Source organism: Rhipicephalus sanguineus, chromosome 4, assembly GCF_013339695.2.
Source record: "Rhipicephalus sanguineus isolate Rsan-2018 chromosome 4, BIME_Rsan_1.4, whole genome shotgun sequence".
NCBI classification, from domain to species: Eukaryota; Metazoa; Arthropoda; class Arachnida; order Ixodida; family Ixodidae; genus Rhipicephalus; species Rhipicephalus sanguineus.
In genome coordinates this window covers 121121375-121193463 of record NC_051179.1, presented here as the reverse complement: position 1 = coordinate 121193463, position 72089 = coordinate 121121375, and the positions used below count along the sequence as shown (strand labels likewise).

The following is a 72089-nucleotide window of genomic DNA, read 5'->3' as shown; positions in this document are numbered from 1 at the left end:
CACGTCATAAACGTGTCCGGCATCTTACAACTTCTCGCCTTTGCGCAGCACAGACTGATGGAAATACACGTCCAAGTGCTGCACGGGTTTCAAGCGAAAAAAAAACTATATTGGACAACTCGCGGCAACCGAAACAATGCAGGCAGCTGCATTCAAATACGCCGCGCCACTCTGTGGCAGACCCGCAGTTTCCAACTCCTGTCACACATTGGCGCTAGTAGTACTGCTCTGTGGCGCCGGCTGTTCACTGGTGAGAGTCTATAAATGCCGGCGCGTCTTACCGCTGCTCACATTACCGCCGGCCGACTACTGTGATTACCGCTATGAGTGCACAACTGTATTGCTTGCAACATGACTTTTCGTTTCCAGGGCACAAGTATGCCCAATGAAGTATTTCATATTTAATATCCTGGTTGCGTTTTTTTTCACCATCACGACGTGAGCATATATAGAGTTCATAAGAGTTCTTGAAGGCAGTTGCGTTTCGTTAGTCCGGAATGGTGACATGATAAGAAATAATTACCGCGAAAACATTACCTCAGTTTCGCACCTTAAATGTTCTTTTAACCGCCTGGAGTTAGCGCAGCAATTTTTCGCACATGTAAGGTAATGTCAATTCCATGTTCGCGAGATAATCTTGTGACGTCTGATAGTAGAAATCCAGGGCAAGCTTGAAATAACCTTAAATGTTGTGTAAGAAAGTGTGAAAAATTGGCATATTCCACGTACACCGGGAATCAGCGATATTCGAAGCATGCATCAGGAACTTTGCTTTGTCACTCTTTTATTTTCAGCATAACGTAGGTGCACGAATGTAGTACACAATAGACATGTGTAGAAATGTAATGTGGACTCACAATTCTAGAAAAGATGCAAGGGTGTTGAACTGGTTGGTCATTGTTGCGTAACGATGCCCCGCTAACGTTTGCATGACGAGCACCGCAATGGTAGGCTGATATGTTGTTCTTGTATTAGCCCGTGATAGCGGTGAACGCACACACACATTACGAATACGCGTCCATTTGTGGAACAGGGTGTTGAAACATTGTTAACCAGGGCACCATCAATGTGAACAGTCAGCACCAGCTGCAGAAGAGGAGTTATCAGATGCGTCCGTTATTGCGGCGATGAGGGGCCTATGTACACTGAAGTATGGCGTATAAATACCTGCTGGAAATCGCAGATGTCTCTTCTGAAGAAATGATCAATGACACCTCCGGTCCTCGTCGTGGCAACAGGGTCATGGGAGGCCCTGTGCTCATCGAAAACGTCTTTCATATACTGTGTGAACCAGGCGTTGTTGGGTTTTGACACATCCACATTGAAGTCACCGGCACTGATGAGCGGCATGCTCCTCTCAGCAGAGATATTGCATCGAGGAGTACCCCGGTTTTGGCGTAATCGCGAAGGAACTTAGAAAAGAAGCTTTTCAAAGCTTAGAAAAGAAAAGAAACTTAGAAAGAAGCTTCTTTTCAAAGACTCCTTTTTTCTCTGGGACTCAGGTAAATGGCGTCGAGCGCAGTGTCGCTGTCGTGGTAATTTATGTGCGCAACACAGACGTCGCCGATTCGGCTGCTTGAGTCTGTGTTTTGTCGTCTGGAGGTTGGAGCAGCGCTTCGGCGCCAATGGAAGTTGCACATCGCCGTGTTTTTATAGATGGCCACGCGGACACATCTGTAATGAGGCCGCCTGCTGTGGACGACAGACTGGAATCCCCATATGGAAATCGGAGCATCACCCAACTTTCAGAAACGACCAGCACGCAAGTTTGAGCGCAGCGTCTTCTTCAAAGTCCTGCACGTGCGCTTGCAGATACTGGATGTGGAGAGCTGCGAGCATGAGATGTTTCCTGTGATTGTGGCGCCGCACAAAGGCATCAGTATGGTCCAGGACAGTATCCAGGCGCCTTTTTGCTAGCCGGGCCACTTCATCGGCAAGTTTTCTATCGATGGGGCCATGCAGGTGATGAAACCTGATATCACACTTTGCATTGGTGAGGTATAAGCCGTGTAGGCTGGTAACCTGGACTGTGCCACGTAAACCAGCCTCAGGGGATGGCGCCTGTCGTATTCGTAGACTATCTCGGCGTACGTAGCCCTTGCGACTTGTGTATAGTTATCGCATTGGCTTGCGCGAGGGAAACTGCGTCTTCTTGCAGCAGATGCTTTGCCATGCGTAGATCGTGGTGGTGGTGGTTCGCAGTCGCACTGGCGCCCATTGCGATTCTATGGAGGGGTTTGCGGCCGTGACGTGTTTCATCCCATGTCGAGCGAGGATGCCTACTGCAGATGTTGGAAACTCCAGCCACAGGCGCACGAGGTTGACGTGTTTGTCATGCTAGATGCACCTTAAGGTGCCCATATTTCCATTAACGAGGCCGTCGCTGACGTCGATGTTGGCCATGATCATATACGGCTTGCCGACGCGCAGACAAATTGAGACTGGAAGGACCCCCATGTCGTTTGTGTTCATCTTGGCCATCTTTGACAGGGTATCTCTATACGCTTGCTCATTCTTGTAGCCAGTGACCTTATTGCAGGCGGGATGGCATAAAACGTCGTCCGCATCCTCGAGGCAAGGGCGTTGTAGCGGTCAACATCCGCGTTGCTGTAGAGCCTGATGCCGTTAGGGCACTTTGCGGTGGCTTCCTCGAGTATCACAAAGCGGCTCTCAATCATCCTGACGTCATCCTCGCTCAACATGAGGCCATCGCCCAATCTCGTAAGAAATGACGAGAAGACTGCATCGTTTTGGCGGATAACGCGGACGAGCGGATGGTACTCGGGAGTCTTCCAGGCATGTTCCGCTTTCAGTTCTCTCACTTGTCTCGCGCTGCGCCTGTACACTCAGTGGCCTTGATGGGAGGCAATTGCGGAGGTCACCACACATGTAGACGTGGAGGCCTCCGAAGGGTTCGTGAAAGTTCTGCGTGATATGACGCAGCCTGTCGTCGACTTCGACCAGCACCTCGGAGCCAACCGTGCTGACCTCGTCCACTAATATTGCCTTGACGTCCCTAAAGACATATCGGTAGGTATTTAGATCGCTGTGACGGAAGCCTTCATCATCCTTCATGGTTGTCTTGAACGCCGAGTGCGCGGTGACGCGCCCGATAGCATTGGCGGCCTTCTCCATTGTTGTCATAGCGACATAAACCTCGCTTGCGGAACCTGGGCTTTGGTATCCTTCAAGAGATTAACACTAAATGTCTTGCCGCATCCCGCTGGCCCCGTGAGGAATACTCGGATGGGTTTCTTATCTGGAAGCTTCAGGCGATGAATGACCTCTACCAGTAGTAGTGAGTGTTGCTCGTGGTTTCTGAGGTGCAACTCTTGAAGATAACCCCCCTCATATGTTAAAGAATTTTATCTTCAAGGGTGGCGATATCTGGTTAATTGGTTGGTTGGTTGGTTGGGTTGGTTGGTTGGGGTTTAATGGCGCAAAAGCATCTCAGGCTACGCTGCGCCAGCCACAAGTCATTTCGTACTGAATAGCTTGGGTTAGACGATTTCACAGTTTATCTAAAAAGCCAGTTGCCCGTAGCAAACTGAAAAGATTACGCAATGGAACAAGTGGGTCTTCTCCGAGGATTATACTGGCGTGCAGGGGTACGTGACGCTTGTATAACTTGCCAAAATATCTGCGTCTTTGTGTTTCAATATAGGGACATGTAATTGGAATATGTACGATTGTTAATGGTTCCTGGCATTTTCCGCATGTTGGTTGTTGTTCCTTCCTAAGGAGGTAGTTGTGTGTGAGATGCGTGTGGCCTATTCGGTGTCGACGTAATATAACCTGAATATAGCGTTCTTGATGACTGGAGGTTTTCCATTCGCTAATTAGGGGTTTGACAAGATTGAGCTTGTTATTCATACCGTTATCCCATTGCTGTTGCCACTTCGACTGCAGAGCCAACCGGATTGCTCGCTGGTTATCGTTTAAAGAAGGAATGCTTATTCGTGTAACTGGTTTCTGCGCCGCTAGAGAGGCACATTCACCGGCCGTTTATTGCCTGGGATCCCCGTATGACTAGGTACCCAGCTAAAACAGCAAACCGGCATCGCGGGGACCCCAATGCAGTGCGATAACCGCTTCAAGACTGCGAAGAAACGCTATAACAATACCCCTGAAAGCATAACAGGCAGTCTGAGGTTAGCTCTACAGAAATCCCCTACGCCGACGAAATGAGCAAGCTCGCCACCGTAGATTACAGCGTATCCCATAAAGTAATGAGAGGTATCGGGCAAGTAGAGCGGAAACCGCCTCCTTTGAGCCAACCCAGTGTCTTTTCTGGCCAAGCGAACGGACAAGAGTCTGCTGACCATGGGTCGGGTGCTGCTAAAGAGAGCGACGTCGCAGCTTCACCGTCAGCTTCAAAGCGACCGAAAACATCTCAGTCGCTCGCCAAAGTTCTGTGGATCATCCACTAGGAAAGGGAGGTGGCTAGGGAGCAAAGACGTCAAGAAAAGTTGGCTCTCATCAGGCAGTTGTTTTCCGAAAAATATTACATGTATTGACAGGAGCGAGAGATTGTAAGTAGTCAAGAAACATAAAATAGTCTATTTTGTTGCTCGTTGACGACCAACGCAATAAATAATTTTTTTCATGTGTTCGTCTAGCTGCGTCCCCTCGTTGCAACTTCAACGCAAAGAACGTATCAACTTACACGCGTTTTCACATCGGCTAGCAGATCGCGATTACGGTGTCATGACGTGTGCCTTGTCTGTGGCGTTCGTTTTCTACTGGTTTCTTGAGCACCGAAACTCTTCAGGAAGAAAAGCCAGCATTTATTGAACCTTCACTCGCCCATATAGTTCACTATACTCGCGCATTAAACATGGCGCTAAGGTCTCCTATAATGAACAACGTACGTGATTTTCAGTTAAAAGATCGTGCCAAGGCACGCCTTTTTGCTTCCCGGAGTTGCCTCAGAAACCGAGCTGTGGCGGTCCTCTCTTGCGTGTCTTGCGCGTCCTCTCGGGAGCTGTCATCCATATCGTGTTCCCCATTAATTATACATATGTTTGGCAGCACGCAGCATGCAAGAATGAATTTTCTTAACCACTCTGGTGTGTGAAACACGAGCAACAAAAGCTACCGAATCCTGTTCTTCAGAACTCCAAAGGCGTTCTCGACGCGCACGCGCTTTCGGCTCAGACTGTAGCTAAATCTCTTTTCCTCAGTGATCATATGTCCATGGTCGCGGTACGGCGTCATGATGTATACACGCAGTGGGTACGCCGCGTCTGCTACAGGCATTTTTCGACCAGGTCTGAGCAGTGCCTCTGGAGGGGATCGCTAAAAATCGAAACTGGCGGTCCACGACCTCCGAAGTTGCCCGCCGCGTGCCGGCAGACGTTCTCGGAGGCCTGGTATTTTTCGAGAAAATTTGCAAATCTGCCGCGCCAGGTGGCGCTCATTTCGCTCCTGTCGCCACGCTGTCACCCCCAAAATCATGGCCCGCGTGCCGTCACCGCCGCCGCGCATACGCAGACTACCCTCATGAAGAAGGCCCATTATGTGGAAGCGGCCAGCCTCGCAGATTACGTGCAGCTCCGCGCTCAGGAAAGATAAATCGTAAACGTTTGCGTCGCTCATGACGACGACCCAACGGTCTGCAAAATACATCCAAAATAATCTATCTGCATTGCAGATTCCCTGCAGAGTTTACGTCGGGGTGTCGTGCCTGTCAACGAAGCTGGCCTTGACTGTTCTGTTAGGGCACTGGGTCCGAATGTGTGTCCCGTCGATTCCCCAAGGACGTTCGGGAATCTCGCTATCTGAAATAAAATACAAGAGGGAACAGTAATCATTGGTGGCTTAGATCATGGGTATGGGATATTGCACGCACACGGCTGAACTGACGGCGTGAAGCCAGCGACAATCCCGTGTGCCTGGGCCTCGCTATCTATTGTCTAAATAACGCTTGAGGCGAGCGCTCCTCTTTAATTTTACGGACCGCTAATAAACCGCGATGAGCTCTTACCTTTAGATACTGCAACTAGGATGCGCGTCAGCGTTGCTTACGTGAGCTGACCGTATGCTGACCCTTGTACAATCGTCCATGCACAGAATACCTACATACCGCCTCAAGCAAAAACTCGACTGCCGTTTCTCCTTCTGTGCGCGGTATCTACAGCTACGTAGGAGCTATGTAGGAGTCCGCGACCCTGGCCACCACTCCCTGGAGCGTGCTTTCTGCCATCCCAAATAGCTGGGCTACTCATCGAAATGTGACTTTGTACCCAGCATACCTGTCGAAGATGTCATTTGATAAGTACAGCCACACACACACACACACACACACACACACACACCACACACACACACAACACCACCACAACACACACACACACCAAAGAATATATACCCTTCAGGAGCGAACGTTGCATGTTTTCACGTAAGGTGCTGAAGCGATGTATGCTTCACTGAATCATTGGGTTTGCAGAAATATTTCCATAACATAGACATGAACATGCCTAACGTTTGTCTTGACATAATATATACACTACACCTTTAAACGACGTAGAATATCGGCGACACCATGGTTTCGAGCTGAGGGGCGCGAGGTAGGGAATTAGATTCTCAACCACGGCGCGAAATACTGATCGTAAAGGAGTAATTGTTGGGAACTAAAAAGCCACACACATATAAGCAACGACAAAGTGTGCTTGTTTAACAACGCGAGTGCGTAGGGAGAGACCTCATGGCCTCTCCACGTTTACATCTGTGCGCGGCTGTGAATTATGTACTATTGCAGCCGCCGTCATGTCATTGTCCTTGTTAACAACGCACACGAGAGCCAACGTCGGACGTTCCTTGGCTGGCGCTTTTCAGCCAATCCCTGGGCTTTGCGTACTGCAGGTTTCCGACGGCGCCTTGCCGGTTCTGACTCCACGATCAGGGACGTAGCCAAGGGGGGGGGGGGGTTGGGGGGGTTCAACCCCCCCCCCCTCCTGAAATTTTTCAGTTTTGCTTGCGTATATATACACGCACACATACAAACGCACGCACGAACATACATAAAGTATGGTTGAACCCCCCCCCCCCGAAAAAAATTTCTGGCTACGCCCCTGTCCACGATGGGAGTCTCCGGGAAACTGTTGGCAGTAGGGCATAACCAGAGAGATGGTCAGACATCTCCTTTAGTAGTAAAGCTACACATAAATGGCAAAGAGGTGACAATAGAACTTTATACAGGATCAGCAGTGTCTCTAATGTCGGAAAGCTATTCGAAAAATGTTTTCCCGATGCTGAGTGGTACGCAACTGATGTGCGCTTGGTCACGTACAACGGAACACTTGTAAATGTGAAGGGTTCCGTGCAAGTTGATGTGAGCTATGGCACACACAGCGCCATGAGCTGCCGCTTCTAATAGACATGCATGAATCGGGCTTGAGGATGCCAACACTTTTGGGGCGTAACTGGTTGTCGAAAATAAGGTTAGATTGGTCAGAAGTCGTACCTGTGTACAGCATTCAGACAGAAAATTCTCTTTTGAAAAAGTACCATGAAGTGTTTGCAAAAGGATACGGTAAAATCAAGGGCTTCAGTGGGGAGCATTGTTCTGGAAGGGAATGTGTCACCCCTTTTGTGTAAGGCTAGACCAGTTCCATACGCCGTGTTGGAGCAAGTTGAAAAAGAATTGCATGACCTTGAGAGAGCTGACATCGTATATCGAGTCAAGCACAGTGAATGGGCGACCTCTCTTGTGATATTGCCGAAGAAAGACAATTCTGTTAGGATATGTGGGGACTACAGAATTACTGCAAATCCGCGTATAAAGGTGGATCAGCACCCACTGCCTTTACCGGACGACATTTTTTGCATCGGTAGTAGGAGGCGCAAATTTCAAAGTTCTTGATCTCTCTAAGGCTTACCTGCAACTTCAACTTGATGAACGCGCCCAAGAGCTATTGACAGTGAACACGCATTTGGGTCTTTTCAGATTTAAAAAACTGCCGCGCGGAGCACCAAGCGCTCCGGCGATGTTCCAATCAGTAATGGACCAGATTTTACCAGGAATTCCTGGCACTGCATGCTACATAGATGATGTACTTATTTCAGGAAAAGATAAGCAAGAGTGCTACGAAAGAACCGAAAGAGTGCTTCAGAAGCTGCAGGATCGTGGCATCCGCGTTAATGCAGAAAAAAGCTCGTTCTTTCGAAGCAAAGTGTTCTATCTGGGACACGTAATTGACAAGAATGGGATACGTAATTGACCAGAGAAGGTGGAAGCTATCATGCATGCTTCTGAGGCAAAGGATGTTACACAGCTCAAAGCATTTCTTGGCCTCGTTAACGTCTATGCGAAGTTCATGGCAAATCTGACAACTCTACTTGAGCCATTACACAACTTGCTACGCAAAGAAGGAGCACGGAAATGGTGAAGTCAGTGTCACAAGTGTTGCAGAGAATGCAAAGAAATGCTAAGTAATAACCAGCTATTACAGATTTATGACGTCAGAAAAAATTTGCGTCTGACATGTGATGCGTCTGCATACGGCTTAGGGGCCGTGCTGTCTCATGTGGTTGTAGGTCATGAAAAAGCTGTTGCCTTTGCGTCACGATCAATCACCCCAACTGAGCGCAATTACGCACAAATCGAGAAAGAGGGACTTGCCATTATTTTTGGAATCAAGAAATTTCACAAGTACGTGTATGGTCGCAAGTTCGAAATTTTCACGGATCACCGGCCACTGACCGCTCTGTTTGACCCTATGCGTCCTGCAAGCTCTGCGCGAGTGCACCGTTGGTTACACGTACTCTCAAATTACCGTTACCAGGTCACGTATAAGGCAGGACGTACGATTGGCAACGTTGATGGTTTTTCGAGGCTTCCCCTGCCTGGAACTACTGAGGAGTCTGAAATCATTTTTTATTTTACACCGATACAAGACCTTCCTGTCACAGTTAAAGAGGTTGAGCTAGTGACAGCCACAGATGAAGTCCTCCGCGTTGTACGTGAATTCACATGGAGCCGTTGGCCAAACAGTTTCTGACGAGCTAAAGCCGTACTTTGTAAGGAAGTTAGAAATGAGTGTGCACATGGGTTCTTTAGTGTGGAATAACAGCGTTGCGATTCCCGCTTCACTTCAAAGTGACGTTCTTGAATTGCTGCAAGGACAGCAGATCGATGTCACTAAGATGAAGGCAATCGCTAGATCAATGGTCTGGTGGCCTGCTATTGATCGCTGTATTGAGGAAATCACTGGAAAGTGGGATATTTGCCAGAGTGTTGTTTCGTTCGGTCAGCCCACTCCATTGCAACCGTGGCGATGGTGTGAGAATGCGTGGGAGAGAGTACACTTAGATTTTGCAGAGAAAAATGGCAAATCATGTCTCCTTGCCGTGGACACGCATTCGAAGTGGCTAGAGGTAGAACTCATGAACTCCACTACAGCGCAACAGACTTTTTTGCCGCACGAAGGGAGATGGGCATTTCCCCCGCTTCAGCAAGTGTGGGGCCAATTTGGGTGCTACTGGGGAGGCCGTAGAAGGTTCGCAAGTTCGGCCCACTGGCCCTTTCGGAGAGAGGACAGAGGCAGGCCGTAGAGGACTCTGGCAGTAGCAACGCCGTTCTAAACACGCAGGGCGAGCTTAGGCGTGCAGCAACGCCCTCGGGCAATGAGGCCGCGGGCCGCGCAGAGAACTTTCCGGTTCGTGTTGCGCAGCTCGCGGACCGCTGGTCGCCAGGAAAGACGATCATCTATGACGACACCGAGGTAGCGTACTTTGGTGCTCCAGGGGACGAGGGTGCCTCGAAGTGAGAGTTTGGAGCTATAGAATCGTGCGGTTGCACAAGGGTGTACGAGAAGAGCCTCGGTTTTCGGGGCTAAGAGGGAGAGGCCAACTCCCGAAATGTATCCGTCCACGGCATTCATGGCGCACTGGACTGAGTCGAAAAGAGCGGCACGCTTGTTTCTCGGAGCACTGGCGAAGATGCAATGTCATCCGCGTAAATAGCCGTGCGTACCTCACAGGGGGTGCGGCTAGGGATGAAGTCAGAAGTCTTAAAAAATTGGCCGCGTATCTGCGTGCTTCGCTGCAAATGTCGTCTAAAGACGATAAAAGAGGCGCTGTGTGAGATATGGACGCCATCTGGCAATACGTCGGGAAATATGAGTGCTGTGTTGCGGGCTGGTAGTCCCGTCGCAGCGGCAGGCGAACACCGGCGGTGACCAACGCGACCGGTGGGGACGCCGGCCATCCCGAACACGCAGTTTGGCGCGATGCGCCGAAGGAGAAGAAACGTCCGCACTCAACGAGTACTCTCCACAAACTCTCTTATTTACACGTCGCCTGGGTAAAACAGGAATGCCAGAGCGGCGCCCCCTGTCATTCGTACAATGCAATACTGAACCGAAACCGAAACACAACATGAGCTTGTGCAGAGGGCACGGAGGAAGACAAGTTTCAGCGGAGTCGCATTTTCAGCGCAGCTTAAGAAACTAGGGTCTTTAAAATTGTGTATCGATGTATTTTCTATTAAAGGAACACACCACCTAATATTTACCGAATAATGTTGCGCCTCAGATATGCGTAATATTTACTTTTTGATCGACAACGTTCACAAGTATGAACAGCCGCACCAGTTCAAGATGTGTGGGCGGTAAGCAAGTGGCTCAACTTGGCCGGGTGGCTGAATCGGGTGACGTGCGACAAACAGAAAGCCAGACAAAAATTTTTGCGTTAGGTTCCCCAAGAAAGACTATCGTCTTTAAAAGAAAGGGCTCAGTACACTTCCTTGTGGAACGCCGGCAACGAAGGGCGGGGTTCATGCTCACGTTTCCGATGCGCAGACGTAAGGAGCGTCCTTTGAGAAATCGGTGGAGGTATTCCAACATGCGGCCACACACGCCGAGGTCACTGAGTGCGTCCAAGATGGATGCGTGCGGAACACCGTCAAAAAGCGGATTTGACGTCCAAAGGACAAGGTAGCTAACCTCGTCGTTGGCCTTGGCGTGTTCCAGGGAGGCAATCACATCAGCGAGTGCATCGGCAGTGCAGCGGCTCGCACGAAAACCGCTTTACGTGAGGACGAAGTAGTCGAGTTCGTCGGCGATCGAGTTGAGTCGCCTAGCACCATGGCCTCCATCGTCTTTCCCACGGAGGACGTGAGGGAGACAGGGCGGTAGGAGGACGGCAAGGAGGCAGGCTTACCCTTCTTGCGTATGGGCATAACAAGGGCCTCTTTCCATGTAGCTGGGATGAGTCCCGATTGCCAAACTTGTTGTAGGCGCCAAGACGTCGCGATAGTTGGCTCTGAGTCAGGTTGCGTAGAGCCTCATAGGTGACGCCGTCTCCACCGGGTGCGGAGCGACTTTAGCGCCGGTCAAGAACTAGGGCGAGCTCACTGATGATGAAGTCCGCGTGCATAATTCACGAATCTCGACGAGGATTCCCTCGGTAGGGAAAAGCGTCGAGGGCGCGTATAGTTCTGGCCTGTTGCCGATGGGGAGCTCAGGTAGTCGCACACGTTGGAGTGGCTGCTGGCTGGGTGGTGCAAAATTGTCCTCCATGAGTTCGGCGACGGCTGAGGCAGTTATGCCCATGGCAACCGCAACGGAGAGGACGGGGTATCGAGCTGTTCTGGGGTGTAGTATTGCCGCGAATATTCGCCACGCACGGCGGGTGTTATGCGGGTCGTCGAGTGCACACAGAGCCCCTCCCAGCTCCGGTCTCTTCGCTGACGCATGTGGCGGCGGCAGACAGCGTGTTTCCCCGGGACGCCGGTCTCGCCATGTATTGTAAACAGAAAGCGACTTAACGGCCCTCCTCCTCCTCGAGGACCCCGCCTCCATCGGGGCAGTCTGCTCGAGGCTCTGTATTCTTACCAAAATACCAAATTGCACAGAAATCGACGGCAACATCACCTGGTTTCCTGCCCACATGGGCAAAGATGTCCATCATCCTGTTATCCCCAATGCCAATGAGCTTGCGCATACCCGCGCACGCGAACTGTCCCACCGTGACGGGCAATCGGCATCTAATATGGGATGGCATCCGGCAGGCCTGATTCTCTCCTCACCTTTAATGAGATTTGCTAACATTATCAATTGGCCAGGCGTAGCTTTCCACTCCCGCACCCGCAACTCTCGATGACCCAGTCAGTCACTTTAAGAATGCTGCAAACGGGTACCTACCTGTCACCTTTAGTGTACTGCAAATTTATTGACCGCATAAAGCCGCACTGCCCTCAATTGCGACGAGAGACGATACACGTTAGCCCCACATGCTCTGGCAGTGCACGGCGTTGCGCGATTGCGAGAATCTCAGCACAGAGGACGCCTGGAGGACGGCAATCACCAGCTCGGACCGGGAGTCCAAATCCGGGCTGTCCAGAGGGCCCGCAATTTGGCGGAGGGGCTCGCTCTTTCCTGTGCCCACGTGGGTGCGGTCAGCAGGCGAACCCTCCCTCTCGAGGGGAATCGGCTCCTCAGGACAATTTATAAATAAAGTTCATTGACTGACTGACTGAGGCTCTGTAAACTATGAGCAGCTCAATAAAGTTTCTCTTCCACCCTCTGATCCTGCGTTCTTGAAATACAACAGTAATAACATTTTAAAAAAGAGTTTGTTACCGTGAGTCACGATGAGGTTATTATACAAGATGCAGTGTACATTAATGAAGTTTGTGCCTTCATCTCTCGCATCTTTATTAAAGTACGCTTCCACAAGTTCACGTGCCCTTTGATCACTATGCTGTGCAAGATGACAGTGTTGTCGAAGAACGGTTTACATCCACACGCCCTACAATGAGTCCAAAGGTGTGACGCGGCGCTCCCTTTAAGGTGCTATTGTGTTGGCGGGAGTCTTTCGTTTATGCATTACCTGACTGGCCTATATACACATTGCCGCAGGAGAGGGGAATACTATAGACCACTCCAACAGAGCATGAAACAGTTTCAAGAATGCATCAGTTCCAACTCGCCCACCTCTCTACTTGACTGTGTTGAATTACAGCACAGTCCATGGGTTACAGTGAAACAAAGAACATAAAAATCGGCCGAGCCATAGTCGTGCAATGCTTTCTACGAGTGAGGTGGTTGAGAAGAAAAATACACATCTGAGAAAACGGCTTTAGATGTTTTGAAACGTTGCAACTTCAATAAAAAGCCCCGGGGTTATAGTATTTAGCATCACGGCCATGACACATCCTCTTGGACCTCTGTCTCTTGGTTTGTCCACTTTTGCGTGCTTTCTTGAGACGCAGGTGGTCTTTTTCTTGAGACCTCTCGAGAGCAATGGCAGCAGAACGTACACCCAATGTGGCACACATTTCCGAGTTCATCCGTAGGCATCCTGAATTATACTTTAATACTGCCTCACTTACCACTGCCTCTACAGCAAAAAGTGAGGCATATTGGTCCTTGGATAGTAGTGACCAAATCACGGAATGCAAGCTTTCAGCTGCATTCTGTGTCTTCCCCCCTTTACACCGCTCAAACAGCTGTGTATCTGCAAGGCGTCGATACACCGGCAACAGGGTTTGGACAACTCTGCCTGAAAGGTTGGACTTATGGGCTGGTTGTGCTTCTCCTTTTGCTCTGCAACTCTGTGCTTGCACCTGCTGGTAGGGCCAGGTGGACAAAAGCTCATTGTGGGGACTCTCATCAGTGGACGTGACGTGGTAGTAGGTCGCCATTAGAGCATTGTGCATCGCAACAAAATCGTTGCTGTTGTTGCGGAGGGCTATTCTATAGTAGTTTGTAAGTCTTGATGAGGTCTTGCGTAAGGCCTCCTTTTCGCCTAGTGGCTCCCCTTTCTTAGCTTTGCTGACAAGATAGCGGAGGGCGGTGCCCATCCTCTTCTTTACACAGTTTATGCAGTCATTTTTAGTTATTTGTATGTAACTGTAGGGCTGCTCCACAAACAACGCCTGCAAAACTCGGCTGTCGCCATCAGCAACCACACTGCAGTACCTTCTACCATTCTTCGTCCAATGACCGGCCAAAAAGCTGCAGCACGGCCTCCGCCTCCATGCGACCAGATCCAACGTCCGTGTTTTTTTTGCACTGATGGTGCGGCCTCCACCTGGTATACGCAGGGTCGTTCTGTGCTGGTCCTGGATAGCACCCGAGGCAGAAATTGGACAGGACAACTCTGTCGTGCACAAGCCCTGTGTGGAACTGAATTATTGACCCAACTCCGAATATGCGACTGAGGACCACGCGTCATCCAGGTACCGTCGTAGACAACGGTTGGCATTGTTAGAAAAACCAATGTCCATCTCTCTGTACACTCTTTTGACAGCACTAACCGCATCTGCAAATATGGCGTCTGAAACCACCTCAGCCTGCTTGGAATAACCGTTTCAAATCGTCTTGGTAGGTTTGTGATTGCAAGCCGCGGGGAGAAACGTTCAGATGGCCCACATCAGAGCAGTCTGTCACTTAACAATGATTTTTATCGCTTGCATTGAGCGAATGTTGACGTCAAACATTCTGGAGTCGTCCTTCCTTTTAGAGGGCCGGTGGGAGGATATGCTGCCACATTTAATGCATGACAGCGCCATTTTCACTGCCAGACCACCCCTCGTTTCAAAATTCACGCCCACAGAACTTTTCGGCATTTCGGGCAGAGTGTGTCAGCAAGCAGTGCGTTGATAGCAGGCATCTGAGGAGCCCGTTCCCGTCCCTTGCGACTACTCGGCCATCCTAAACCATTACAGAGGACTCAGGCAAACTTACTCCCTACCACATCGAACATTAAATAAAGAAGAATCGGTCAGCTGGAGGCAAATTCAAACCGGCACGTTTCCAAATTTGCACACCCTCAGTAAAATGCATCCTACTGCATACTCTACTCACCCTGTACCACGTTACGTGGCCATTACAGCCCTTAACCCCGATACAAAATCCCACAGCGGAGCGATGGGAACAGCTGCTGGGCCAGCGAGAACCTGGATGATCAGCTGAGTCTAATTGACCGACCCCGTAGAGCGGCTGCTGCGAGCGGAGCCCAGCATGAGGGCCCCCCCACCGCAAGTCAAGAACCTCCGCATACCCGGAGCTTCTTCAAAGAATTCTGTTAATAAATGTTTTCACCACCACCAGCTTGCACAAGTCAAAATTCATATCCAAGTGTTCCAGAAGTTTCCTCTTCACCTTGCTGGCCCACCAGACAGCTTCCGCTCAGGAGCGGAACACCGCGCGAAGGAGAGTCGCGAATGCTTGCGCCTCCGCCGCTCCCCGCTGACACATAAGGAGTCTCCAAGCCCGTCTCAATGGTGCGATGCTCGGTTGACGACGTTGTGCAGCTTGTGGAACGGTGAATCGTCGTTCACATCGAAGCTCGTCGACGGACGGGGATCGCTCGTGGATAACGGTCGCACTTCCGCGGACTTTGCTGGCGCCGGCGACCTGTGATCCCAACGGCAGTCTGCGATTTCATCTCGGCTGCGTGAGCGCGCGCCTCCGAGTTGAGCGTCCGGGGTCACGGTACGCGCCGAAGCATTTGATCCGTCCTCCGGTGACCGTGGCACATAACTATCACCAAACGACAACAGCGTTATCGATGTTGTCACATACGATTGTTCGATTCAACGCTGCGTTCTTGGGGGTAATACGGTGCAAGGCAACTTCGCATGTTATCTTCATGTTCCGTTAATGCCAGTGCAGTCGTCGGATGTTCCGCAGCTCCGTGCAACGTCCGCCGCTTTTTAGCCGTAGGGCACTTGAGCTTTCGTTTTCCAAACGCGTGAGTCGTTGCAAACTTCTTTTTGAACGAGCGAGATTCCATAACGGCGTGTGTGAAATACTCGACAGTGGTTTTCGAAGCAGACGACAGCGGCGCCTACGCGACGGAACGTGGTTTTCGAAGCAGATGACAGCGGCGGCTACACGTCTGTCGTAACAGCGGCCAATTGGAGCCTCCTTGCAGTGCGCGAGCCAATCGGAAGACCGCTTTCATAAAACGGCCCTCGGATACTCGTGTGACCACGTGCCCTTTTTTTTGCCTTTTGCGCGTTTCCCACTCACCGGTTGACATTTAAACGTGGAAAGCGGGAAGGCGTAGCGTCGGCGTTTCAAAAAATACCAAGATGACGGCGATCGCTGGCGTGAAAGATCAACAATTGCTTCGTGAACATTGGCGTTGTCGCGCGATATGTGGCGCGCTGAGAAACGTATTTCTTTCGGGCATTCAGAGTACCGTTTCAGGCCAAATCGTTTTGGTGCAGCATAGAAAAGGCGTTGCAGATGCCGAAATGTGGGATTTCCGAAAATCGACTTTCTTCAAGATTTTCGCGATCTGATTCCCGCGTCCCCCCTTAAGCTACCTCAATGGGGCTTAAAGTACGTCATCTGATGCGGGAGTAGTCGCAATTTTTCGCTTCATAAAGTGTGTAGCGGGAAAAATAAAACGATAAGAACAGCAATAGGTAAAGCAGTTTCCAAAACGTGATGTGTACGTATGGATCATACAGAATGGACAGGTCAAAGAAACGAAGGTCACTGCAACAGGGCACAAAACACGTCATTACTCATTACACGTGTTCATCATTATTAGGCAAAACACGCGCCAACGTTTCCGCAAGCAAGATGCATCGTTAATGACATAGTACACAACACACAATTTTGTCAATTCTACCGTTACCAAAGGTCAGCCAAAACGCCGCTGTCTTTTCACCGCACACCACACGACAGAGATAAAGCAGTACATTTTCGAAGACGATGCCGCTGTTCTTCGCACGGACCACGACGTGGGTTCGCTTCACAAATTTAAACAGGCAGCCCACATGGCTGTTTTCAACATATCCACCCGTATGTTCTCTGGCACATACCAGAACTAGACTTGCAAACATTGAAGTGATTGTAGAGACTTAAGGAAAAGCGACGAGCACCAAGCACAGCGCGACTGTACCACGCCGTGCCGGCAACGGTAGTGTTTAGCCAACCACATCCGCTGCACGTGCGCTGGTGACGTCATAGAGTGACTTACTGCGGTACCCGCCTCTTTCCTACGCTTTCTTCTCCATCATCTCGTAAGCTTTGCTGTTGTGACCACTAAAATAACGATACGGCGCACATCACTCAAAAAACCGCAATTCCCCTTATGCAGTTGCCTCTTGATGAATCCATAAGGAACAAGCGCAGTCCAATTATTTATTTATTTATTTTCAATACTGTCGACCCCAGTCATGGAGTCATTACAGAGGGCATATTGTACATTGTATTCATTCATAACGAGCACACAATAACATTCCAAGTAACATACGGGTTCACTTACACTGTTGGTAAACAACGAAATACAAGGAACAATGAATTTTCTATCCTGAAAAACAAGGCGATATTCGTACCAAACTTTGTTATACACTGTTATAAAAATATATAGGTATGTAGCGCATCTTTAATATCGGCACAACCATCACTATCTACAAGTGTGTCCGGCAAACCATTCCGCATTTTATTTGCGCAAGGAAAAAAAAAAAAGAGACTGAAACGAGAGGCATCAATTTGAAACGCGCCAAATTTTTCGGTATGCATATCAGAGAGAGCAGGACAGATGACGGTGACAGAATCAACAATATGCGCAGTTTTCTAGCAGCAAACTCAGGAAACTGCTGACTTGCGCATACGAAGCCAGGTATTTGAGTGATGGATTGAATGAATTAATTTTTTTTTCATCCCTTCATTTTACCAGACGGAGGCGAAAAGTTAAGCCTGGCCAAGTACTGTCTGGCCTGCCACAGTGCACTGTGCAAAAAAAAGAAAGAGAAAAAGGAAAGAGGAAAATAACAAAGTATGCGAAGCATTGACACACTATTGTATAGGTTACGCATGGTTTCTAACACTGCGGTGAATGCGGATAATGTGCCAGCATTAGTAGCATTTGCCTTCAGTTTATGTCATTCGCGTATTGTTAGTGGGAAAAACGATGTTCCAAAAACGTCGCTCTTTGAGGAATATTCTTTCAGACTGTATTTGTGCTTATGACGGGTAGGGCGCGACTGTGAAAATGTGACGTACTTAGAGACATCTACCTTGTAGAGGCCATGTAACAACTGGTACAATTACCTCAGACGCGCCTCTTTTGCCCTAGTATCTAATTAATTAATGCCAGAAGAAGCCAGAAGGTTAGTGGGAGAATCTGTACGTTTGAACTTGTTGTGTACGAACCGTATGGCTTTGCGTTGTACTGCCTCTAATTTACTAATACTACTTAGTGAATAAGGAAACCAAACTACGTTGGGATATTCTAATGCTGGTCTTACGAACATGGTGTAAGCCAAGAGCTTTGCGGGCGCTGGTGCAGTTCTAAGTCTTCTTTTTAGGTAGAAAAGTTTACGAAGTGCGGCCGCAGTGACGTTAGCTAGGTCAGATGTTAATGTAATGCCTAAGTACTTATGCTGCACAACATTAGTCAGTGGTGCACCATGAATGGTGTAAATGAAATGTGATGGATTCTGCTTACGTGTTACCATCATACCTGCGGATTTTTTCACATTAATGGACATTTGACACTTAACGCACCAATCCGCTAGCTTAGTCAGACATTCATTGAGGTTAATGTGGTCTGTGAAGCTGCTTACTTCCTTATAAATAATGCAGTCGTCTGCAAACAGCTTCATATTACAGTCAATGTTTGACGCGAGGTCGTTTATGAAAATTAAAAATAATAATGGTCCCAAGACGGAACCTTGAGGGACCCCAGAAGTTACGGGGACTATGTTTGATATATGACCTTCATACAGCGCGAACTGTGAGCGATTTGTAAGAAAGCTTTCTATCCAGGAGAACAATAACCCCTCTCCTATGGCACTTTCAATTTTATTAGTAATTTGCTGTGACATACGCAATCGAAAGCTTTAGATAAATCAAGTAAGATCATGTCTGTTTGGCCGCGATTATTTATGGTGAAAGCTAGATCATGAACTACCTCCGTTAGCTGCGTAACAGTGGACAGGCCACTACGAAATCCGTGTTGTTTAGGAGACAAAAATTTTATTTGCTCGAGAAAAACAGTTATGTGTTTCAGGATGATATGCTCTAGTACCTTACATGAAATGCTAGTGAGGGATATCGGCCGGTAATTTGACACCAATGACTGTTCTCCTGATTTATGAATAGGTATTATTTTTGCAATCTTCCAGTCATCTGGCAGCTGGGATGAGGTAAGATTAGCCCAAGAAACTTGCTACACCATTCCGCGTACATTTTAAGAAACTCGTTAGGAATATTGTCTGGACCACTTGATTTTTTAGGATCTAAGTTAAGAAGCAAGTTCAGTATTCCTTCATCTGTGACTGCGAGGTGATCGATGATTGGCGAATCGAGGGATAATACTGGAGGAATGATACCATTATCAGTCGTGAACACTGATTGGAAAAAATTGTTGTATTCGTTAGCCGTTTCCGTTCTTTCCCCTGGAGCCGTGTGCGACTGTGTATTATTGCTGCTGCGAAGGTATCTCCAAAATTTGTTTGGATTGCTTTTAATAAAGCTTGGAAGGGTAACACTAAAGTAATATTGTCTGGCACTTTTCGTTTTTGCTTAAACGCTGATTTTGCGCCCTGCAGCTTCTGCTGAATCGATGCTTTACACTTACGGTTTTTCGCAGCCACACGCAACCTTTTTAATCTACGCTTTGCCTGGATAACTTCACGTGTTATCCAAGGAATATGCCTTGGCGCTTTCTTGTGTTTCTTTGGTATGAAGTAAGTGACGCAGTACATAACAGTAGATTTGAAACTTAGCCAAAGTCGATTAGTATCACTGGATGTGTCAAAAGCTAGCTGCAAAAAGTTTTCGAACTCATGCGCGAGATAGGTTGATCCACGCTGCTCACATGCAATACTCGAACCAAGCGGCAGCAAGCATATGACTATGTGGTGGTCTGATATGCCGTCAACTACATCAGTTCGAACACGGTCTTCCGGGAAATGCTGACTAATCAGTATCAGATCTAATACGTTCTCGGCAGTGTTGTGCAAGCGGGTTGGAGATAACACGATTTGCTCAAGGCTAAAGTTCAACATTAGGTTTATCAGGGCGTCCGAGGTAGATGATGTGTGGTTTAGCGTAGTCCAGTCAATGTCTGGGAGATTAAAATCTCCCATAAGCAGGATACGAGAGTTGCGAACATGACGCTGCATGAAGTCATGAACTGCAGTTATGCATTCGTGTCCGGATGACGGGCTTCGATAAACGCATCCAACGAATATAGGAGTGCTATCGCAAAGAATCCGGCAGAAAATTGCTTCAGCATCTGTTACAGCTGGAAGCGACACCTATGAATGACATTGCTTTATGAGTAGAGCGACGCCCCCGCCACGAAAAGGTTTATCCTTTCGGATAACGGAATAATTTGGAGGAACAACTTCACTATCGAATATCTCGGAAGAAAGCCATGTTTCTGTGACACCTACTATGTCAGGGCTGTATTCTAGTAGAAGATTTTCGAGAGCATCTATTTTGTTTAGAACACTTCTTGCGTTAACATTCAATATAGTCAGGGCTTCGGTTTTGCGTGTAGACGAGCTTGGCGAGTTTGTGGCCTTGATGGTGCCTCGTCCTTTTTTTGGGTGCGAACCTTGTCGTTCTTTTCTTCATCCCAGATAAAGGCTTGGTTATTAATGAATAATTCGTCAAACACCAACGACACCTTCTCCTTCTTTTCTCGATTTTCTTTGGCGCTGTTCCATAGCTTGCGCCTGATGTCTCGGATCCTAGGCGAAAAGTCTTCTCCGACTGAGAAGCTGGTGTTTTTCAGTTTGTATCCGCTTTTAAGTATGGATGATTTCTGCCTAAAGTCTAGCAACTTGAAAATGACTGGTCTATTTTTGTTCCGTTCCGCTCGTTCTAGGCCGAGGGTGTCCTGAACAATAGTCTTATTCACTGCTTGTTCAAGACTTTCACTCGTCTCTCCGTCAACTTCAGGTAGACCATAAACAATTAAGTTCGATCGCCTACTTCTGTCTTCTAGGTCGTCGACCTTCCTTTCCAGCAATTCATATGCGCGTTTCATGCTGACAAGCTCATCCTGACAGAGACTAACCTTCTCTTCGAGTCTTGATAAAGCGTCTAGCTTTTTATCAATATCGACAAGCCGCTTTTCCTTGATAAACTTAATATCCGCGGCGATTTCTTTTAATGCACTTGCGATTTGATCTTGCGCAGGTCCCGGGTTAGTCTCGATGTCTCCCCCTAAGAGCAGTAATTTAGCCAAAAACATCCTAACACAACATGGCATACAAGAAAACCGTGGGCACGGTAGCACAAGCAAAAAAGGATCATCAGAGCGTATACATTTTCCGTATTTCTTCCTCACCTGCACAAGGAAGACGAACGGGTTATCAGACGTCCGCATGCCTGAAGTGCCACCGTGCCCAAGAAGCGTCCAGTGCGCTGCACGAGCTTTTGTAGGTGAGCTGGTGGGTGGTGCTTGGTGCTGATCATGCGCAGTCAGAATCAGGATGGGTAACGGCGAACGATGAGGCAACATCTCCGATGACGCGCAGGACGGGATTGTTGGCGCATGGTAGTACGCCACACTGTGGGTCTACGCTGTAGTGCTCTCCCCGGATCGCAAGCTGCCCTCACTGGAGGCGAGAAGCAGGCCGAGGAAAAACTGCACAAGGAAGACGAACGGGTTATCAGACGTCCGCATGCTTGAAGTGCCACCGTGCCCAAAATGATTAGCTAGTTGGCTTAGGAGATGCGCATCTTAGTTGCTACGGTCCAGGTGGGCCTCGCGTATCCCATTCATTACGCGAACGGCCACGGCGCCTCCGTCCTACGCGTAATATCCCCGACCTCGTCCATGGAGACCTGAAATAAGGCAACAAAAAATGTGTCAGTTTCTTTGTTCAACCATCCTGAAAGAAACAAAACACAACTCAGTTTTTCCTGATTATATAGCGGGACACAAACCCAAGCTCTATGTGTGTACCTGCAGCCTCTTTCGATTTCATTCCCCGTTATTATTTCCCGAGTAAGCGGTTGGTCGTCAACTGTATCAACAATGTACTACCTGGACGCAAAGCACTGATAGTACTCGATGAACAACAGAAAAGCGAGATAAGCGCATCACTGATGGCGTACTATTCCTCTAAGTTCTTATAATACGTCGAATAGCAGGGCAATAGTTCCCTCTCCGTACGACGACCTCATACGTATGTGTAAACGGCAGTCGCCACCAAGTCGTGGCTCATTGTGCAATCTTACCCTAAAATATTCCAAATCAAATCAACTTGACCGACGAACCGTCAAAGCCTAGGAATAAAGTGTGCTACTCAAAAATGCCACTTTTTTCTGTAAATATACGAAATGAATACAGCTTCCCCCCCCCCCTCAACAAAAAAAGAAAAGAAAAAACGAATTACGGGTTGCAACGAAACCCACCAGCCCATCCGGAGTGTAGAAGTCGTGGATGAGCAGGTTGTTGAGCGGATATTTTATCTGATGGGGAAAAGCGGAAAGGAATTAATCGCAGCGACTGCTATCTTTAAATGCCTTATACTGCAAATATTGTGCGTTGATGTTGCTTCAATTTCCAGTACTGTCCACATCTTCCGGTTCCATGTCACACCTTCGCACGTCACAAGCTTCACTACACGGCCTGCATGTTCAGCAAGCGATACAGCCCTCCCCACAATGTTTGCAAGGTTGCCCTGTATTGCCAAAAGTGCTAGAAACCGTGTCGACCATCCTGAGAGCGGTGCTAACAGAATTACCATGCTGCGGTCGCATAGTCCATACTTATCTCTTCTATGTGTAAAACAGCCCATATCTACCTAACCTTCAATGGTGGCTGCCGATGCAATAGACAAGTGTCTTGAGAGGTTATTCTCGTCAGGGAGCAGCCCTCCGTGTCGTTTAAAGATGCCCATTGCTTTCGTTGTTTCCTTTAGGGTACTAAAACCCTTTTGCAGAATCCGAACCCCAGGGGCTGTTCCCCGGCTGTTGCCAGACGGGGGGGGGGAGGTTGGGGGGGGGTTCAACCCCCCCCGAAATTTTTCAGTTTTGCTTGCTGCTTGCGTATATAGGCACGCACACATACAAACGCACGCACGAACATACATAAAGTATGGTTGAACACCCCCCCCGAAAAAAATTTATGGCTACGCCTCCGCCGAACCCAGTGATGTATGAGTTTAAGTATTCCCTCAAGATGTCTTCCCTAGCCAGAAACATCTTATTTATTCTGAGGCGTTTATACACCAGAGCACGCCTGTCTCGCACCCAGGCTGCTGGCGAGCCGAGCGGATACTCTCGCACCCAGACGGCGGGCTGACCGGGCTGCCAAGGTGCGCGCGGGCTGCACCAAGTCAACAGGGCAAGCTATAGTTCTGAGGCATTAAAGTGCGAAAAAGTACCCGTTCACGCCGCTTCAGCGTATAAGAGCTCGTCTGGGCGCTACTGTGTCGTCTTTGGATGCCAAAACAAGCAGCGCAACAAGAGGATATTAGCGTTGTCTGCGACGATTACGACGCGCCACGGAAATAGTGCCGGTGCGGTGTTTGCATCTTTGCCGCGAGCGGATAACTGTGATTCAAGCAAAAAAACTAGGAGCCGAGTGAAAATGCGCGAGTAAGTACACTAACTGCGTGTATTCTGCGGCGTGATGCCCACCTATTTCATTTTGCGAACCTAATTTGCGTGACACGCAGCTGGGTTGAAGGCAGGCTCGAACTTTGTGTGGGGGTGCACTTCATACCATTGAGCGTTTCCTTTGACGAAAATGTAGTGCAAGGTAGTGCTTCAAGCACAAGCAATCAGCATGCTTTGCCACTTTCAACGTAGTATTAAGCTTTAGTGCTTTTGATGGCATCCACGCCTTCGAGATTTCGTCTTCAAAAGGTAATAAATGGCACGGTGCTCAACAGCTGGCTAGAATTTCGTGCTCTCATTTCAGTGTTTGATGTCCCCAAATTTATTTGGACGCGAGGCATCCAGCTGCACATAATACATATATTGGAACGTAAGTAAACAGTACTCGCGCCAGTGTCCTTTACGTCGCAGGCGTAGCTAACCGGCTTAACTAAGAGCAGCACAGTTTCGCTTGTAAAGCACCATCGTTACAAGAATAAAAAATCGCGCACGTAGCTTCCAAAAGGGATCGCTGAACGATACTGCAGGTTATACTCTCTGATAGCACGCTTTTGTGAGCAAGACGCAATATTGTAAGAGCGCTGGTGAAAAAAAATTACGTTCTGCGAAACTACCCGTAAAGCGTACTGTAATTATTACGCGATACATGCTGAAATGATGAGCTTTCACAAAACTTTGTGCACAACTTGTAATATGGGGCAACAGAACATCGTTTCACTCTTTCGCGAGCTGCACTGCAATTACGATTCACGCGTACTACCAGAGAACATCTACCACTTTAGAGAACGGAAACTGTACCTTTGACTGTAGTACGGAAATAAGGGTAGCGGCGGCGTACTGAACTGCAATAGAGCGAGGCGAGATGGCGCTGCAAGTACTATCATCATCATTACACAAACGCGTTTTTGCGGTTAGTTCGCCCTGGTCGCGCTACTGCGCTTTTTGCTCCCTGTGGTATTTTGTTCTTTGTCGTTGCTAAATCGCTGCTCGCGTGTATAATATTTATCGCCAGGTGACCAAACTGGCCTCGACTGGCAAAAACAACGTCAATCAAGTAAGGTTTGCATCGTTTATTGTGAGTGCCCAAGCTGGTACAAGTAATGTATACAGTCAGGTCCAAGCAAAACAAATCACTCATACACGTCGAAAGCTTTCAACCCGTACGTGTGTAATCAGTCTGAAAGCTGACAAATATGTGCATGTAACTGAACACGGAGATCGCTGAAAGAACGTTGCTCTCATTGCCAGGGGCGTAGCCAGGGGGGGGGGGGGCTTATGGGGCTTCAGACCCCCCCCCAAAATTTTTCGTGCACTCACACCACCGACCAGGGGCGTCACCCGGGGGGTGGGATTTATTGGGCTTGAAATTTTTATTTATTGGGCCTCCTTAAATTTTTTTTTCTTTTTTTCATTCTATGATACTCCGCCGTCCGAAATAACCACCTTCACCGAAAACCACCCAGGATGTCGTCTAAAATGTTTTTTTCGAGCACAACAATGCCATGGACAGTTGAAAGGTTCTGGAAGGTGGCTTTTCGGCAAGAATTTTTTCAACCACGCAGTTTGTGAAACAATGCATCACTCTTTTTTTCTTTTTTGAACAGTAAAACGAAAATTGACTGTGGTCATATTATTGCTATTTTTACCTTACTTTCAGGCAGCCGGCATCTGCCATTGTGTTCTTCCTAACCTAGAAGGTCTACAAGGCGACGCACGTTTAAGTACATTAATGTTTTAAAGACTAACGTCCCCGGTTCTAACAGTTACTCTCGATGCAGTTACTTACATCATACAAAACATCAACTGCTAACTTCTCCTTGGATTCCTCCACCAGGCTACATGTTTAAGTCTATGAACGATTTGAAGCAGAAACAAAGGTTTCAGGTGGCTTGGCTGGACAGGTACCGATGGCTTAGCTACTCAGCGCTTCAAGAGGGTGCGTTTTGCCGAGTGTGTGTCCTTTTTAGCAGAAGTGAGGTTGGCAAGGACCAACATGCGCGCATGAGGCCCTCGTATCCAAGCCATTTCAAAAGTGGAAGCACGCCCTCGAAGTCTTCGGTGCACATGAAGCCACTAAATATCACACTGACGCTCAGCTGGTAGCCGATAATTTTCTTCAGACATTCTCAGGATGTGTGCCCAGTGTTGTTTGTCAACTAGACCATGGCAGGCAAATTCAAATAAGAGATAACCGAAGGAAGTTACAGCCTATTGTTGAGACAGTTCTCTTTTGCGTACAGGAAGGTCTGGCTCTCCGTGGCCATAAAGACAGTGGTCCCATGGATTCAAGCACAGCCTCCTCTACAAATACAGGCAAATTCGGAGCACTGCTTCGCATGCGACTGGATTGTGGCGACACAGATCTAAAAAAGCATTTGGACAGTTGCCAAAATAATGCCTCGTATTTAAGTCCAGATGTACAAAACCAGATTATAGAAATCTCTGCTGCAATCATCAGGGAAAGCCTAGTCGCAAAAGTGAACGCTACAGGCTGCTTCTCCGTACTTGCTGATGAAACGACGGATATTGCTGGTATCGAGCAGCTAACTGTTTGTGCAAGGTACCTTAATAAGGATGCGAACGAAATCGAAGAAGTGTTCCTAGGCTTTGTGCCAATTCACGACCAAAGTGGCCGGGCCCTCGCCGACACCATCATAAGGTTCCTTACGGACATGGGAATTAACATCCAGCATATCGGTGGTCAAGGCTACAATGGTGCAAGCTCGATGGCCGGCAGAACGAGTGGTGTTCAAGCTGCTGTTCGTGAGAAATATCCAGTCGCACTCTACACTCACTGCGCCAGTCACTCCCTTAATCTAGTTCTGTGTGCGGCATGCTCCATAATAGACAACCGAATCTGTTTTGGGACTCTAAAGGCGACGTCAGTCTTTTTCCGTAAATCTTCTAGCCGCTCACACGTTTTGCGAAAAATGATAAGTTTGAGCTGCCCGGAGTCTACAAGGCAGCGCCTTTTGGGACTATGCGAAACGCGCTGGGTCGAGTAGCACGATGCAGTGCTTTCATTTGTGAGCTCTTTAAGCCGTTGATCGCAGCACTAGAGGAGATTAAGTTTAATGGAAATGGCGAAAGTCCAGTGCAGGCAAACAGTCTAATGTTGGCACTCTTGTCACCGGCGCTTCTTGTAAGCCTGCATGTGGCGGAGCACGCTCTATAGCACTGACTTTGCCGTCAAAAAAGCTGCAGACTAGGAGTATCGACATGAGCGCTGCCATTGACGACATAGAAGCGGTTCAGCAGACAATTGAAAATGACCGCAAGAACGCGTATGCTTCTTCCTCAAAAATATTTGCACAAGTGCAGGCATTGGCAGAAAAACTGAATGTGGAGATCACCAGCCGTCGAGCCGGTGTCCGGAAGCAAAACCTTGGCAGCAATGCATTCGAAAGCGCGGAAGAACATTTTCGCAGAACCCTGTTCATTCCGTTCATGGACCACGTAGTAGCCCAGTTATGCGTTCGAAAAGCACAGGGCATTTCTAAAGGACTTTTCAGTAATTCGACCATCCGCAATACCACCAATGCAAGATGATCGGGAGAAAGGAGCAGAAAATCTCCTCACCGTTTTTGCGCATGACGTTGAAACGAGGGCTGGTTTTGGAGAACTGCGACTATGGTGGGCAAAGTGGGCGAACAAAGCAGCTAACCAGCGCCCCGGTACTGCAACCGATGCCCTCTCTCATTGCGACAGCAGGTTCTATCCGAATATGTACAAGCTACTCCAGATTGTAGTCACCCTTCCAGTGACCACTGCCAGCGCAGAGAGAACGTTTTCAAGCATGAGGTTACTTAATAACTACTTACGCTCCACGATGTCTGAGGAACGCATGGTTGGCCTGGCACTTCTGTACGCCCACAGAAATGTCGGCATCAGCGTGTCGGAAGTCATTGACCGCTTCGCTAAGCTTCCTCACAGGGTCAACTATGTCCTTTGATACCGAGCAGGACAACAATCGGCGCGAACGAAAGGAAAAGGCACTGCTGTTCCAGAGTTCAGGTCAATGGGGCCGTAATTTTGGCGCAATATTGTTGTCCAACACCTTTTAAAGCCGTGAGGATTTTGTACCTTTTAGCAGTTAACACCGTGACCTAATATAAACATACGGATACGGGCATCAGGTGGACATTAACAGCCAATCGACAGCTTCACCTTGTTCACTGAGAGGTCGGCATACGCGGCGTTACCAAACAAATTCAGCTATTGGGAAGCCGTACTAGCAGCGTTGTTTGTTACTTTCATTTGTCCTTTTTGTTCTTCATTGCTTTTCGAACTAGAAGCGACAACCCTCCTTTTATACTGAGTGCACATTAGTGGTTCGCAGTTTTTAAAACAGTTTTGAAATAGTTTCTTTCAATACTTCTGCGCTCTTCCTGTATAATTCTGTCCATATGGTGCGTCCGACACAGCAGCTTGGTCCAAGGGCATATCAGTTTCTGTGATTGTGCAGCATGTTCTTTTGCCTTATTTTGGGCATTATGTATAGTGATCATTGCTTAGTTCCGTATATTGATTGCATATTTAAATGTACATTTGTGATGTTTTGTGTAAGCATACTGCGCACTGTTTCCGGTGACTTGTGTTTTGCCTGTATTCGAGGTGTACTTTCCCATGCTCATGTTTCCCTGGCAGCATCATTTGTGCAAAAAGATGAACATTTTGCATAAACAATCTCCATTAAAATATTTGATCTCGTCCTGGTTATTTTGTGGACTTCCTTTTTTCGTTATCAGACACTTCTTCAGTTTAAAACTGATGCAGTTCCAAAGTTTACGTGATATTTGCCGTACCTCGTACACAAAATAAAAAAAAATGAAACGATTGAAGACAGTTATTCCTGGAAAGACTTTGCGGGCATGTCAACATAATATGTTTATGAAAAAACACATGTCTTACTCGTTCTTGACAGTGCGCAGCATTCAAGAAGTGATTTGCAGCATCTAATACAGATTGTCACTGGTAATATATGTTATTCATATACTTAGTCGTTCGAAAAGTTCAATGACGAGGTCGCGCTTGAACTTGAGCCCCCCCCCCCCCCCCCGAACAAAATTCCTGGCTACGCCACTGCTCATTGCGTAGCAGCGTCCTAGTTTTAACAGCATAGCTTTAGGAGAAGGGTCTTATCCTTCCGTTAGTTATGCGGCGCTTGTCAGGTTGTGTTGATCTTTGAGTGCATGGTGTGGAGTCGGAAACGAAACGTGCGCTACGCCGACAGATAGTTGGCGCAGTGAGAGCAATGTAGTTTTGATTAATCTTTTACGTAAACAATCGCGGATGCGTACAGTTCTGCATCTTTCTCGCTCTGCGATGTCACCTTGAATGCGTTACAAATAATGAATATCGCGTTGTGTCTATAGGGCAGGCACGAATTTCTCGGCCGTGAAGCCATACCATAGGTATTACGTATTCAGGTAATACGTGAAAGATAATATTTCAGGCTCGTTTTGTTTCTACAGCTAGAATTTCTTGGCGCTAGTAGTAATCGGACTGCTGAGTATGCAGCGTAGATGAATGCTAAAGAAACAGAGATATAAGACGAGTGCTTACAGATTCTAGAAGCACAATTCTAAGAAAATAAGATTTAGGCATGCAGTGTACATCTTTGTTGGTGTTTGCACAAAACACTAAACAAACTGCTCAGCCGTACAATCTCTGTATCACAGACATCTCGATAGAACTTGAGCACTCTATTGCAAGCAAACACTCACGAAATCAAACTGTGGGGCATGATGTGAACCTGTGCCAATGCTGGATAAATAAAGGTCCTATATATATTGCATACTTGTTATTGTGTTATTTACTTTTTCAATATATTTGGGCTTGGGAGCTCAAGTATGTATTCTCCCTGCTACTTTTAGAAGCTCCGGCTTGAAATACTGCCACATGCGCTCCTTTCTTTCTATGTTTTATGTTATTGGCCAATTGCACGTGCGGTTACTGCGTTGCGCAAACCGTGCCAGAATGTCTGGGAACATTCCAGATTATTTTTAGGATCTTCTGTAGGCTGGAGCGTGCAATTGCAAACAGCTCAGTTTATTGTCGAACTAACGCAGCCACCAGTGATAATGCTCGAATGTTCGATGCCGCAGGTATAAATGCCGACGCGCCTTGCCACAGATCAGTTTATTGACGGCCGACGCCTGTTCGCCGCTATCAGTGTGCAGTGTGTATTGCTGTAGTCTGACTTTTCGTTTCCCGACCACAAGTTCGGCCAAATATAAAGTTTCATCTTGGACACACCGACTCCTGCTTTCGTCGACCTCACGACCCCGTGACAATATGTAAAATCTTGTAGTGTGGCTGTGGATAAGTCCAAGTTCATGTACGTTTTAAATTACCTCTTCGATTTCCTAGGTTTTTTTCGTGACAGTAGTTCACAGACTTTCACTTCATAGTGGTAGGTGCTACAACTGTGACATGTTAATTTAAACAAACAGCAGAAGTAGGTGTGTTCAAACAAATTTGGGACGTTTCTCTGCTATGTAAAAAAGGAAACACTACCATACTCACTGAACACAATCTCACTCATCACGACAACGCAAACGTGCTTGGTGAAGCTGTGCTGGAAGAAGTGCTCGTCACACTTATAATTTTTTTTATTAGCTGTAAATAATTTGAAGGAGCCCATAGAACATATGTGCAAAGGCTAATGTAATTGAGCAGAGCCTTGTAAAGCTTTGTCGTATCTTTTTGTAAACTTATATGATCGAAACACGGTTAATTAAGGCAAAACAGTTTTGAGTATAGTTTGTAAACTGTCTCATAAGGCACATCTAAATGTTGCATTTACGTTGCGCGGCAGCTGTGTTTTCGATGGAGGCGAAAATGTTTGAGGCCCGTGTACTTAGGTTTAGGTGCACGTCAAAGAACCCCAGGTGGTCGAAATTTCCGGAGCCCTCCACTACGGCGTATCGTGATTTTGGGACGTTAAACCCCAGATATTATTAGATGTTGGAAAGACTGTTAATTCCCCTCACTGCCGTGATGTTCGTTTTGTAATGTGATTTATAATTTAAAAAAAACTGACCCTACGTTTCGAGACCCATTTGGTCTCTTAGTATTTTTAAATTAAGAAGACTAATGATTAAATGTGGCTGGAGAGTCTTTTCTAGTCTTATATCTTGCCCCAGCCAGACCAGACGTCTATATATTTTACCCCCTTAATAATTTATAATTTCTGATGATTCACATGCAAACTATAATATGATTATGAGTCATCCAGTAGTGGGCAACTCTATGATGATTCTAACTGACTGGAGTTAAACAACAGCATGTTGTAGCCTTGAAGAAGACAAGACTGCTTGTCGAAACATTTGCTTCAGCGACACCTCTTGTTCCAAATTTTTCGTCTCTTCAAGCTTCCGTCTTTCACCTGAACTTCAGACGCAGATATAAGCACACGAATGTCGTTGCAGTTCGCCCCCAATGAAATCTGACCACCGTGGCTGGGTATAAAACCGCGTCGTTGAGCTCAGCAGTGCCAGGTAACGTAAATAATGCACGGAGCTGTTGTTCCGGAAATTTTAAACGCGTTGTGTATGTAGATTGCATGACACAGTAGACAGCTCATACTTTGTGGACGATTTAGGCACCCCTCCATGGATGCCTAGTAAACCAGTCACAAATACAGCATTGCAAGCGTGAGGTTCAAGATGACCTGTTGTAGCAGATGTTCACATGTTTCGCCGCACTTGCAGGTGGACATTCGGGGGTAGTCATCCTGTCGTTGCCTGGCAATCCTGGAAAAACAAGTAATGACATCACAAGATATTGATAACCATAATCAATGAAATATTAAATTTTGCAAAAGTAAACATATAAACATAGTGAACAAAAACAGCGGTTTTTTATACATATATGTAAACGTACCTTATAATGCATATTGTATCACTCGGGCTAGCTTCTTTACAAGGTGTCATGTAACAGGTGCCTTGCTCATCGCAGACAGCTGTTTCCTTGTCAGGCCAGGAGGCTACAGCAGACAAAAAAAATATTTCTGGTTATAGTGACGGTTTTTTAACACACTAAAGTGAAAGTACACTCATAATTATGTGAAGCTTTTGTTACACTAAATGTGTAGTAAAGATAACCTAACTGACAGCAGGAGAAATGACACCTCTAAACCTGGCTTCTCAAATGCGATCCGGCAAACTATAACTAATGTGTGTTTTGCACTGATATACGGGCTAGTTACGAAGCTACATGCGAGGCGTTGGTGATGCGATTGCCTCCCTTTATTTATTGCAGTGGCCTGGTTAATGCTAACCGAACGATAAACTCAGTAACCCGCTCCCACGTGAAGCCACGCCGCAAGGAACGCACGTTTTCTCAGCGACAGAGTATGACGTTGCAAAATTGAATAATGCAGTGCGTCGCCTCCGTGGGACACCCACACAAAGCCATTGGTTAAAAAAAAAAAACTGAAGCAATGGGTTTTTACTCACCGGTCCGTATAGTCTCGGGCTCGAAACGAGTGCCATCCGGTGAAAGCTTCAACGGTCCCTTCGTTCCCCTGAAGTCAGCTGAATGCACTTCGCGAAAGGATTTTAACGAGTCCGAACGAACAGAACAAAAGCGAGTGTGTCAGCCGGCAGTGGCTCGAAACATTTACAGCGAAACGAAACAGCGCGAGACCCATCCCAATGCACCGCGAACCGTTACCTGTCGTTGCGCCGCCGTATATTTTGAAATGAAGATAATGATGCCGATAGGCTGCTGACAACTAAGAGTCTGTTGGAGCAAAAACTATTACAAAAGATTGATGGACGTGGTACCTGGCAAGGCAAGGCCACTTCGTATAAACAGCAATTTGTTTATTGAAGTGTAACAGTAAGCAAACAACTAAACTTCCTTATTTCAAGAATATTTTAATTTGAAGTTTGGGCCCGACGAGGGCGCCCCTACATAAAAAGTCAAATAGCGCGAATGGCGACCACCACAACGTCGCCGGGTCGCCCTTTTCGGAGGTGCACTGCGGGACGGGGGCGGAGCCACTTTGCTTTTTGTTGTTGTTTGTTTCCTGACGTCATTTCCGTTTTTTTTTGCAGCAGAGAGCGCATTTTTGTTGTTTGTTTCGTGACGTCATTTCCGTTTCTTTTTAATTTATTATTTTTTTTTTTTTTTTTTTGCGCGAAGGGGTTGCACGTTGTTGTCCGCACAGCTGTGCGGAGCGTGGACGCGTGATTCCGTAGCCTAAACGGTCACGCAGCGTGGACCCGGACAGCGCCGACGGGCTGACACGGGCACATTTGATCGCAGGTTTGGTCCCGACTTAGTCGGAAGTGCTGTTGCATGGTCACATTTCATCGCGATTTGGCTAACCTCCGAGTCAAACTCAATCCGTATCGGCCCTGATCGCGACCAGGAAAGGGTCTGAGAGCAAGCTCGACGGCACGCAGAAGTTCGAGCCGTCGTGGTGACAGGTGTTATGACGGTGAAGTTAAGTTATACACAGATCGCTGGAGGCGCACGTAATATTCCCAAAGATATTCTCAAGCCTCTTGCGTTCCCAAAGAACCTGTTTTGGAAACCGGACGCGCTTGATCGCTGCCGGCCAGACGTCAGCTGAGTTCAGTAACTGGAATTAAACTGAAACTGCTGGACGGGTTGAAGTTAGTACTTTAGTGAGAATGCGTCCAATGTCGACCGCATCCTGGATTAAGCGTTGTACGTATACGACATCACGTCGGCCATCGTTCCAGTATCAGACACAGTACTAGGTTGTTTTGATATAAAACACTGGAACGGTGGCCCGCGGGCTGGTCGTATGTCGTATCCATTCTTCAGTCGCGCGTCGCAGGCAGACGAACAATAAATCGATCGAGCAATGTTGCAGGACCAAAAGCGACAAACTGTGCGTCATTGCCAGAGAGCAAATTGTTTTTATTTACAAAATACTGCAGACCCAAGTTAGGGCTCGCGCAGGAGGGGTACACAAGGTTTTACACAACTACAAACAGCAATTCATCGCAAGTTATGAAGGCACAAAGATGTATACGTGTGCATATATTTATATAAACACAGCATGACACATCAACGAGGATATTATGATTATGCCAGTGACAGTAATGCTCCAAGCAAACTAAGATTACAAATGATAGAGAAAAAAAACCATTCTAGAGTTGGACCAAGGAAGGAAAAAAAGGCACTTCATATTATGATGTTAATGTGTAGACTTAGTCACTGCTCTGAAGCACACAAGTATGGCAGTTATCAGTGTAAAAATCTAGTTTTAAAGAATGACACAGAAATTCAATGCATTGGGAATTATTGGACTTACATTTTTTACTGTGACACGCTGACCATAGCACACCACAGGCAAGGTGAACGTTTGATTTTAACAATTTGACAGCTGCACATAACATTGAGAAACACCAGCACTGTGCACTGGGCATGAAGCTACGCTCCACTTGCGAAAATGCCCTAGGAGCACGGCGACCGGTTCCCGCGCTCAAAACGAAGCGGCAGTCAAAACCGAAACTGCGGATCGCGCGAAGCACCAGATAAACCTGAAACCGAAATTAAACACCGACATGAGAATCGCATGCTTTTGTTTTGCGTGCATTTCGTTTCTTGCTTTCTATTTTTGAAAGGCTTTTCAAAAATAGAAAGCAAGAAACGAAATGCACGCAAAACAAAAGCATGCGATTCTCACGTCGGTGTTTAATTTCGGTTTCAGGTTTATCTGGCGCTCCACAGTTTCGGTTTTGACTGCCGCTTTGTTTTGAGCGCAGAGCGCGGGAACTTCGCTCGCCGTGCGCCTCGTACGCTTAGGGCATTTTCGCAAGTGGAGCGTAGCTTCATGCTCATATGCAATGAGTAGTGCAGCTAGTTCAAGCAAGTGTAATGGCACTGAAGAGGATACGCTGCGCAAGCATCTCAGGGACTTGAAGAGAGATGGCACGCAATGGACAGGATTTGTTGAATCCGAGACTTCGCTTCAAGCTCTTACCCGCGACTTTGCGGTGATGAACGTTTCTTACACAACTGAGTCATCACATTACAAGTCAGAAGAACAGCGAAGGAAAGGTATGTATTCTTCAAACTTCTCTGCAAAGCAAATGGAAAACAGGCTGCCAGAAGTCTCATTTTATTTCGGTCTCTCTCTTTCCAGCCAAACTTGTGTTTTCTGCGTCAAAAGGTGCGGTTCCAATATCTCTCACAGCCCCTTTCAGGGTACTGTCTTCTGTCCACAAGGGCTGCATTTTTGGGAAGGATCGTCACAATGTGCAGTCACAGCAAGAACAAAACGTGAGTTAATTAGTCTGCATGAGGTGGCTGTCTGCGAAACACAAAGCAGCATGCAAAAAAATAATAATAATAATAAAGAAGGGTGACACGTGAGGTGCAAGTTTATGTAGAGTGCAATAATGTTTATTCGGATTTCAAGATATGAACAGAAAAAAATGAAAAAAGGAAACTAACCACACATAGTTTAAATAGACAAACATCCTTAGGCAAACATCAGCAGCAGTGAATAGCAGTGTGAGGTGCATGCACAAAATACATTTGTTGTATTTGTCTAATATTGGGAAGCATGAGCGTCGGCAGGGTTTTGTCTTGGGGAATGCGAAACCGTTTTGCGTTGCGGATGGGGGAGGGGGAGTGCTGGTGGTGGGGGCAAGTGCTAGTGTGGCTTGAGGAGGGTAAGAGCCCCTTTTGCACCCCCCTGCCGACGCCCGTGTTGGGAAGCAGTCCGCCACTTCGGAGATGCTTTAATTGGAAGGCGAGAAGGAGGAAGAAGGGCAACCCGGGAGGACGCGTTTTCGGGGTTGCAACCACAGCGGCCCGCAATTCGAAGGCGACGAGTACGGGAAGAGTGGAGAGCGTCCTTGACATCGTCGTTTTTACGACCTACACGCCCACCCCGTGAACACTGAAAGCCACAGGGAAAGCGTTTTCTCCTTCTGTTCTTCAAGTCCGTTGCACGTGCGGGTGCAGAGAAATCTCTTTTGACTGTACTTGCGTTTCTCTGTTTCTCTTTTCCTTTTCATCTCCCTGCATTTCCGCCTCAACAATCAAACAAATGCAAAGTACAAGAAATGGAATAGACTTCCACATTTGTGAAAGGGGACGGACCGCACATTAAGACATTCACACAATAATAACAGTTTTTCAAAGCTCACTGTATATATATGTGTGTATGTGTGTGTATACACGCACACAAATAAGTAATGAGCTGCAATATGTACCACAGCTCTTTAAGAGGAACATAGATATTTGTGGAGCATACCATAAAGGAGTGCAGTGGGAATAGAATTTAATATGATAGCTGTGCAAGCGCTTGTAAAATTTAATTCTTTTATAGAGAAACTGAGCAAACAAAAAGTAAGATACAAATAGCTCAATATTAAAAGGTATGTGGCTTCCACAATTTCTTTTCAAAGTGTGGGCCAAAAACAGAAATGCAGGTAGAACATATTTATTCTTCACGAGTTAATAAAGTTGTTTCGGTAATGTTGCCCAATAACAGCTAATTTTTCGGGTCAGACCCTGGCCTCTACCATGAGTGTAATGTGCAGTTTTATTTATGGATCAGCTCAGAGAGCAAGCTGATTACATAAAAAGGCAATCTAGGTCAAAATTCTCTTCTAGGATGAATAACAACAAGACCTGTCCCCCCCCCCCGCACCCCCCTTTTTTTTGCTTTTGTTGTACAGAAATCCTCCTGCACTGGCTCCTGTGACTGGAATGCAGACACATTCAAGAAAACGAAGATCAAGGTACAGGGAACCAAGAAGAAAGGCTGCCCAGCTACCATGCACATAACTGAAATTGAAGTCTTTCCTGAGCATTGTGTGAGTACAGAAACTAAAATGAGACCAAGGGATTGAATGAACAAGTAGACCTAAGGCCAGAAGACTTGAACTCAATTGAATTTGTTTGAATTTTGCAAGTGATATTTAAAAAAATCATGCAGCTGCAGGCACGTAGGCAGGGGAGGGGGCAGCATCCCCCCTCCCCCCCCCGAAATTCGTCCAGCCTTCTATATTCCCGGGCAACCTTTTTTTTTTCTTTTTGCCATGGAATGACTCTTTTTCGAACAATTAGGCCTTGGGTCCCCCTCGAAAAAAAAATCGTGGTTACGTGCCTGTGCAGCTGTAATGAATAAAAGCTGCCTGCAAGGGCCTCTGTACGCTCAAGCCACACTGTGCCTTCCCACAGGCAGCCCATGTTCTGCCGCTATAGCAGTCGCCGCTCCTGACATCACGAAAAGCAGCCCTGAACTTTTGCTTGAGCCGGCGACCGCCCATCTGTGTGTCTCTCATAGGCTGTTGTGATGTGATGTCTTCACAGCTAAAATAGGGCTTGCTCGAAGCGAAGCGGCACGCAAGGCCTTGGCTTGCTACCTTGCTTCTTGACATATCAATGAGATGACACTGCTGTTTATGGAGACACATTCAGCACATGCAAAACTGTTAGCATTTCATGGTTTCAATCCTAGCAAGGTGTCTTGTCAGCAATAATAACCAACATTTACTTTCAGCCAAATGTTCTGCCCTCGAAAACATCTCAGAGGCATCTCTGCTTATGGTGCAATTTTATGCACATGTTGCTTTTATGTCACACATATCATATTGCACATGTGCACTGCTTAACTCCCAATTCCTTGCCAAAACCTCGCCACTTGCAGCAATTCTTATATCAAAGCAGAACTTTCATGTATACGGTTGAGTCAGATTTCATTATGCTTGAAAAGTTTGCAAGCAGCAACCACAACAATTAATGTTTGGTAATGGAGACCTTCTGTGGTGGTTTTGTACTGGAAAGGAAAGAAAGAAGCATTCCCAGATTCCAGTACTTCATGCTTACTTTGAAGCTTCACAGCGTAAAAAATGGGAACATGGAAGCGGAAGTAAATAAACATGTTGTACTTGAAGATCCACACATGTGATCATTGATAAAGAGGATAGACTTGTTGATCTACAGCTATATTCAACAAGCAAAGCATCTCTATGCTAAACCGTTCACAAATAATGCTGAAGCGCCATAACGTACAACACTATTGCCACAACAGTCCCCTTATTCAATGGTCTAAGAACATTTGTGTGTATGTGTGAGTGCACATGCACATGTTTGCTTGCAGCCATTCACAAGCATAGCTACAAGTAGAAATTTGAACCCACATTTGCAAGAATATGCCATGGTCGTCTACTGTTGGTGATTGTTGCCGACCTTCTGTTGAACTGTTGCCAGCACTGAACAGACATCACATTGTCCAATCAGAGTGTGCATCTAGGCTGCCCATGCGACTCCTGCGTACATGGCTATTTGTGACCACACCTGTCTTCCACACGCCAATTGCATGCGGTTCATATTCCTCACTGTGTGGAGCAGCAGTACAGCTTGAGCATACAGAGGCCCTAATTCAGATTATGCTAATCTTGTGAGGCGTGCTTGTTTACCACCTTGCCAGGTGTTGTGTCAGCTTAACACATAAAGTAAAACACAACCTCGGTTTCTGCGAATTAAACAATTCCAATGAGACTTCCAAGGACACTTGTGACAGCAGTAAAATGCAAAAATACGTAGATATGTGTGGCTTATGCAAGTTGTAGCGACACAAGGAAGTGATCATTCTCAGCCTTCCTTCCCATTTAGGATCCATTGCCCCAGAGGTTGCTTCATTGTGTTGGAACCCAGATAAGGCTCGAGTGCACGTGGCAGCCTTGCTTAGTTTGGTTTGCAACTCTGTTGCTGCCAAGTTCCTGAAAAGTATTTTATTAACAAGCAATGGCAAAATAAGTAAATAAATAAATAAATAAATATCCTAAGGTGGAATGATGACTTTTAAGTTTTCTCCACTGTGAGTCAACACTCCTCCTATACAAATACCAGAACACCTTCCCTGCCCATTTACTCTCTTTCATTGCATTACTTTGCTCTGGCATGCCAACTAGTGGGAACTCTCAGCAAGGGTAGGCTTTCACTAGCCACCAATGGTCACGCATTCACTTTCAATTAGTTTATTTAACCTGGCATTTGTGTGCCCAAAGACAACATACACATGAATGACATAATGATCTAGCCTGAGTCTCAGTTAAAGGAGTCACACATGGAGGCGCACTGAATCCCGCTCTGCGCTACACAAGCAATTTTTACCATGGTCAAGGGCATAAAGTTGTTTTGTGAATGAAGCAAGCATGCCGTGTTACATCATTCTGTGCGGAACGGGCACACCAATCAAACCACATGAGAGTAAACGTTGAAGTAAAGGCCTTGTTAATAGGTAGCATGATCGCAGCTTGTGTGAATTATGCAACAAATTACAGTTGTGCACTTGCGTGTTTTCAGTTGAACTTGCCACCTGATGCAAGCGAGAGAAGACGGAAACAAGCCTCAAAGGCGGCACTATCACGTCTGGCTGAAAAGCTGCAAACAACTGAAGGTGCATCTGAGGTGATAAGTGAAAAGCGCTACTACATTTCCCTCACATCCAAAGAAGGGCACAAGAACCACACCTTTGACACCGCACTGAGCCATGCCCAACCAGTTGACCCACGGGTGTCTGAACGTATACAGACACTGGTCAAAGGCGGAATAACGTCAGTCAAAGAGGTACAAAGGTTCATAGGGTTTTTTGTGCAAGATGTACTGTTTGCTAGTGAAACACCACCTCCTGAGTCCTCCCGGGCATTTTTTCCAACTAAAAAAGACTTTGAGAACCACATACAAACAGCGCTAAGAAAAGAGAGGTTTAGCGATGAAGATTAGCAGAATGTCATGGCCCTCCTTGAGGATCTTAAAAATAGAGAGCCGACTGCCAACATGATTTTCCGGCCCTTCCAAATCCGTGACTCTGTGCCAAATGACAGCCTAAACGAAGAATGTGACATGGAAGATGACGACCAAGCTTGTATCCTGGCCAGAGAGTGCACAGACACACTAATGTTCTGTTATCAATCGGAATTCATGCGCTCTGTTCTTACAATGTATGCAAAAAATGTAATCTGCCTTGATGCTACCTACAAAACTACAGATTACGCGTTGCCACTGTTTTTTCTTGTTGTGCGCACCCCTGTAGCCTACGTCACTGTGGGCGCATTCATTGTGCAGTTTGAAACGTCCCAGCACATTGAAGAAGCACTCAAGATATTTAAACAGTGGTGCCCAGAAATGAATCCTAAGTACTGGATGGTTGACTGCAGTGTCACAGAAATGAATGCCATCAAGGCAGCTTTTCCCGAAGCACACATTGCGATTTGCGACCTTCACCGTGAACAAGCCTGGGAAAGGTTGTGCACTCGCAAGGAAAATAATGTTGACAAACACCAAGCACTACCTCTTCTGCGCAAGGTTGCTCGAGCTGCGACAGAAGAAGAATATGAAGCTGCCTTGCACAACCTGCAAGCTTCGTCTGCCTGGAAAGACAGTGAGCAGCTCCAACATTATTTTTCCCGCCAGTGGCTGCCACTTAAACAGAGTTGGGTCAAGTGCTTTATGACCGATCTTCAAATAACGACGAACAACGGAACGGAGGCCCAAAACAGAAAGCTTAAGGAATGTTACCTAAAAAATTGTTCCGGACGACGCAGCTTGGCAGGTCTCATTGACGTACTAACCAGCCAGTTTTTTCCAGACTGTGAAAAGGAATTTAATTTTATGAACGTCACCTCTACCAGTGACTACAGGATATTTCATGCATCAGTTCCGTCTTACCTGCACAATCGACCACCAGCAGTGATCAAGCACATCTCACAAAGACTTCAACACGCTGCTGAGTTTTCGGCAAGTGACGTGACACCAGGCGAAGAGTATGGCACGTTCATAGTGCAGTCCCAAACATTACCAGGGGAGACTTACGTAGTGAGCTTTATCGTGCCTTCTTGCAGTTGCAGAGATTTCATCAAGCACCAGCTGCCGTGCAAACATTTTTGCGCAGTTTTTAGTTTTCAGCAAGGCTGGGGTTTTGACAACCTTCCTGAAAGCTACAGGAATGGCCCTCTTCTGACACTGACCACTGGACTGAGCCATGGCGCGGTAGCAGCCAGTTCACTCAGCCGCAGCACAGAAATGGATGCTGCACCTGGTCACAGTGGAGGAGACGAGGAGAGCGGTGACCAAAGTGCTCCTCTCCTAGATGCTGGACCAGAGTTGTTTTGTGACCTTCCAAGGCACCAGAAAAGCGGTATGGGTCACAAAAGAAGAATGATTTTGTCAGGCTTAGAAAAATGCAAGGACATTGTTCACTACTGCAACAATGCGGAGAGCCTAGAGAAGGCACTCAAGTTAGTGGATGAGCTGAGTGGTGTTCTACAAGAGGGAACTCCAGCATGCCGTGGCCTCAGCTTAAGGTCCTCTCCCACTAAAGGGTGCTCCGGACAAAAAAAAAGAAAACTTGAGTCCACTTCACACATGCGAATGCGGAAGTTACAGAAGTACATTCACCCCAACAAAGAACACTGGAGGACAAAAGGAAAAGTTGGAGCAAGAGCCGATAACCTGCGGCGGGCATACGTTATGCCTCCAAACCAAGTGGAGTAGAACGTTGCCGACAGATTTTTTTCAGGGGGGGGGGGGGTCAACCATACTTCATGTATGTTGCTGCGTGTGTGTATATGTGCGTGTATATATACGCAAGCAAAATGAGCTGAACTCCCCCCCCCCGAAAATTTTCGGGGGGGGGAGTTGAATCCCCCCAACCCACCCCCTTACTGATGCATTTTTAGTAGGACCATGACAAAAAAAGGCATCCGATATTCCAATGTATAAATATTTCACTCTGCCCTATGACTGCCAATTATTGTATTGTGTCGATAGTTCTATGGCTGGCAATGTATTGTGCTTATGCATTTTATTTTTTAAAGTGAAGCAAATATTTTAAAGGGACTGACAACCAGTCAGAACGTATCACAAGACACTGGTGGAAGTGGAATGATTGTGAAATATAGTGATGTAATTGAGCATTCTTTTTGCGATTTGAGTAGAATTTGTCTTTTTAAAGGGACACTAAAGGGCAAAACGATTTTTCTCATATTAGTAAAGTACTCTTTCGCAATCCCAAAAACACCACGCTTGCTGCGAGAAGACGCTTAGTAAGTGAGAAAACAAGCAAAAACAAAATGTGGGGTTTCCACACCATTCGCCGTGACGTCACATGTTTTGACGGCACCTACTGGGACTATGTAGTTTATGTAGTTCCTAATCGGTAAAAATGAAGTAAATCGTCCTCTGAGGGGCCATAGACTTAACATACCAAGTTTGAGGTAATTTTGTTGAGCCAATGGCGCCAAAACACGATAAGTACACTATGAAATCCGTGACATCATGCGGGGAGATTTCGGCGCGAGATTTAGAAATGAAACTTTGAACTTGATTTTCTCCTCTATTAATAAACCTATGATGGCGAAAAGAACGACATTATTGTTCTCAAAGCACAATTTATCGATCTAAACCGATTCATTGTTTCTCTTTAGTGTTCATTTAAATTGCCTTTGAAAGTCATGAAAACTGGCACATTGTGTCACCAGGAGACAAGCCTTGCCACAGTGTGAATGAGTCTTTCAGATTGCTGCTATTCAGGCACACTACAATTTGTGCTCATAAAGTAAAAGGAGTTGACACTGAGAAGGTGTGCTGCTTTTGCAGCAACAAGTGTAACCTTATCGAGCCCTGCGTGTGTGTCTTTGTCAGCACTGCGGACAGAAAAATTCTGGTAAAAGATGTTTCATAGCGTTTTCTGTGTTACCATTCCATGATTATACACTCGGACCAGTAAGCTTTCTGTTGCATGAAATAAAACGGGTAACGTAAAAATTGGTTGGCAGTCTCTTTAACAAAGGTCAAAATAAACACAATACATCAAGTTGGCATCTGCACGGCCACAGAATATTCACCTCAACTACAATGGCTACATATTGTAACACCACTGCCAGCATGAACCAAGCACAACATAGATGAAAAACCTAACAGCATGGCATGTCATGTGGTCGTCCGAGGCAGCCATACTTCCAGCTGAAACCATTTTACTGCACCGCTTCTCACGCTTGGCACACTGCCTTGTAATACAAGCTTCTCGTGTTCCCACAAGTTGTGCAAGCCTTTATTTAAGAAGGGTGTCGACTTGGGCTTGTTGGTTTGTCATTCTCGTAAACTGTTGCACGCGAAAGACGTAGACAGGGAACACAAAAAGGCACACACGGAGCGCAGACTGTCAACAAATTTTACTAGCAGAGCGACGTGACCTTATATACCTGTCAAAACCCAATGCGCATGGCAGCAAGTACATACCAACAACACAACACGGTCCACTCAATATACACGTGTTGTGCCACACAGATACGCGATTTCCTTGTCGGAAAGTGAGATGGACGCTTGGCTGACGCATTTTTCTTTTAAGCCCAAGGTCTTGGGAGCCTCGATGATGAGACGCGACATTTCGTTGTTGCTATTTGCGAATATGTTGCACTTGTGAAACTGTGGGATACAGCCACAATTATTGCAATGAATTGCAAGCCATCCCTCTGTTTTGTTTTTTACATTGTTGGCGTGCTCACGAAGCCTGTCGTTCATACAACGACCCGTTTGTCCTACGTAAGAACGACTACATGTTAACGGAATTTCATAGACGAGGCCTTCATTGCATTTCACATATTTCGTTTTATGGTTCTTAGTGCAGGTTTTCTTATCTTTACGATTTGGGTTTGTCATCTTGCACACCTTGGCAAGTTTCTGTGGAGCCGAAAACACTACTTTAACATCTGCTCTTTCGGCGATCTTTTTAATGTTCTGGGAAACCTGGTGGACACACGGAATAACCGCGAACTTCTTCCTTTCTTGTTCATCCTCTCGGGAAGTGGGAAGGTCTCACGAGACGCCCTGAGATTCCTCAGGAGCTTTTCCGCTACCGACATGATTAAGAGCTTCGGATACCCTGCTTCTAAAAGCCGTGTCATCTGCTGGTTCAAGCATTGGTCCATTTGGTGGGCTTTTAGATTTGTTGATGATTTTTTGTTTCTTTTAGAATGTGACCCGGCAGTTTTTAATCAGGAATCAGAAAGCGTTCTTTCTGTTGCTAGGAGTTGCTTGAATCCCTTACTAATTATGAACTTCCTAGCCACAATAGCATTTGTTTTCTAGATATCAGGCTCTTCTTTGAAGGAAGCCACGTATGCTGGGGCTATGAACCCTGGGCCAATAAACGTGCTCTGCCGTTCAGGTCAGCCCACTCGAAATTAGTGAAGAGAGCTGTCGCGAACCTCTGTGTGAAAAATGCTTTGTAATGTCTTTCGCGCGCAACAGTTTACGAGAAGCCTTTATTGGTATGCAACAACACATTGTTTTGAGTATATATATTTCTTCTTGCAAGTGTGCCTCACTCGTTGCCCTGAAATGTCGTGGTTTGTTTTCTGTTTCTCCATTTCACAGTGCTGGTGTTTCTCAATGTTATGTGCAGCTGTCAAATTGTTAAAATCAAATGTTCACCTTGCCTGTGGTGTGCTATGGCCAGCGTGTTACAGTAAAAAATCGAGTCCAATAATTCCCAATGCATTGCATTTCTGTGTCATTCTTTAAAACTAGATTTTTACACTGATAACTGCCATACTTGTGTGCATCAGAGCAGTGACTAAGTCTACACATTAACATCATATATGAAGTGCCTTTTTTCCTTCCGTGGTCCAACTCTAGGATTGTTCTTTTTTCTATCATTTGTAATCTGAGTTTGCTTGGAGCATTACTGTCACTGGCATAATCATAATATGCTCGTTGATGTGTCATGCTGTGTTTATATAAATATATGCACACGCATACATCTTTGCGCCTTCATAACTTGCGATGAATTGCTGTTTGTAGTTGTGTAAAACCTTGTGTACCCCTCCTGCGCGAGCCCTAACTCGGGTCTGCAGTATTTTGTAAATAAAAACAATTTGCTCTCTGGCATTGACGCGCAGTTTGTCGCTTTTGGTCCTGCAACATTGCTCGATCGATTTATTGTTCGTCTGCCTGCGACGCCCGACTGAAGAATGGATACGACATACGACCAGCCCGCGGGCCACCGTTCCAGTGTTTTATATCAAAACAACCTGGTACTGTGTGTGATACTGGAACGATGTCGTGATGTCGTATACGTATAACGCTTAATCCAGGATGCGGTCGACATTGGACGCATTCTCACTAAAGTACTAACTTCAACTCGTCCAGCAGTTTCAGTTTAATTCCAGTTACTGAACTCAGCTGACTTCTGGCCGGCAGCGATCAAGCGCGTCCGGTTTCCAAAACAGGTTCTTTGGGAACGCAAGAGGCTTGAGAATCTTTAGGAATATTACGTACGCCTCCAGCGAGCTGTGTATAACTGAACTTCAGTGTCATAACACCTGTCCCCACGACGGCTCGAACTTCTGCGTGCCGTCGAGCTTGCTCTCAGACCCTTTCCTGGTCGCGATCAGGGCCCATACGGATTGAGTTTGGCTCGGAGGTTAGCCAAATCGCGATGAAATGTGACCATGCAAGAGCACTTCCGACTAAGTCGGGACCAAACCTGCGATCAAATGTGCCCGTGTCAGCCCGTCGGCGCTGCCGGGTCCACGCTGCGTGACCGTTTAGGCTACGGAATCGCGCGTCCACGCTCCGCACAGCTTGACTTCAATAACAACGTGCAACCCCTCCGCGCAAAAAAATAATAATAAATAAAAAGGAAACGGAAATGGCGTCAGGAAACAAACAACAACAAAAAGCAAAGTGGCTCCGCCCCCGTCCCTCAGTGCACCTCCGGAAAGGGCGACCCAACGTCGCCATGTTATCCTAACGCAGATGTTAGTAGATCCACTCACGGTGTTTGAAGCTGGAACTCGCCGCGGTCGATTTTTTCTCCCTCTGCGGCGATCGCTGGAAATTGAGACTTTCCGGGGCCTGGTACTACAGCGAGAACGTTTTTTTAAAAATGTAACAGCGTACGTATCTGACGAGGTTGCTTCCGCAACCCCCTCAGCACGTACTGTACACATTGTGGACTGGGATGAGCAAGATGTTTTTGATGTTCCAATAAAATCAGCGGAAATGTCCAGGCTGGAAAAGACGCGAAACACGCTCTCCGACGGGCTGAGTTTCGGGAGTTTCACGCTTGCTCTGTGTGGCGTCTGCTGGTGTGGCAGCCCGCGCATGTTGCTTCGTCGCGTGAGCGATAGATGGCGCGACGCGCGATGCAAATATGGCGATGCGCATGGAATTTGCTGTGTTCTGGTCTATATAGCCTAAGGCTTTTACCCTCATGAACAGGCACTGATATCCAATTCTGATCTTAAACACAGCGCAATATTTAGTAATGACTGGAAGATGGCGGCCCACACAACGCAGGCGCTGAACTTCAAAAGAGTATTTTCTTCATTTGCAAGTCATATTGATGCGCTGCTGTGACAAGCCACGAATACGCGGAAAAGTTTTTTTTTTCAAAACAAAAAGAAAAAGACATCTGACTAAGTTTCACTCCCCTAGTGCTCTTTTACTTGGAAGCACAGAAAAATTGGAGCGCTGCTTTTGTTTGCTTTGGAGACATGTCCTCATTACTCTCTGTTCAAATTGCCTTTATTTATGGCTTTGTTCTGCTTCTTTCCTTTCAATTTTGACACCTATACTTACAGTCTCCGATACTGCTGTCTCAAGTTATTGTGTTGGCGGTGAATGGCTCGTATCGCAGCAGTGGTACGGATCGCCTTGCGTTGGCGCATGGTCACCATTTTGCGCCTGCATAGAGTTATCAATAGGCCTTTGCACACGTTGGCGTACCCACTGACCTCCATTTAAAAGGCTAGACGGCGCATCCCCGCTCTGCGAGGCCGGCGCTTGTGAAGCCACCGGAAGGTCCCCTGTTTGTCCCGGAAGCTGGCGTCTTCTGTCCGTTTCAGTCGCGCAGTTCAAATATTCTCGGGTGGCAGCTGTTGTTATGATCGTTTTTGTTTTCTTTTTTTCAAACTCTGCGATTACGCCTCACTTTAGACGCCGACGAAGGCTACACGAAAGATGACAGACGCCGTGCCGACCAACGTTACTAGATTGGTGCCGACATCGCCCGAATACGGCGGAGTGCTGCAACGTACAAAATGCATAAAACGTAATGCAACTTAGAGGTACCTACACGTGAAATGTCTTCCCTGACAACTTTTCCGGTCGATTGGTACAGTTTACTGCGCTGTACAGGCAGGCATTTCTTTCAAGAAGAGAAAAGCTCTCGAGCCGGCAGCAATTGACTGTGATGGCGGTGGCTTCCGGGACAAAAACGGTGGCTTCACGCCTGCGTGCTCGATGCGCCATACAGCTCCTCCTAGTGGAGATCAGTGGGCGTACCGCACACAGAAGCACGCGCGAACAGCGAGTGCGACACACACCAAGACACACATGTTCATATGCGGGCTACCGCACACAGAAGCACGCGCGAACAGCGAGTGCGACACACACCAAGACACATGTTCATATGCGCCCGCATATGCAGCTATGCTATGCGGGCTGTCATGGTAATGTGAATCTGTCACGGTAATGTAAATGTCCCAGATTTCGCTTGAGTTATTTTCCTTTTCTATTCCCGAAATCGCAAAGTGATTATACATACCTAAAATGGGCACTTGGGTGAGTTGGATCACTACAAAGTGAACAAACACAGCCTAAAAACACGGAACGCGAAGGAGACACACGCACAGCCCCGTATCTCTGCGTCTTATTTTCCTCGTGTTCAGTCTTTTTGTGCTGTTTTCCTTTCTTTAGCAATCATAATGCATCGATGGAAATAAAAAGGTGCTAATTACTACAGTATGCTGCCTCTGTACTGTCGCAGTTTATGCAGAAATGTCATTACTTTATCGCAAGGTGCCACTTCCACAGCGCTTCTAGTGAAGGCCCATCCACACCGCTCATTCCTAAAAATATGCTTACCTTCGTCTGGTACACCTTGGCATATTGTGCTGCAGAAGGTTTCTCCGTGGCAACTAAGGTTGTGACCCCAGACAGTCGTCGCGAAAGGGCCAGCATCAAGCTATTTTTACTGCCGAGCTAGGCTAGCTTCAGGCGGACCGCTGCGTGCACAGACGAAAAACACCTAGCGGCACCTTCGGGACAGTGGTGTATTTTGAAGCAATACAGTGGTCACCCTACACCTCTTCAGTTTATAATGTGCACGAATTCCGGAAAGTCATGAAGCGAATTGAAATGTGCTTCGCAAACTGCGCTCGTGGCAATCGTAAATTTTCTTCCCATTTCTTACTCTGGGTCGAGCACATTGTTGTCCAGGCACCACGTACAAAGGCATCTCAAGAACATGAACGCAAAAAAACTATACGCACTGCTTGAGAATGTCCCTGGAGAAAAAGGGCACAGGCGCAAGAAGCACATATTACGCATGCGCATGATTAGACCTGAAGGAAATCTACGGAAAGCTATCAATACCCAGAAACTTAAGAATACCGGAGTGAGAGTAATGTGTGATGTAGGTTTAGTGTTTCGTCTGTTCGAATGAGGCAGGACCTCAGATCAAGAAAAAACGAGTCAGTTTTTCGCAGAACAAAGTAGAACTTTTTAAGACGAAAGGAGAAAGAAAAAAAAAACAAGCGAATGCAAGAAGCCAAGTGAAATTTGACGCACGTTAACAAACTATTGCTTACAAGCGAGGCAAGTTAACTAAAGCAAGTTCCGCAGGACATTCGAAAAAAGTCACCGGTTGTTCCGATGCTTGCATAGACCGCAGCGGCGGACTCGTTGGCCGCGGGTGATGCTTCTGGAGCGGACCAGGAGCCAAGTCTGGCCAGCAGTCGTACACAGGGGCGACTTCAGAGGCAACAGGTAGGCGACCTCCAAATGCGACCAGGAAGATATTGATCTGCCCACGTCGTGGCTGGCGGGTGGCCCTTGTTCTGGTCCCGTGGCTTGCCACGTGCCGTAGAAAACCCGCTCGACAATCTAGACGGCGATGTCTGACCGCCACGGGGTCACCTGGTGTCGTAGCAACAGGAACGCCTCGGATTCACGAACTCCCTGTTACAAGAACCTCTGGGGACCATTTTGCGCTGTCGGCACATTCGTGCTCGAGCTGTGAAGCCATCTACAGAGCCTAGAGTTTGTGACGCATTAGATGGAAATAATGGACCTGGCTGGGTGACTGAGCAAAGCTGTTCAAGGTTGTGGCAGGATTAGTGTGGGCTTCCAGTGTGGCCGGGTCATGCAGGGCACAATGGAAATTGTGGATAGCAGAAAGGGCCGTTACGACTAAAGGAAACGTTGACGTCTTCACCTGCAATTTCATATCCAAACAATGCCATCATTTTTTGTAGATACCCAGCAACCTCTCTCTACGGTGCGCCTTGTTTTCTGGCGCACCGTAGAGAGAGATGAAGATGTCATGTTTTGGGACAAGGTGAACCTTGTCCCAGAACATGACATCTTCATCTCATGCACTACCCTCAATTTGAGATAATTACTTTTCCATGTTCCAGAAAACACGCTTACCTGCGCTCTGCTGCACTAGTAGCTTCTTTTAGTGGAGTGGTTCGATCAGTGGTTCTCAATGGGGGTGCGCGAAGCCGGTTTTGGGGTTTCGCAAGACGCATCCTCGAAAAAACCACGTTTTTTGGACGCACTCTATGTACCGTTACAGCGAAGTCCCTAATTCGCTTCACGAATGAACTTAGCTTCAGCCACAAATTCGCGAAATGCAGTATTTTTTTTTCGCATAAAAAGGTAATCTGAGTAAATTCTGCTCTCCTAGTACTCTTTCGCTTGAAAGTACGGAATAAGAGGAGCGCTCCTTCTTTTTGCTTTGGACACATAGCCTCATTGCTCCGTTCAAATGTGTTTGCTTTTACGGCTTTATACTGCTTCTTCATATCGGCAAGCTTTGCTTTCGGGTTTGACACCCATACTTGCAGTCTCCTATACTGCTGTTTCAAGTTATTGTTTCAGCTGTGACTGGCTCGTATCGCAGCAGTGGTACGCATCACCTTGTGCTTTTTTTCGCGTTAGGGACAGCCTTGCCTTGGAGCATGGTCGGCATTTTGCTCCTGCATAGATTTATCGATATTCCTTAGTACACGTTGGCGTACCGCACACAGAAACACACGCACGCGCACCGAGTCACCGACACATACCAACACACACGCGCGCAGCTCGGGCCGTATATGCATTTACGCTTTCTCGACTCGATTGCCCAGTAGGAGCACTCTAGATGAAAATTGCCCCCCCCCCTCTACTCCGCTAATGGTGAATCCTGCGCACGCCTATGCCGACATATATTGGGCTGTGGGCTCAGGATGCAATATCATGCGCCTGTTGGTGGGCGGCGTCATTACATGGGCTTGCGGAGCAAGTAAAGTGCGCCCGAAAGCTTCGATACACAAGCATTTTGAGTTTCAAACCGTTCTGTTTCAGGTATCAAACAGTACCAAAACAACGTTCATTAGCAGTCCGCTCTATTTCCTAGACCAACCCGTCGATTTCGAGTGCCAGATGCCTCTGCTCTTGGGAATTGATTTTCTTTTATCATCAAGTCGTGCTTCAATCCCTTTTCAAGGAATATATAATTTGTATAAGGTATTACGACATACCATAGGTGTGAAGGACGTAAATGAATGGTAAACAGAGAAAATAAGAAACGTGCTTTGACTTTATTTCACTTTAGTTGAAAATTAGAAAGTCATAGCACTCCATGGCCTCTTAGGAGCTCTTGAAGTTACAACAAAACAGATACCACGTTATGCACCACTTTGTACAGCAGGGTGGGACGTGGAAGCGGCCGCCTTAACGTGGTCAGTCGTAGTGGCTCTGCATCCTATTTGGTTCGGCGAAGCATCTGTGGACAATGCTGGGGGTAGAAGGCTGCTCAGTGACTACGCGGGCTGCTTGTCCACATTGTGAATTGTGGTGATGTCCCCGGCACCGTCGCTTCTGACGTCTTCGTGATTCATAATTTGTTCAAAAGTCCGCGTGGCGCGGTGTTCTATGTCGGTGCATGCTTCGCATACAATGAACCGTCCGAGAGTCACATCAGAAAGATTTTTGCCAAGGGGTCAGGTGCCTTGATGACATTTGCGTCGTACGCTGAACATGCCACAAGAATGATTTACTACCGTCTACCAGGACAGTTAGGCAGGTTGACAATTAGGATGTTCCGGGTCCACTGACGCGCACCGTCAACAGTTCTTTCTGCAACGTGGTGCTTGGCAGCGACGTCTCTAGCAAGCGCGGCCGAATTTCTGGCCGCTGCAGTTGCGTTTTACGGTCGGGGGCTTTGAAAGCTTGACGAACGCTCGCGACTTTCGTCGTTATCTTTACGTTATCTTTAAGAACCTGAACTGCCCGACCATCTTGAGAAAAGTTGAGGTCCTGGCGTCTTACAAAATTCACGATCTAGGAGTCCTAATCCTGAACAATATCTTGGAAATCGGCATGAAACACGTACCTTTTTGGGCTGCTCTGGACCGCATGGAAGGCAGCGAAGGCTTCAAAATCCAAGTCCACATCCCGATGCACAAATACATGGTCATTGCAGTAATCTGTACTGACGGCATTGCCACTTTTTTTTGGGGGGGGGGGTGAACATCTGGTAGTGATGAAACGAATTACTGGTCGCAGTGTTAACGTCTCAAGCTTAGGGAGTTCGTGTTGGATATTCGCCTGTTTTACAGATCCTCGAGCCCCCTTACGGCGCTAGGCGGAAGCACCATCTCGATTATCGCCGCCAGCGGCCAGGATTTCTCACGTGCGGCGTTGCCCGAGCGTGATCGTTGTTCTTTTGCGAGTCGACGTTCTCTTCTTTTTTAAATCCGCGTGCGTACCCTCGAATTCATTCGAATGGCACCACGCATCAAAGCGCTTTTCCGGAGTAACTGCATCTGCTGTGTGCACCATTGCACGGAGGAGGCTTCGTAGGAGACGACAGCCACGATATATTAGGGGTACAGTGATGTTACCGCGTCGCGAAGTGGCGGCTGCAGGTTACAAAAAAAAAAAAAAACGGGAGCGGAAGCGAGTTTTCAACTTCATGTAGCAGCACCGCTCGGCGCGATAATTTAGTTGGGCGCCATGTTGCACGACGCGTAGCGCCACCAATAAGCCGTGAAACATGCGAATAAAGCGCGACCGCAAATGAAAAAAATATTTGGTGGGTCATGCAAATGTATCTGATTCTTTTGCGGGAGGATATTGAGGTGATGCTTGAGTAACATCGCGCTAGAGTTTTGTATTGTAAATCTTCTCGTCTTCGCCAGGTTTCTTCATTTTTACTCTACTCCGTTCAATCTTGAGGCAGTCGATATTACGCACTCACTAGAATAAGATGCAATAACTTCATTTTCGGGCGCTTCCTGCCACTTCTGTTTTCCATGTTATTTTGGGTTATTTAGTTATGAATTCTAAGTGGCTACACCGGTTTACTTAGTTATATTTTCATGCTGAGTCATTAAGGAAAAAAGATCTTCACTTTCTCCGATCGTCTTATGTACTTTCCAGGTGCTCCCAATAAGTGCTTCTATTCCATAAATTTGCCAAAGAAATTTGCTTTACTCAAAACCGTGGCTAGTAACTTGCCATGGCACGAACTGCCTGGTGGGGTAAAGTGTTTTTGTGTTGTTTTGTGTATGTTCAAACCATATTCCTGTGTGACGCCGACAGTGGAACACAGCTGCTGCTCCGGATGCAACAAATGCGCTGTATATGCGTTCTGTCGACCCCAGCCTGCTCTTCCCTTTCCTGCCTCTTTTCAGTCAACGCAACTGCACCTCGCAGCTACGACGCTGCCCGCAGCTGGTGAAAACGGCTCCCTCTACCTCGCACAGCTTTGATCGATCCTCTATGACACTGCGGAATGTCGACATGTGCTCGTGAAAAACGCAAGTAGTGAAAATTAACCAGAATCTCCGAGTCAAGCGCTGTTTCACCGGATTCGGACGCTCATTTTATGCGATTGAAAAGCACGCTTTGTACTTCGCGGCCACCAAACAGGTAAGGACGTAATTCAATACACAAAGTGCCTTCGAACTTTCACATTTCCTTGTGAAAGGGATGCCAAGATTTATTCAATAACTGCAATATCTACGTAATAAGACGCACCAGCTCCTATAACATAGGATACAGAGCTGCACGTCTGATTAATGACGACAAAGATCATTTATAATCAGCAGACATAGGCGAATGAACACCCTGGAATATTTACGCTGGTTCTGACCCTTTGTGACCATTTTACCTTGCTGTATGCAGACCTTCACCAGGACCTCGATGTCTCACGCTGTCTTATATTTACATCTGAAAGCATGAACTGTTGAATGAAGCATGCACAGATTCGTCTTTGCAATCCTCACTAGTGGTCTGCTAGTGTTCGGTGAGTTACGCTCCACAATAATCTTAGTTGCTCATGTATAACATCCATATGCAAAGCAGAAAACGCTTCTCCCTGATACAGAACATGGAAGGCTGTTGTGCCTTGTTGAAATATAGCGTTTTGTGACATATCCTTCAGTACCTTCATTTGTTCTGCAGAATGAATCGGACCACATTTGTCAGTCTAACAGCGCCAGAATACACCATTACAAAGCTTGCTACAACGTACCGCTACATGTGCGGTGCGCAGCGACTGAAACACAATGGCATCGCTGTGGCTGTGTTCGTGCCACGGCTGCACGTTTGTAACACCGACCTGATATAGTATTCTGTATAACGAGAGCGAGAAATTTTGTCATGCTTTGAGACGGCATTCTGTAACACTCCAGTTTTGCAATGTTCTTCGGTTTTGTATAGAGCAAGATCCGCCACATGGGCTGTCAAAGGAGGTTAATCGCTTAGCACTCTTAAGTGCGAGCAATTACACGAGAAATGCGCGTTATTTCTTCTTAGGAGCACATTATTTCGTACGTTTTAATAAGCATATCCATTAAAGACATCTGTAACGTGTTGTTTAACAGAACAGTAGGGGGAGGCCGAGGGCTCCAGTTTGATACCTGAGGGCGAAATAGCCTTTGTGAACAGGGCTTTGAATGCAGCTAGGGCCTAGGGCTTCCTGCAACAGAGGCTCTACACCTCCGGCTATGACAATTCACAACTGATCGAGTTTCGTCATCGCCTTTTACGTCTTGATCATTTCGACTGCATAGACTGAACATGTATACGTCAATAAGTCACCTTTGTTGCGACAAGGTAATGCAACATCCAGAAAAGCAGATGCCTTCGTCTTCACAAACCGATACTGTACAACCTTTGCCTGTGGCGCTATAGGTGAAATGTTTTCCATCAGTGTGTCTAATCGACAGCAGCAGTAGTTGTGACCGTGTTTCATTCAACGGGCAATTAGCATTATGAAGTCTATGGAGGATACTTGGTGTCAGACACCAGGTAAGGTGCATTACGCTTACCTAAAGCATGTATAATGCAAATTAATTTTTTATCATAAAGGTGAAAATGTGCTCCTTGAGGTGGGTCCGTCCGTGGGAATTGTTGAGCCACTTACATCGACCGTGCTCCAACCGTCATCGCGCTCTACTACCATTGTGATCAAACCGGAGCCGTCAGGTGAGACTTTTTTACTTTGTTACCAAAGCACCAATCGGGCATTGCATTCAAGATATTGCTTTTTTTGATAAAAACGGTCACGCATCTTTCAAATGCACTCCATCAACTTAGAAAAACAGAACGTTGGGTGACTTGGTAATCCGTTGTCAAGGGCATTGGGTCAGAAAACCAGGGTCATGAAAACGGCAAGCGCCGACTATTAGCTGGAATTTTCATTGACGGAAACGAATATATCTTTATAGTGCACGGACACGTGGTTAAGATTAAATAAAGGTTGGCGGTTAGATAATCAATTTCAAGTTTACGTAAACTCCCCGACTGCCTTTCCACACACACATGTCAGCGCACTTATGAAAGAAGAAAGCCTGAAGAATCTCTCGGCCGGTTTTATCTTTGAGCAATGATAAAAAAAATGTTTGATGTCTTTGACACTTTTCTTTCATGTCCGTGGTTTTTTGCTCAAATTCCCTTCACACTCCATCAACGCAGAAATATTTATTCAGCCGCTCGACAAAGTACCGCTGAAAATTGTCAAGCTGCATTTATTTGCGATGAACTGTTAGATATCCCAGAAATCCTAAACAGATGTGATTATTATACAGGAACCTCAAGTTTTGCTGTAGTCCAAATGTTCGCAACACGGAAAAATTCAAAGCATTACCCCCACCCCCCTTTTTCATCAACACTTCAAAGTTTGTTTCAGTAGATGGGAACAATTCGAGCTCTCTTCCTGTAACATCAGGCGTGCCACAGGGTTGTGTTCTGGGGCCGTTATTATTTTTTAGTTATGTAAACGACATTGTAAACACAGTACTACCAGGAACTCAAATCAGACTGTTAGCGGATGATTGCGTGCTCTTTCGTCAAATTAGCTTTCGTCAAATTAACTTACGTCTTAATAATATACTAAACTGGTGTAATGACAATAGCATGACACTCAACGCACAAAAAACTGTTTATCTTTGTGTAACACGTTCAAAAACACCTCTTCATTTTGCTTATAACCTCGACTCATCATCACCACTACAACAGGTTAATAACTATAAATATCTAGGCGTAACAATAACTAGTGACCAATCTTGGAACTTACACATATACAACGTATGCGCAAGCTGTGTTTCCTAAAACATAAACTTAGAAATTCTCCTTCTAACGTAAAACTACTTAGTTACTTTACGTTCACAACACCAAAAATAGAATACTCGTGTGTTGTATGGGACCCCTTTAATAAAGGTAACATTAAAAAACTGGGAGCAGTACAAAGAAAAACTGTTAGAGAGAGAGAGAGAGAGAGAGAAAATACATTTATTTGCTCCGGAGGGAAGAGTATGAGATGTTTAGCATGTGTTTCAACGAGCTAACGTCACCGCAGTCTGGGCATGTTGAATCTATCTCCGCATGTATCCTACTCATGAAGCTCCTTGAAGGATACGAATCCGTTTGGAGCATTCTCAGCGTGATAGATTGTGCTCTACCGAGTTTGTGGTGAGGGGATGAAAACACCCGTCTAATCTCCCTGTAGTGCGAGGTAATCTCGTGAAAGGTGACTAGTGGATCGCCGAACTCGAGCTGTTCCGAACCTTTAGAGGGCCCCACATCGCCACGGCATACGAATCCTCGCGCATGATTATGAGCGATCTCATTGGGGTTCGGTTGGCCCGGTATTTCGTCCGGACCCATGTGAGCCGGGAACCGGACAATGTGGTGAATTACGTCCTGCAAGGGCCTGCCGTTAAGGACCCTCGCGGCCTCTCTTGAGAGTAGACCCGACTGAAAAGCCCTGACGGCAGCTCGTGAGTCAGTGTAAGCGGTGGTGCGTTTCGGACCCAGTAGTGCCATAGCCACAGCTACTTGTTCAGCTACTTCTGCCAGTGATGTGCGACGTGAGGCTGACGAGAGAAGGTCTCCTTCGTGGTCGACTATAGCGACCGAAAATCTGCAAGCGTTCTCGTGACGGGCTACGTCTGCGAAGGCTTCTGTACCTACTGGGTTCTTCAGGAGTGCTTTGGCCCTCGCAAGCCTTCGACCCTTATTGAATTGTGGATGGACGTTTCTTGGGAATGGGTCAACAATGAAGGATTCCCTGACTTGACTATCTAATTGAATAGCCTCGCCTTTGTTAATGCCGGGTTGCAGGCCTGCGGCAAGTAGCAGGTCCCTTCCTGTTTTAGTTCCAGATAATCTGATAATTTGGGCCATCCTTTGTGCTTCTGCTAGCTCCTCCATGGTATTATAGACCCCTAACTTCATAAGAGCTTCCGTACTGGTTGTAATTGGTATACCGAGCACTTTCTTGATACTTTTGCGCATGAGTGTATCTATCTTACTCTTTTCTGATTTTGTCCAATTAAGAGCCGATACTATGTAGTTGACGTGGCTCATAAGGAAGGCATGATGAATCCTAAGCAGCATGTCCTCCCCTATTCCACATTTCCTAGGTTTGCTTTTTCTAAGTTTAAAATTGCGGACTCGCCGACTGAACTCATGACTGCTAACAACATTGAAACAGTTGAATTACGGCGAAAAAGAACCCGCCTTCTTCTGATCTTCTTGTTACTCTTAAGTTAGCCCTTGACCCGCGTGCATATGTATCTCCTGTGTCCACTAGGCATACACGCCCATTCTTTAACCCCGTATTTTGCTAAAGCCAACGCGTTTCAGTTTTCCTTTCTTCCGCGTACTATATCAGAGTGGAAATGTCTAACTGATCTTTGCCAGTTTTCTGTTGCTTAGAGCTAGAATATGCACTGTTATTGTGTGTTATGTATCCATTTAATGTAATATTTGTGCCATGTTATCTTTTATGCGTTCTGTTAGGAGGTGTTTCGATTCCATTTATCGTGATATATTTTGATGGTATCACATGTGTTTTTCTTTATATCCTGCCTGTGCTTACGTTGTAGGAACGCTACTGACATATTTATCGCACTTAAATGCGCGTAATATATAAGGTGAACCGTGTGTAACCACTTCACTGGCTAGAAAGAGTACAGATTCCTTTAACACAGATTTCAGTGATGGATTTCAGGGCGGTGGATTTGTTGAAGTGACCAGTTAGGAGTATGAAGAAGGAGTGCTTTGCTCTTGAGCTGCGTCGCCTCTGTCCCCTCATTTAGAGCTTATGAACTTATGAAGTCTTCGAGCTCCGTACTATTACGAGCACACAGATAGAGGCGCTAGGACGATGGTCACTCTATCTCCGCATCATACCTCCCCTGCCATCCTCGATTCAGAATGAAAGCAAGCTCGGCAATAGATACAGAGGTGAAAATGAAGCGATGACTGTTTCTTATAAAGAGCTGCCGTTGGTTCCCGCCTTTCGGGGTGAAGGTGGCCAGTAAAATTTGCAGTGGCTTAGCTCGGCTATGCCAGGATATACGTAGCGTTAGCAAAGGTTCAGCTGATTATTCTGAGCTTTCCAGATTGTCTAGGATTAGCTTGATTGTCATGCTTACTGCTGCTTCAATGACACACACACGGTATACGTATTACGTGGCACATGCATATTTATTTTTGCTCAACGTCAGGTTGCTTCTTCATTCTTCGTACGCTGGACCGCTAATTCCCGGGCAACTACTTCGGGATCCGGCGACATAAGCTTCTCGACTCTTCTGCGCCGTTGAGCAGCATTTGCGCTCTCCTTCTCCATGGCCTTACCCACCTGCAAACGCCAGTCAGAGGCGCTATCAAGCGGCACCAGCGCATTGTCGGACGGTGACTGCACAGCGAAGGCGAATAGCTGCGCGCGCCATGGCTACGACGTCACCCCTCTCGAATGCGCAGGGCGGCAGCGGCGAGTCGCGCGCGCCGGCGCCAGTCTGTCTGCCCGGCTACGACGCCACTCCTCCCGCTCTCCGCCACCAGCAGCGGCGAGCCGCGCCCGGCGGTGGCGGAGAGCGCGTGAGATGCCGGCTCCGCACTGATGCTCGCGCATGCGCAGCACGGCTCATGAGGAACCACGCGAAATCGGCTGCGGCTAGGCAAGTGTAGCTAACGCTACAAAACAGTTCATCGAATGCAACATCAGAGGTGCTTGGTTGCAATTATTGTCAATAAATATGCTTAGCCATAACACTGGGCATTACAAAATGACGTGAAATGTCCGACTGAGTGAACGTATCGGGAAGAATTGGCGCCCCCGTTCAGATCATCAGGGGGCAGGATGACGATGAGAGCGACTGGTGCGGTTTAGCTGCTACGCATCTGAGAATGGCGACTATTTCCCTCTTTTACCGTCAAAGCAATGAGGTGCACGGAACCTGGTTTACACTCGCCGTCCGCACAATACGTTACGGTCGCTGTTATTGCAAACGTTATTTTACAATGGCAGCAGCCACCTCTACATCGCGAGTGCACGTACATTTTAAGCGTGTGTACAATGCTTATTCCAGCAGCGGAAGCTGACGTACTTCTGTGGCTTCGATACCAGACCTTCGTTAACCTTCATCTTATTCTACTACAACGTACTCCAACACATTGAAGATCTCTTATAATGTTGACCGCGGAACGTACGTATATACCGTCGATAGCGGGATAGAAGGACTGCGTAGACTTTCCTCGAGCGAAAGCTCCTCATAAAATCGTAGTAAAAGCACAGAAAGTCAGCAGTGGCAACAAGTCAATATTTGCATGTATTTCAAAGCTCCGAGAGAAACGCCCGCAGCCGTCATCAGGCGTCAGCATTCGCTCTGTACCTTTCGTTTATGTTCTGACACTGTTGAACGAAAGACGGATAGTAGAAACAACCACATATGATTATGTAAGTATCACTTGCGCAGAGCCTCAGTATTGAGCTGAGCGCACCAGTGTCGTAGAGAGCAGCTAAGTAGGATCACTATCATTGTTGTGGTCACACGGCGGGGCGCCGGGTCGGAGGGGGGGGGGGGGGGTCGTCGCTTACTGTAACGGTACATTTTAGTTTACCCTGTTATTTCACTATAAAACGATACACTAAATGGCGGATAGAAATAAAAATGCCAGCTCGGGGGTTTTGAAGTTCTCAATTGTGTAATGTGTGTCAAATATTCTCATTCCTGCCTTTTTCCTCCTTGCAGTCGTGGTTATCAGCGTACCAGCCGCCGTCCAGCAGCCTCCAATTATTGTAGTGCAGAGAAGCGAAAAATAAAAGCTGTAACCACTAATGATCCTCCAGAAAATAAGGTAAAATTGTCAAGAAGGAAGAATGCCATGAGAATACTGTTGTCGATGGTGCTATCCTGTGCAGAAGCACCTAATATATTGGCAAATATAGGCAAGCGGCGCAACGCGAGACAAGGGCGGAGACGAGGGAACAAGTACATGCGGACTCTACCAACTGGTGTATTTTCGAACCAGCACTCAATATACATAATAGTACGCACATGCGTATAAATCCAAAGTCAAAAGCGATCCTGCCAAAAGAATTATGTCTGTGCAAGACGATCGAAGGTACGCTTACACAGCTACTACCGCATAGGGATGGTAAAATCGATGAATGATTAATCGATTAAATGCCCACAATTAATCGATTAATCATAATCGACTTGTGCCTTTCGATTAATCGAATTAATCGATTAAAACTATTCGATTAATCGATTACGGCATCCCCCACTCCCGCCCTCCAACCTTGCCCCTTAGCCGGAGCGCATGACTGCGAGGCCCGCTATCCTGAGACGCAGACCCTGAACGCTATCCTTAGACGCAGGAAGTTGCAAAGCCGAACTACTTTTTCTGGTTCTATTTGGGACGCCGTCGATCGCGCACTTCTACGCAATTGCGTTGCACTGGAGTACGATCCGATGAACTAAATGCCTTCTCAGTTCAAGACATACTATAGTAACCCTGTAGTCGATCGCCGCACCAATCCGAACCCACTTGAGACTTGGCACAGCATGCGAACTGGCCTAGATCATGTGTTTGACGTTGCAATGGAGTATTTGCCAATTCCTGCAACGTCAGTAGCATCCGAGCGCCTTTTTTCGCATGCTGGATGTGTGGTGACCCAAAGGAGGTGTCTACTGTCGCCTGAGCATCTCGGGCAACTGACATTTCTTCGCTCAGTAGAAAAAAGCGTGTGGTTCGCAGCATGTGGATTCGCCAACTTTCAAAAGAGAAGTTTATTCTTTTCTGCAAATTCCATACGTACCAGCGCATCGTCTTGTAGCATATTTTGTTCGTGTTTGTTTTTTGCCGCGCTGTTTCACCGTGTTGCCGCATAAACGCATGTCTGCTTACATTTGGTAAACGAGAAAGTTGCGATTGACACTACGCAGGTGACGAAAACTATAGTTTTCGTCACCTGTAGTGTCAATCGTAACTTTCGTTGTATTTTATTCAACCCTCAGATTTTACTCGTTTCTTGTGCAAGTGCGGCATTGTAATATGCGCTACTTATTTACTCACTGGTTCTTAGTGCCGTTCTGTTTTACTCTCTAGCAAATAAAATATTGTTTACCAATGAAACAGATAGAGAAAATGGATTATAAGGCAGAGAGGGTGGCCTGAGCTAGTGCGCCCCTGCCTGCTACTCTGCACCGGGGAACTTCGCAACGGGGCAAAAAGAGTGATGAAGTACGGTGATGGGGAGATGATTAGGTAATCAGTATATACATATTAAGATACGTTTGCTAGCGTAAAGAGGACAACGACGCTAGTAACCATCTTTTATTTGCTGTATACCAACTAGCCCAACTGTCCGTCTTATAGGGTATATATACCATTTTCATAATTGTTGAGCTAACTTTCCTACGATGCAGTTAGCCCAATTAATGGCAGCTAGTCAGTTCTTCAAACAGAGTGTTCAAGCGTGGTTTGCTTGCGCTGGGACGCGGAAAGTGTAAACTCGGCTCTCTTGACACGAACATGCATAATAGACAAACGCCAGCACGTGCAACTACGACCTCGTCTTCTCTTGAAGCACGAAAGTTGATGCCATTAGTTGAGAGAAAATGTAGTGCAGGAATGTGCATTCGCGAATTGTGAAAATGCCCTTATAGGCCCTTTATGTAATCCGCAACTTTACGCGTCGGTTTACCGAACGTCTAGCATCCAGTGCATTACTATTGAAGAAGTGACCTTGTAGCACTTAGTAATACTGTATACGGTCGCATATTTAGGGAGAAATACAGCTTTCAGCTATAGCCCCCGTCTTCTGCTGTGACAAGAAAGGACAGTCGCGCAATTTATGTTGTAATGTCTGGTACACTAGATAGCGCTCACAGTTCAGGATGTACGCACAATTGAAAAGGTGTGAGTGGCGCCGTGTTACGGCAAAAATCAGGTGAAACCTGCGGTGCGGAGTATACTGGCGCAGCTGCTGTTTTTTCTAGCCGGGAGGCAGAAGCTCATGTCACTCTATTTCCCGCAATATTAATTAGAACTAACAGACAATAATGCCAAGGGAAGTATACAGGATGTTATTTGTAATAATTGGGATATCAATGTGAAGAAAGTAAAGTGGACGAAAAGATAACTTGCCGCCGGCAGGGACCGAACTTGCGACCTTCGAATAACGCGTCCGACGCTCTACCACTGAGCTACGGCGGCGGTCATGCCCCGTCCACTTCATAGGGTACACATGTGCATTTAAACCTAGGAGTGTTAGTCAGCGCCGATCACAGCCATGGCGGCGAGTGTGGAACACTCTTTTTCTGCCTTTTGGCGTCACGTAGCAAGTGACCTTTTTTTACGAGCAGGCAGCTGACCAATATCCCTCGCATACTACCTGAAGGCACCAAGTCTGCCAGAACGAGACCCTCGCCATGAATGAGGGAAAGAAGGTGACTTTTAAGGGCTCGCTTTTCTTTGTCATACACCCTTAACCTCCCCTATACTTTCCTTCGCATTATTGTCTGTTAGTTCTAATTATTATTGTGTCTAACAAAGGAAAACAAGCCCCTAAAAGTAATTCGAAGGTCGCAGGTTCGGTCCCTTCCGGCGACAAGTTATCTTTCCGTCCACTTCACTTTCTTCAGATTTATATCCCAATTACTACAAATAACACTCCCTATACTTTTTTTTGGCAATATTGTCTCTTAGTTCTAATAATATTGTGTCTAACAAAGAAAAACGAGCCCCTAAATGTCATCTTCTTTCCTTCTATTTCCCGCAGTTGCCTGTACGGATGGTCTGTTTGAGGCCAGTATATTTCTGTGTAATCTCTGCATAGGTGACCTCAAGAAAGATCGCGTCAGTCCGCAATTATAGTATTATGTAGGGCTTCCACAATATCTAACCGACAAACTGAGAAAAGATGACTTGCTTACTAGAGCAAGCGTCTTATTTAATTTCTCCTCGTCCCTCTTTTACCTTTCTCGGGATTTCCTCACCCTCCGCCACACTGCATGTTTCAACTGCGACTTTCCAACCAGTGTGGTCCCCGAACGCGCCTCCGGTTTCGATGAGCTCGAGTAGGCAGGCTTCGAGAAAATACGACCTGCTGCCGAATAGTCCAGGGATGATAGCCACAGATGCTTGAATCCGCGACATCAACCAACGACGACGGGCCCCTTGTGTACAGTGTGCGAAAGTGTGAATTTTCGCACACTGCACACAAGGGGCCCGTCGTCGACACTTTCGAAAGTGGGAATTTTGGATCGTCAGCGCGTCTAATGAAAAGATTTGGGTCCATATTAAACACGAACGATGCCTCTCAAACAAAGAGATATCGGTTTTAAAGCACCCATTAAAATGTCGATTAATCGATTAATCGATTCCATCGAAAGCAATTAATCGATTAAAGGTTAAATCGATTAAGGATTAACGATTAATCGATTAAAAATTTTAATCGACCAACCCTACTGCCGCATAATCTGATAAACTAAGCCTCAGACAATTTCTTGCAACTGCTTCGCGACTTTGCTTTAAGATCTTAGTGGAATAACACATGAGTACACATGCACGAGACCTGCAATGAATCGGCAGGTTCGAACAAATTGAATTGGTATGGACCGCGCGTGCTCCTGTAAACGAACATTAATGTATATCTTGCCGCAGCTTAACGGAATCTTGTATACCGTACCCACAGAACATTCCCCAAAAAGATCTTCGTTTTTGTACCGCAGGATCATTTAGGATCACCAACTTTCCTTACACGCCCACAAATGCTAAATAGTTTACACGGCGCTGAAAAGACATGGGCACGTCTAAACATGAAGCAACCTTCTTAAGGTTTAGTGCGACTTTATGCAAGTAAGGATAACTACCGGTCGTGTTTTCTTTTCCTGAAGTTCTGAAGCGGGACTCGGAGTCTTGCCTTTTATCTTCTTTACAATGCTTCTACTACGCAAGAAATCAACGCGCTGGGAAATCCAACACATAAGAGGAGCTAAATTTGCAGATCAACGTTCGCCTTCATAGTTTGCAAACAAGATTATTTTTATAGCTGAATCTATGCACGCCCATTCCGAAACAGTAAAAAGGGCGATTGCTTCTGCGTGCTTAAATTCGTTGAACTTATTATATTTATCCCCATTAAATACAAAGCCATATCTGCCACATATCTGTGATAACGTATGGTTTTCTAAGAATGCACGTCTTGATAAGAGCATCCTGTATTCGCAATGCCCACGAACTAGAGGTGGCGGGTCGTGCGATTCAAGATGGCGCCCGGAGGAGGGTAAACCCGTTTGTTAGCATAAGAACAGATAGCACGTGAGGACGTACGGCCCGCGCCACTTTCACCGGATGGAGTCGTGGGCTGCACTGAAATGGATATAAGACCAAAATACTTTCCCAAAACATGGAAAGTGCTAAATGCTCACCACCTAATTATTTGCTGCGGTGTGAATGGTCATATTTCAGCTGCGTTACCGTGCATCAACGATGCTTTACGAAATCCTGTGAGTGCTACAGAAAACTGAATGTACTAGAATTGACGTATAAACTGAACGGTACTCCGAGGGAGTACGTACCGACCCTGCCTGACGGATTTGCCACAGTAGTAGGCCGCCACCGAGTAGCGACATCGCTGCTACACGGCACCGCATGTTTAACGTGTTGATGGTTTCCAAACATGTTACGCCGTCGTCATTACTTGTGCAATCAGGAACGCGGAGTTACTTCTTCAACGGAACACAAGCATGTAAGATCCCATTCAGTATAATCCAAAGGTTTCACAGCGCATACAACGAGGACGAGCAAAGAAGAGACACACACAGCGCTGAACTTACAACTGGCCTTTTTATTTTCCTGCCACGGCAATATATATGCGCATTTTCACAGGGAAAAAAAAGGAAGAACAGAGCAGACGAGGTACACAAAATCAGTCAACAGCAATCCATCATCGATATCACATGTTTTGAGACAAAAATTCACTTTTTTTGCTCGAAAGAGCAAGCGACGCAACACTGATACACTTTTCACCACGTTTCAAAATTTCCTAGGCTTCTATGATTTCGCGCGCTATCCTATTTTTGTTTCTCGCGAGCACACGTGTGTGATTGAAAAGAGGCCGGCACCCACAATCCCGACAATGAATTCCTAAATGCCCACTGATAGCCCTGTCTACATTGTACCGGTGTTCCTTAAGACGTTCATTAAGGCACCTTCCGGTCTGACCGACATATTCACTGTGACAAGATAGCGCAATACAATACACGACGCTATCTTCACACGGGACGAACCTATCTTTATGCTTGGTGGTGCACATTTTTCGAGGTCTTGCTTCAGAATTCACCTGACGGCACATTGTAAGAAGCTTGGCGGGGGCTGAAAAAACAACTTTTACACCAGCTCGCTTGCCAACCCGCTTTATGTTGTGGCTAATTTGATGCAGGTACGGGATTACTGCGACTTTTTCTCGCACTTGCGTTGCCTCACCGGATATTGCATTAGAACGACTAGAATTCTTGATTGTTTTTAAAGTTTTTTTCCGCCACGGACCTTAATACATCGCGAGAGTAGCCTGCACATTCTAAGCGCTCGACTTGTTTGGTGAAACTGGACGACACAGTGTGGGCACAGGATTTTGTCAGTGCATTCTTAAGGCACAAACCGGCAATGCTTCTTTTTACCAGCTCGGAGTGAGCTGAATTGAAGGGTAGTATGGCCTTACTGCCTCGCGGGGCGTAGGACCAACAAACATGTGACGCCATGAAGTGCAATTCAAGATCTAGGAATCTTAGCCGGTCATCTCGTGGGCAGTCTATAGTGACGTCAAGATGGCGTAGGTATTCACTGAACAACCCCACAGATTCCGTGACATTTTCATCAAAAGAACCGTTTTCAGGGTCTAAAAACAACAAATAATCATCTACATATCGAAAAATTCTGCAAACTTTTGAATTGTAATTGCGCGCTTTGAGCAGTCTGTCGCACTGGGCTAAAAATAGGTCGCTCAACAAAGGGGCTAGGCATGACCCTATACATACACCGTTTTTGTGGACATACGTAACATCTTTTAGAGACACAAAGGTTGATTTTAGATATGTGCTTAGCAGTTCTAGGAACCCACTAGCTGTCATCCCGGTAGTGTTTTGGAATGCCACGACACCATGTTTGTCAATATATTGCTCAAAACAAAGAAGTAGGGCATCCTGCGGTAGCGAATAATACAAGTCTTTAATGTCAGTTGAGCAGGCTAGGTACCCTTTGTCCGAGTTACTTTTTAAGAAGTCAGTGACTTCTGCCGATTTTTTTACCAGTAAAGGATCTTCAACATTTAAAATGGCTAGCTTTTCTTGCAAAAAGTGGGCCACAACTTTTTGCCAGGTGCCCCTTTCTGATACTATTACCCTGAGCGGCATTTCAGGTTTGTGGGTTTTTATGCTGAAAAAGACATCCAACGAAAGCTTTTTTGCTTTTGTGATGCTTCGATGCAATTTGTCTAACTTCATATCTTGGCACAGTTTGCAAGCTGCCCTTTTCACCTTTTCAAGAGAAGTGCTATCTTTCTTTAAGAAAAGCGAACCCATGGCGGCAGACATTTTTGATTCAAACTCTTGCTTTTTCAACACAACGAAAGATCCCTGTTTGTCAGCTACGAGTAATGACAGCGTATTCTCTTTAAGGTGGGCGATACATTCTTTGACACTAAACTTAATTTTTGCATGCTTGTGGTGCATGAGAATGTCTACTCCGTCTGCAACACACCTGTCCTTTTCCGTGTCGGGGGCTAAGTTCGAAAGCTGTCTCACCAGTGACAGAAGATCTGGTTTCTTCATCTGGGTTTCCACTGCGTATTTGGGTCCCAAGTCCAGAACTCGGGAAACACTTTCTGGAAGACGCACATCGCCGATGACTTGCCCAACTCGGTCCTCGACACTGTGGGTGCCACCAATATGTGGACTCGATACATCAGTATCGTGAACCGGACGACGGATTTTCTGTGGCAGTGCTTACTGCCACATCTTAGAGGGTTATTGACCAAGAAAGGGCCAGGCCCCACGACCACGGTTCAAGTCATCGGTCAGACCGGAAGGTGCCTTAATGAACGTCTTAAGGAACACCGGTACAATGTAGACAGGGCTATCAGTGGGCATTTAGGAATTCATTGTCGGGATTGTGGGTGCCGGCCTCTTTTCAATCACACACGTGTGCTCGCGAGAAACAAAAATAGGATAGCGCGCGAAATCATAGAAGCCTAGGAAATTTCGAAACGTGGTGAAAAGTGTATCAGTGTTGCGTCGCTTGCTCTTTCGAGCAAAAAAAGTGAATTTTTATCTCAAAACATGTGATATCGATAATGGGTTGCTGTTCCTTTGACTGATTTTGTATACCTCGTCTGCTCTGTTCTTCCTTTTTTCCTGTAAAAATGCGCATATATATTGCCGTGGCAGGAAAATAAAAAAGCCAGTTGTGTGTTCAGCGCTGTGTGTGTCTCTTCTTTGCTCGTCCCCGTTGTATGCGCTGTGAAACCTTTGGATTATGCTGCACCAACTAGCCCAACGCTCAACCTTAGTAAACCCATTCAGTAGCGCTTGTGTCACAGCCATGATAAGACTCTAGCGGTGCTCTATTCACTTCACTCGCATGCTGCAGGTTCGATCAGCACGATCGAAAAATGAATCTTGAAAAGAATGCACACGTAGGCTTTTCGCAACGTCGAAAATTCGACGTTGCGAAAAATTCGTCCAACAACAATGCCGTTAGGAAGGTACCGGTGAAGTAAAGAAGTTAGCCGAGAGGCGTGGATTGTGGCCGTGACTGCACGTTTCATTGCTATAACCGTTGCATTGCGGTCATCGAGCTCAAGCGTGCTGGCGGCATGCGGCGCTCCATAATATCCACAATAATTGCGCTACACGCAATGCACAACAAAAACTATTCTTTTATTTTGATCTCGCTCAAGGGTATTATACATTAAATACAACCAAAGTGACAAGCGTGAAAGGACATTAACGCACGAGGGGACGTGGAGTGCAACTCTCTCCTCGTGAGTTTCGTGAGTTAGCAGCTCATCGTCAATCGTCGCTGTCACTCTCGGTGCTTTCACAGCCTTCTAGCTCCAGTGAAAAATCCTCGTCGTCAAAATGGTTTCTTTCAACATCACTGCTGCAAGCAACCTGAAGAATTTCCTCCGCCGAACGACTTCGACCACTCCGCGTCACCATGTTTACAATTAGAGACACGTTTGCGCGCGGAGAACATTTTGCCCTCAAACCTGTCAACAAGCAAATCGCTTGCAGTGTGCTGCCACCTATCAACAAACGTACAAAAACAAGCGGCGCAGCGGTGGCTATGAAACCCAACACAATGGCGAAGGACAGCGTGGAAAGCGCTCGCTCCACGAAAGGCGTCGAGCAGACGCGTCCTCGAATGACTGAAACATCGCTCGCACGATTCATAACAGCGCTTTTCTGACAAAGGATAGAGGCCCTATTTTAATGTATCGTCAACTTGAGATTGGTCGCTTAAAGAAGAGCACATCGCGAGCCCGCGCGACCTCCCGCGTACAATGTTATGGGGTTCATGCACTAGAATGTACACTAACGAATGCTATATGCAAGTAAAACAGGGTGAGTTTCAACTGAAAACGTCAGACGATAACATTTAACTAACCTACGTTGCTACAGAAAACCTTGCGAAGTTGATATGCGTACACTGTGGACTATCATTGAAAGCGCGAGTTGCCACGTAATTTCCCTAATACCTCGCGTCTCGCAAGAACGAATCAAATTTCTCGTGTCACGGAGGGCCCGGTTTGTTCACTGATGCAGGGAACATGCAAAGTCGTAGTGCTCCTTTCTTGCCAAAGCGTTAACACAGGCTAGCACAGCCGAACAAGGGAGCGACTGCGTAGTGCTGCGATTTTGTCGTCTACTAACCCTCCACGAGAGGATGTTCCTGAATTCCACTTGGCGGCACGAGAGTCTATGGGCATTGCGAATAGCAAATAAATGACAGAAACGTCATAAGGTTTTTCGCCTACCATAGACTGCCTGTGTAGAATATAATGGAATCATTGCGATGTTCGTATTATAAGGGATGAAGCGACAGAACACGCGCACGTTTCGCACCACACGGTCAGTTTCAGTGTAATGTGAAAAATCGCACAATGAGTGAAGCGTCAAATTGATGAGTGCACAGTCTCTGGTTGTGCCAAAAGCTTCTGAAGACATCACGTCGTTGCTGATATGCGCCAGCATTTTGCCTTGCAGGCTAATAAGTGCATTACCACAGTCTATGTTCGGTCAGGATGACATAGCAATTGCGTGTTGTTCGCAAGAACTCCGATGTTCGTGGTGTGTCTCTATAAACCGTTTCTTATTAAAGAAAGCTCATTACATAATTTTACTTTGATACTTCTACTTTAAGGTCGACTCATCATGTTTTCAAGCGCTCGACATATTCGACCCTAGGATACTGTGCCGCTTGAGAGGCGACCACCCGAATTTGTTGATGCGCTGGCATCCTTTCACCAGCATTTGGCACATACTGTCCGTTTATTTTTAGACTTCGGCAATAATAATAATGCAATTCAATGCAGTAGCTTTCACGTCTCTTTTAACCTCAGTGAACACGATCCAGAACCGCTAGCTCGCAGGTTTACTACCATTGACGTCCCTCACGCAAATAAACAGGGCCCTACGAGAGATGCGTGCGTATGTGCACGCAGGTGATGCGCACGCTAGATCTCGGCGCTTTCGTTGCGCCCGCTACAGCCGTTGCGTACCTTATCGGCGGCTCTCTGGCGAGATCTCTACCTGCCGGGAGCAAATACACCAGATGGCCGCAACCGACAGCAGCACGGTAGTCACGGTAGCGAACGAAGTCAGTGCGCATTTCACATAGCCCTTGATTTGGAGCTCATGCACGTAGCTTCAGCCCAATAGGCGAACAGGTGCAGTGGATTGTGATCGCTGCTAAGCCGGAGCACAACGCACCACGACCGGGCACCGCCACTTCCTGCGCGTCGGCTATTTTATCAAGAAATCATTCCGAGAATAAAACAAGAACCCGAATGTGACGTGAAGCACCGCAGCGGGTTTGTGGATTGAGCGCGGGACGTCGTGTATATAATCCATTTGAACTGTGGCGCTCTATGCGTGGGTCAAACTGGCAGATGTCTGAGTGGTCGCCTGCAAAAGCATGCCAAATTTTAGAAACAAAAGGGAAGGTCCTAGGTATGCACTGTAGCGCATGCAGATGTACAGGGCCGTCCACTCTTAGTACGAACACCGCGCCGTGTGGCTGCGCTCCGCGGGGCGCCAGCGCTAGCGGTGCGGCCGCGCATCGAAGCTTATCGGCACAGGCGCACAAGAGCTTGGAGGCGGGGCTTCGTTTCGATTAAAAGCGCGGGAGCGCGCCGCGCCTGTTTTGCCGTGAAGCAAACTTAATGCACCTGAGAAACCACAAAGCGTTGCCGGAAAGCGGGCTTCGCTCAGCGCAACGTGTTGACAGTATTTGAGAAGTGAGTGGTCCCTCTTGTTTAAGTACCGTAACACTTGTTTAATGTATACATTGTTGCAAACTCTAGAATATTGGTTTTGCTTGGTTTGTGGTGTTTAAGTCAGTGAAAGAATTTCGGCACTGAGTGGTGCTGTGAGAAGTTTCGACTACCGAGAACTATTGAACGTGCACTGAAATTACGCGCCCACGGGTGCTTCTGCATTTCTCCCGCATTTAAACACGGCACATGCTGCCGCGATCGAACTTCTGTCTCCCGACTAATTTTAGCTGAGCTCTCGACCACTAAGCCTCCGCAGCGGGGCATTCTGACGGCTCTGCACACTCTGCAAGTATCGAGATTCACGGGTCTAAAACATTTGGTTTTGCGTGCTTGTTCTGAAGCATCGGAATGCTCTACAGCTTTACAAGTGTAAAGAAGTTTGCAGACATGGGCAGTTGGACACGAAGTTTATTGCTTGTGCGCTGCGTTTCCCTAAGTTACCAACTATAAGTAGCGGGTAGGTTCCCCTCCAGCTCCAATAACCGCATTAATTCTATTGGGGAGGCTGCTGTATAGGGACCGACAAATGTTGGTGTCGGCCCTGACTCGCTCCCACTCCTCTTGGACGATGGCCCAAAGCACGTCCGATGAGACGGCAGGGAGTTGTCGGAGGGCCAGCGCAAGCTTCATGTTCCCCCACATATTTCCAATAATGTTTTGTTCCCCCACATATTTCCAATAATGTTTAAGTCAGGCGACTGTGGAGGCCACTCAAGAACTGCCACGTCGCGACTCTAAATATTCAGCAACTTTCTTTGAATGAATGGGGGAGCTGTCATGCTGCAGGATGAAATCGTTCTCTGGGAGTGGTCCCCCAACGATATGGGAGCGGCACGTCGTCCAAGAGCCCGCAGTAGGCATCTGCCGTGAAGCGACCTTCAATTCTGACAAGGGTCCCAGCCCTTGAGCGGTTACGGCGCCCGAAACCCTCACTACCGAACGACCGCTGGCTGCCACTCGTTCCATGTATTCCGGCATACACCTGCAAAAAATCAACATAAGTTATTGGCGTATGAATCAAATCCGAAGGACATGAATTATGTTCTAGGTGGTTCACTCTTGTAGCTGTTGGATATACAGCCGCCCCATTTTTTAAACCTGAACGCGCGAACGTCGACCGCCCAGTAGATAAGCGCCGTTTAACGAAGCACATCGGCAAAATAAACGAGAATACGTGCATCCCCGCGATGAACAGTCCTGTGCAGCTACTTCTGCTAGGCTGTTCCGGGAACCGCACACAAGGACGTCCGAAACAGGCGCTTACAGACTCGATGGTCGTTGCTCACGCATTCAGGTTAAAAAATGGGCGGCTGTACTATATTGACGGGACCAAACAAGTTTTCACTTGATGACGTCATACAAAATATGGCAAACGGCGCCGTATTTTTCTCACCTCACATCGCAACATAGATTACAATTTATAACATACCCCTAGACTCTGGCAGAACGTCTTTTCTAAGTATCGCACAGTGCGAATAAATTGTTTCTCTGTGGGATTCATACATTTCTCTCTATTTTATTACATCCAATATCTTCTAGCCAAAGTTTGTCTAAACATGGCTTAAACTAAATTTCTGGTAGACCGGTTTCGGAGAGGAGCGCGTTGACCACTGGGAGAAACAGCCTTCCCAGGCTGCTAGTCGAAGAGGAGGCACCGACGCCGTAGCCGCGTCCTGGCCGGACACCCACGCCAGAGCTCGCACCCGAAGCCCGACAGCTCACCGTGTCCACAGGCACAGGACGTCTCGCAGCAGGAAATCGTCAGAGACGCGCCGCGATGGCCTGCTCGTACGTGGCAGGTCCCTCCGGGCTCAGCTGCTCACCAAGGCTCCGGTCCGGAACTCGACCGCCGAGAGCATCGCCCGTCTTCTTTGCTGCTTCCCTCGTCTCTCTCGCCACCAACGCTTCGCCCTTTCTTCCTCGCGCATCCCGTGGCCTTCTCCGATTGGTCCTTGCTTTCCTTTGTTATTTTACTTTCCCAGCGCTCGATCAACTTTCTTCGTCTTTATGTTCTCCTTGATCTTGCCATATGGCGCGCACTTTGAACACCCGCGCACGTCATTCATCACAGGGTGATCTTGGAAGGCCAGAATGTGACGGCCCATCGGAACATTCTGGACGAGTTCATTTACACGTGTACTGACAATCAAGGTGAAAAAAAGGGAACCAGA

The 72089-nt window shown here is 46.8% G+C and overlaps 2 protein-coding genes across 2 annotated transcripts; one reads left to right on the top strand and one right to left on the bottom strand.

Annotated features, from left to right (window-relative positions):
- The first annotated feature begins 34387 nt into the window (after window positions 1-34387).
- LOC119390625 (calcium-responsive transcription factor-like) lies at window positions 34388-39287 on the top strand. The gene is made up of 4 exons (XM_049415324.1): window positions 34388-34601; window positions 34687-34823; window positions 36233-36370; window positions 38868-39287. Exons 1-4 carry the CDS (start codon window positions 34388-34390, stop codon window positions 39285-39287), a joined length of 909 nt encoding a protein of 302 aa, XP_049271281.1.
- A 564-nt stretch (window positions 39288-39851) lies between these two features.
- Window positions 39852-65863, bottom strand: LOC119391559 (uncharacterized). Its single transcript, XM_049415323.1, has 4 exons — window positions 65632-65863; window positions 65306-65424; window positions 43030-43358; window positions 39852-39879 (listed from the first exon to the last, which is right to left on the bottom strand). Exons 1-4 carry the CDS (start codon window positions 65861-65863, stop codon window positions 39852-39854), a joined length of 708 nt encoding a protein of 235 aa, XP_049271280.1.
- Between the last annotated feature and the right edge of the window lie 6226 nt (window positions 65864-72089).

Coding starts and splice junctions, on each gene's coding strand:
- LOC119390625 (XM_049415324.1), top strand. CDS start 34,388: ATGAGTAGTGCAGCTAGTTCAAGCAAGTGTAATGGCACTGAAGAGGAT. Junction 34,602..34,686: donor AGAAGAACAGCGAAGGAAAG/GTATGTATTCTT, acceptor CTCTCTTTCCAG/CCAAACTTGTGTTTTCTGCG. Junction 36,371..38,867: donor AAGTCTTTCCTGAGCATTGT/GTGAGTACAGAA, acceptor GCGTGTTTTCAG/TTGAACTTGCCACCTGATGC.
- LOC119391559 (XM_049415323.1), bottom strand. CDS start 65,863: ATGAAGTTAGACAAATTGCATCGAAGCATCACAAAAGCAAAAAAGCTT. Junction 43,359..65,305: donor CGCGCAATTACAATTCAAAA/GTTTGCAGAATT, acceptor ACTTCCCGAGAG/GATGAACAAGAAAGGAAGAA. Junction 39,880..43,029: donor AAAAACAAAACAGAGGGATG/GCTTGCAATTCA, acceptor CTTCTGTCGCAG/CTCGAGCAACCTTGCGCAGA.